This window comes from Lepidochelys olivacea (assembly GCF_965140295.1).
Source record: "Lepidochelys olivacea isolate rLepOli2 genome assembly, chromosome: 1".
NCBI classification, from domain to species: Eukaryota; Metazoa; Chordata; order Testudines; family Cheloniidae; genus Lepidochelys; species Lepidochelys olivacea.
This window is the reverse complement of record NC_140411.1, coordinates 212,687,195-212,758,973: the sequence shown is the minus strand read 5'-3', so window position 1 is coordinate 212,758,973 and position 71,779 is coordinate 212,687,195. Positions and strand designations below refer to the sequence as shown.

The 71,779-nt window shown below is 45.1% G+C and overlaps 1 protein-coding gene across 6 annotated transcripts; it reads left to right on the top strand.

Moving 5' to 3' along the window:
* Positions 1 to 21,545: 21,545 nt before the first annotated feature.
* ZNF384 (zinc finger protein 384) lies at positions 21,546 to 53,604 on the top strand. 6 transcript variants are annotated; one of them, XM_084641507.1, is made up of 12 exons: positions 22,994 to 23,050; positions 23,473 to 23,515; positions 24,445 to 24,629; positions 27,509 to 27,575; positions 27,721 to 27,961; positions 28,359 to 28,677; positions 48,892 to 49,116; positions 49,714 to 49,896; positions 50,677 to 50,755; positions 51,665 to 51,823; positions 52,006 to 52,254; positions 53,277 to 53,604. In XM_084641507.1, exons 4-12 carry the CDS (start codon positions 27,510 to 27,512, stop codon positions 53,454 to 53,456), a joined length of 1,701 nt encoding a protein of 566 aa, XP_084497633.1. In that variant the 5' UTR covers positions 22,994 to 23,050; positions 23,473 to 23,515; positions 24,445 to 24,629; position 27,509; the 3' UTR covers positions 53,457 to 53,604. The 6 variants fall into 6 exon arrangements, with proteins under 6 accessions (XP_084497632.1, XP_084497633.1, XP_084497631.1 ...); XM_084641505.1 differs by having other exon boundaries at positions 27,505 to 27,575; XM_084641506.1 differs by lacking the exons at positions 22,994 to 23,050; positions 23,473 to 23,515 and adding an exon at positions 21,546 to 22,988 and having other exon boundaries at positions 27,505 to 27,575.
* The last annotated feature ends 18,175 nt before the right edge of the window (positions 53,605 to 71,779 follow it).

Below are 71,779 nucleotides of genomic sequence, written 5' to 3'. Positions count from 1 at the left end.
ACAGTTCCCTTAAAGTGATCCAGCCTCAGGCCTCCATCCAGGTACCCACATCAAGTATGATTTCTGAAAATCTTATTTCATCATATAAAAGAAAAGGTTCTCCCAATCCCAAAGGATTGGACACATTACCTCCCAGGTTAATGAATGTTTCAGGTCTTACCCAAATACACACTACAGCCAATTCTTATTAACTAAAATAAAATTTATTAAAAACCAAATGAGAGTACGGTTAAAAGAGCAATATACATACAGACATGAGTTCAATTCATTGAGGTTCAGATTCATAGCAGAGATAGCAAGATTTGTAGTTCCAAAGAGTTCCTTTAGAATCCAGTTCATAGGTCATAGTCCAATGTGAAAATATCATATTCAGGGTGTACCAGCATAATTCCCAGGAAATATTTTTCCAAATGGGAACAAAACTGTATTTTGAAAATATCAAAATCTTCCATGAAACAGCATGACCTTTCCCTGCCAAGATGGCCTCACCACTATGCTTTACACTGATTAGCAGGCTCAGCAGAGAGGCCAAGAACTGCATGGACCATGGAGGCTGAACTACCCCTGCTACTCCTGGAGGAAGTCACCGCAGATCATGGTTGAGATAGGCTGGCAAGGGGGGGATAGAATGGGGGAGGAGAAAGCTTCCCCAGCTGCTATCCTGTAGATAAACAGAGGGGTTCATTCACCAAAGTGTATGAGTACTAAACCCCAACAACTTTTTAAAGCCACAGTTTTAAACCCCAACAACTTTTTAAAGCCATGGTTATATGCACATTAGTTTTAAATAGACAAATTATCTCAGTAAAATATTTTGCATAAAATATCACACACGGAGCTGCACAAAACTTGGCAGTTATATGAGCAAAACACAATTAAAGCATAGTCAGTTTGGATACACTGAATCATTTGTGCCAGAGCAATCTGTATAATTCTTACATACATACAAAAAAACCCTACAGCAAAAGCATTGGAGTTGCAAAGTCAAACCCTGGAAAGTTAGAAACTGCCAGAATTAAGGTTGCCTGTACAACTTTAATTTGGCCCCTCTTGTGCGTATGCATTAGGATAGCCTTTGATCACGTGTTGTTTTGTCCATAGGACTCCTGCCTCATTCAGTGCACAGGATGGAAAGTGGTCAGGGAATGAGGCAGCAGTTCAATATTTCTTTTATCCTCCTCCTTGAATGTGGCCCCAGGTTTATTTTAGTGCAGACCCTCCTAAACCTGCACTGATTACAGAATTGACTTCCCCATGGGCATTTCTATAATATCTAAGAGCTTCACAACGTTCATGAATTCATCTTCCCAACACCCAGTGAGGTACGGAGGCAATATCCCCATTTTACACATAGAGAATGGACGCCACAGTTGTCAAGGTCATGTTAATTATGAGTGCCCAAGCAGAGATGCCTAGGGTCTGAATATTTTTAGAAATCTTAGCATTTTATATGTACAGAGTACACCTCCCATTGACTTCAAACTCAACTGTGAGTTCTCAGCACTTCTGCAAATCAGCCCCCAGGTGTCTCAAGTTGGGTACCTGGAAAGTGAAGGACAGTTAGTTTAAAAAAAAAAAGGCAACTGACAAAAAAATTCCAGCCTTTGGCAACATTGGCACCCACATGGTTCAGCAGCAGCTCTGGAACCTTTAAAATAACTGCACAGACCTCTGCCACTTGAGCTAATTGAGTGACTGGTAGCAATAGAAGGCTCTTATCTTCTGCAGCCAGTAGAGGTGGCTGAGACACTTTGACAGTGGGCAGCATGACTATTTGCTGATAGCAGAGAAATGCTGGGACACAGGAAGCCTAGCTTCCGAAGAAAAGTGTTTAATGATTATATACTAGGGCTGTCAAGCAATTAAAAAAATAATTGCAATTAATCGCACTGTTAAATGATAACAGAATACCATTTATTTGAATATTTTGGATGTTTTCTACATTTTCAAATATATTGATTTCAATTACAAAACAGAATACAAAGTGTACAGTGCTCACTTTATATTTATGTTTGATTACAAGTATTTGCACTGTAAAAAAACCAGAAAAAATAGTATTTTTCAATTCACCTAATTGAATTGAAATAGTGAAATCTCTATCATGAAAGTTGAACTTACAAATGTAGAATTATGTGAAAAAAAACTGCATTCAAAAATAAAGCAAACAATGTAAAATTTTAGAGCCTGCAAGTCCACTCAGTCCTACTTCTTGTTTAGCCAATCGCTCAGACATACAAGTCTGTTTACAGTTGCAGGAGATAATACTGCCTGCTTCTTGTTTACAATGTCACCTGAAAGTAAGAACAGGCGTTCACATGGTACTGTTGTAGCCGGTGTCACAAGATATTTACGTGCCAGATATGCTAAAGATTCATATGTCCCTTCATGCTTCAACCACCATTCCAGAGGACATGCGTCCATGCTGATGATGGGTTCTGCTCAATAACGATCCAAAGCAAAGAGGACTGACGCATGTTCATTTTCATCTTCTAAGTCAGATGCCACTAGCAGAAGGTTGATTTTCTTTTTTGGTGGTTCGGGCTCTGTAGTTTCCGCATCAGAGTGTTGCTCTTTTAAGATTTCTGAAAGCATGCTCCACACCTCATCCCTCTCAGATTTTGGAAGGCACTTCAGATTCTTAAGCCTTGGGTTGAGTGCTGTAGCTATCTTTAGAAATCTCACACTGGTGCCTTCTTTGCGTTTTGTGAAATCTGCAGTGAAAGTGTTCTTAAAATCAACAACACATGCTGGGTCTTCATCCGAGACTTCTATAACATGAAATATGTGTCAGAATGCAGGCAAAACAGAGCAGGGGACGTGACGGAGGGCGGGGTCTTTGCAGCCCAACAGGAGAGGGCTCACAACGGAGATGGGTTTCCCCAGGGTGGAGAGAGCGGGTAATAGGGCAACATTGGGAAGAAAGGGAGGGACAGAGGTCAGGACCAGATGGATGCCCAGGTCCTCTAGCGGCTCTCGGGGAATGAACACCGCCCCCCCGCCAGGCCCCTCTCCACCGCCTCCTGGACTGTGGCCTCCAATGCTAAGAAGAAGACGACCTTTTCATACATTTTGGAGGCCGCCACAATGGCAATGGGCCCTACCACCCTCGCCAACGCCTGCACATAGGTTTCTATGTGGGGCGAGGCAGGCACCAGGAGGCAATGGACGCTGTGCTTCCTGGTCAAGGTCGGGAAGGGGTCCTGGCCACTATAGATGGTAGCAGAGGCGGTGGGCGGGAGAGATGATGTAGCGGCAGGTGGGGGGGCTGTTGCCACCTGGGCGTATGCCCTGGGGGCCGGGGGAGGAGCACCCGCAGAGCTGGTGGAGGGAACAGCAGGGAGGGATGCCACGGCAGTGGGGGCAGCCCCTGCCATGGAAGTCTTGGTCTTTTTTGCGGGGCCCTGTCATAAAAATAAAGGGAAGGGTAACCACCTTTCTGTATACAGTGCTATAAAATCCCTCCTGACCAGAGGCTGAACCCTTTCACCTGTAAAGGGTTAAGAAGCTAAGGTAAACTAGCTGACACCTGACCAAAAATGACCAATAAGAGGACAAGATACTTTCAAATCTGGAGTGGGGGGGGAGGGGACAAAGGGTCTGTCTGTCTGGGTGATGCTTTTGCCAGGAACAGATCAGGAATGCAGTCTCAGAAACTCTGTTAAGTTAGTAAGTAATCTAGCTAGAAACGCGTTAGATTTCCTTTTGTTTAATGGCTGGTAAAATACGCTGTGCTGAATGGAATGTATATTCCTGTTTTTGTGTCTTTTTGTAACTTAAAGTTTTGCCTAGAGGGATTCTCTATGTTTGGAATCTGATTACCCTGTAAGGTATTTACCATCCTGATTTTACAGAGGTGACCCTTTTATCTTTTCTTTCATTAAAATTTTTCTTTTAAGAACCTGATTGATTTTTCATTGTTCTTAAGATCCAAGGGTTTGGGTCTGTGTTCACCTGTACAAATTGGTGAGGATTTTTATCAAGCCTTCCCCAGGAAAGGGGGTGTAGGGCTTGGGGGGATATTTTGGGGGAAGACGTCTTTCCCTGTTCTTTGTTTAACACGCTTAAACATGCCCTCAGAGAAATGGCTGCACTGGCCATCACAGACTCCGCCCTCCCCACCAAACTACTGGAACAGAAGTGTACAGGCAGCAACTGCAAGGATCACTTAGCAGCGAGCGTCAGGAGATCCAGCCAGTCTCCCCGGTCATAGTCCAGGAGGTCTCCGACTCTTGTGACTTCTGCCAGGACCAACCTCTGGTGCACCAAGGGGGACTCCACCACCTGCACGCGAAGCTGGGGGTTGTGTAGCAGGGGCTCCGCAAGGAGATCTGCCCCCTCGGTGGCAGCCACGGACCTGGTCGTTGAAAGCAGTTTCCAGGTCTGGAGGAGGTCCTGTTAGAAGACCAGCAGCCTGGAGAGGTCTGGCGGAAGACCTCTTGGATGGAGATAAAGGAGCTGTTGGTCACATCAGAGCATGACAGAAAGGTAAATGCCGAGATAGAGCAGCGGACCCGCATTCCACCGGATGGTCTGAAGCACGGGTGGAAGCGAGCTCGCCTGCCAGCCATCCCCGACCACCAGGCCAGAGCTCTTGACCCAGTTGACCCAGGCGGAGGAGGCTGCCAAATAAATGGCCTGCCAAGCCTACACCCATGCCAAGTCGCCCGGGTCCTGGACCATGAGGAGCACGTCGTCGGCGTATGCCAACAGGACCAGCCACAGCTCTGGCTCGCCACATCCGCCACACATCCCTCTTGCCTTATTGCCAAAGAAGGGAGACCTCCGCAATTTATGAAATTGGCGTCTTGTCTCGCTCCTCAGCACGGACTACAAAGTCGTGGCAAAAGCAATCTCGCTGTGGCTAGGGTCCATGCTGGCGGACGTGGTCCACCCAGTCCAGACTTACACTGTCCCAGGCCGCAGCATCTTTGACAACCTTTATGTGGTCCAGGACCTTTTGGAACTCAGGTGTAGGGATGGTCTGTCATTCGCCCTCCTGTCCTTGGATCAGGAGAAGGCATTCGACAGGGTGGATCACAGGTATCTCCTGAGCACCCTGCAAGCGTTTGGCTTCGGACCCCAGTTTGTGGGTTTTCTCCGGGTGTTGTACGCCTCCGCAGGGTGTCTGGTCAGGCCCAACTGGACCCTGACCGAACTGGTCAGCTTCGGGCGAGGAATACAGCAGGGGTGCCCCCTTTCGGGCCAGCTGTACGCTCTGGTGATCGAGCCCTTCCTCTGTCTCCTCCGCAGGAGGTCAACGGAGTTGGTGCTGCGGGAGCCGGAGCTGCGGCTGGTCCTGTCAGCGTACGCCGACGACGTGCTCCTCGTGGTCCAGGACCCGGGTGACTTGGCGCGGGTGGAGGCTTGCCAGGCCATCTATTCAGCAGCCTCCTCCGTCCGGGTTAACTGGGTCAAGAGCTCTGGCCTGGTTGTCAGGGACGGCTGGCAGGCGAGCTCCCTCCCATCCGCGCTTCAGGCCATCTGGTGGAGCGCGGGTCCGCAGCTCTAGCTTGGCGTTTACCTTTCTGCCACACATCCCTCTTCACTGGAGAACTGGCACGATTTTGAGGGCAGGGTACAGAGCGGCTCCGGAAATGGACAGGACTACTCCAGTGCCTCTCCCTTCGAGAGAGAGCGCTGGTGCTTAATCAACTAGTCCTGTCCATGCTCTGGTACCGGCTCAACACCCGGGTCCCGACCCTGGGTTTCCTGGCCAACCTCCAGACATCGATTCTGGAGTTCTTTTGGTCAGGACTGCGGGGTTCTCCATCTACCCCTGGAGGAGGGAGGGCAGGGCCTGAAATGTCTGCATACTCAGGTCCATGTCTTCCACCTCCAGGCCCTGCAGAGGCTCCTTTATGGTGCATGTAGTCTGGTGTGGTGTATATGGCACATGCCTTCCTGTGCCACTTCCAAGGGCTCTGATACGACCGGCAGCTCCTTTATCTTCATCCGAGAGGTCTTCCGCCAGACCTCTCCGTGCTGCTGGTCTTCTACCAGGACCTCCTCCGGACCTGGAAACTGCTTTCAATGACCAGGTCCGTGGCGGCCACTGAGGGGGTAGATCTCCTCGTGGAGCCCCTGCTACACAACCCCCAGCTTCGCGTGCAGGTGGCGGAGTCCCCCTCAGTGCACCAGAGGTTGGTCCTAGCAGAAATCACAAGAGTCAGAGACAGTTCAGAGTGGGGAAGGAACCTTGACACGGCTCCATCATAGACATTCTGTTAAGGTTTTGGTTGCACTTTTCCCCTCACCTTCTTATTTATGCACTCTCTATCCGTGGTCCCACAAAGTCACGGGACATCCTGGCCCACCTCCTCCTGGCCCTAACTAAAATGGCCATCTGTAAAACCAGGGTGAGGAGGTTGGCCAATGGAGTCTCCTGTGACTGTGGGGCCTATTTCCGATCCTCTGTCCATTCACGTGTCTGGGCAGAGTTCCTCTGGGCGGCTTCCACTGACGCCCTTGATGCCTTTGAGGAGCAGTGGGCACTGTCTGCGGTTCTCTGCTTGGTGTCCCCGTCCGGTTCTCTTCATTTGACCCTTTGACCACACTCCTGTCCCTGTTATTTCATTAGTTGTCCCCTGTACTCATTTGGTATCCAGGTCCTGTGGATCCCCCTCTTAGGCTGGGGGATCCTTTAGCAGTGTGCGGGCTTTGCCCTCCCATTTCCTGGATCCCAATAGGAACACTCTTCTGTAGCCATCTGGCCTGACCCTGTCACAATAGTTAAGACCCAGGCAGACTGCAAAGTACTACAAAAGGATCTTTCAAAACTGGGTGACTGGGTAACAAAATGGCAGATGAAATTTAATGTTGATAAATGCAAAGTAATGCAGATTGGAAAGCATAATCCCAACTATACATATAAAATGATGGGGTCTAAATTAGCTGTTACCACTCAAGAAAGAGATCTTGGAGTCATTGTGGATAGTTCTCTGAAAACATCCACTTAATGTGCAGCAGCAGTCAAAAAGGTGAACAGAATGCTGAGAATAATTAAGAAAGGGATAGATAATAGAACAGAAAACATCATGGTGCCTCTCTATAAATCCATGGTATGCCTAGTCTTGAATACTGTGTGCAGATGTTGTCGCCTCCTCTCAAAAAAGATATATTGGAATTGAAAAAGGTTCAGAAAAGGGCAACAAAAATTATTAGGGCTTCCATATGAGGAGAGATTAATAAGACTGGGACTTTTCAGTTTGGAAAAGAGATGGCTAAGGGGAGATATGATTGAGGTCTATAAAGTCATGACTGGTGTAGAGAAAGTAGATAAAGAAGTGTTGTTTACTACTTCTCATAACACAAGAACTAGGGGTCACCAAATGAAATTATTAGGCAGTAGGTTTCAAAGAAATAGAAGGAAGTATTTCTTCACACAACGCAGAGTCAACCTGTGGAACTCCTTGCCAGAGGATGTTGTGAAGGCCAAGACTATAACAGGGTTCAAAAAAGAACTAGATAAATTCATGGAGGATAGGTCCATCAACGGCTAATAGGCAGGATGGGCAGGGATGGTGTCCACAGCCTCTGTTTGCCGGAAGCTGGGAATGGACGACGGGGATGGATCACTTGATGATTACTTGTTCTGTTCATTCCCTCTGGGGCACCTGGCACTGGCCACTGTCGGAAGACAGGATACTGGGCTAGATGGACCTTTGGTCTGATCCAGTAGGACCATTCTTATGTGGTAGCCTTGTTGATCCCAGGATATTAGAGAGACACAGTGGGGGAGGTAATATATTTTATTGGACAAGCTTTTGAGCTTGTCTCTCTCACCAATAGAAGTGTGTCCAATAAAAGATATTATTTTCTCCCACCTTCTCCATCAGGAAATGAAGCAGAAAGCCCTGCTAATGCAAATATAAAATTTAAGTCAATGTCCATAGCAACCCATGACACATTCCTTGGCCTATAAATTTCAATATATAAAAAGCACATCAGTGTTACAGGTTGCAATCTGAATCATGAGCACCGCAGCTAGTCATCCTCTGCTATCATGGTAACCCAGTTCTTTGCTTCTCTTCAGCTGAGAAGCAGGTATTCTAGAGAAAGACATTTAGAGGTTCAAGAAGGTTAGCACGTGAAGGACAATGCAAGCAGAGCAATAAATCTAAATATAAACCAGTTGATGATACCAGAAAGGAAAGAATATGAGTTGTTTCCACACACTGGGAAGAAAGACAGAAAAGATATGCTGCACAGGTAGCACAGGTATCTGCTATACACTACCAGAGGAAGTAATCAAATGATTGGAAAAGCTACATCAGCTACATAGGATGGCGAGGAAAATAATCTTTGCTGAGAAATGTAATAGTTAGAATAGAATACTGGCTTTAGGAGACTTTCTAATATTGTCTCATAAAAGTAGATTAGGGCAAGAATGAACAGCTTGCTTCGCTAAACAGCTTGCTACTATGTTGACGTGCAGTTTAAGCAAATTTCTTCATGTCAGCCTGCAATACAAGTGCCACTAGCCAACTCATGGCCCAGCAGACACAACGCATTGACATGCTTGGCTAGATAGCTAAATCTCTGTTTGCATTATGACAGAACCTAGAGGCCAACCAAGATCAGAGCCCCATTGGGCTGGGCACTGTTACAGAGTTACAGAGCATCTGCCCTGAAGAGCTCACAATCTAAGTGTTGCAGATAGGACAGTGTGTCTAGGAATACAACATGCAGGCAGAGTGAACGATGTGATGGTTTGTGTTAGCACCATGATTTTGATTTTTAGGGGGAGGGGATTAGCTAAGTAGAAAGACAAAGGGAGAGAAAAAGGAGGCGAACTTAGAGGAGAGGGGTGGCTGAGGAAGAGACAGTGAGGCACCGTGTGGAAGTTGAAGCCAGTCACCACAGTGGAGAACTATAGAATCATAGAAGATTAGGGTTGGAAGAGACCTCAGGAGGTCAACTAGTCCAATCCCCTGCTCAAAGCTAAATCATCCTAGCCAGGGCTTTGTCAAGCCGGGCCTAGAAAAACCTCTAAAGATGGAGATTCCACCACCTCCCTACGTAACCCATTCCAGTGCTTCACCACCCTCCTAGTGAAATAGTTTTTCCTAATATCCAATCTAGACCTCCCCCACTGCAACTTGAGACCATTGCTTCTTGTTCTGTCATCTGCCATCACTGAGAACAACCTAGCTTCATCCTCTTTGGAACCCCCCCTTCAGGTAGTTGAAGGCTGCTATCAAATCCCCCCTCACTCTTCTCTTCTGCAGACTAAACAATCCCAGTTCTCTCAGCCTCTCCTCCTAAATCATGTGCCCCAGCCCCCTAATAATTTTCGTTGCCCTCCACTGGACTGTCTCCAATTTGTCCACATCCTTTCTGTAGAAGGGGGCCAAAACTGGACACAATACTCTAGATGTGGCCTCACCAGTGCTGAATAGAGGGAAATAATCACTTCCGTCGATCTGCTGGCAATGCATCCAGAGTCAAAACTGTAAAAACTGCCTCATGATGTCATCAGTGTCAGACAGCGACTGTTGGGGCTGCTCTTTTGTTTGTTGCCAGCTGAGTCTCTGGGAGGCTGTGCTCAGAAGTTCCTTCCTTCAAGTCCACACAATAGGGTGAGGCCACAGAGTCTGGCACCCAGTGTGTGTGTGTTTGAGGTGCATGTCACCAGCCTCGTTCTGGGGCCTTGCAGAGGTAACCTTGCTTGGTCTTATCTCTCTCTCTCCCCTCCAATGCCAGTTTACCTGCTGCAGCACCTTTTGTTTGCTGTTGGCTTTGTTTTCTTGCAGTGAAATGCTCCTGTCTTTAAACCTTCCTATTCTGCAGAACGTATGCCTTTTTATTCTCCCCCTCATTTGCCAGCTTGGATCCAACCACATAGCACAAGCTAGACAGCGTTCATATTGGTACTGGTAGTCTATGCCCCGGGGAGGGGCATGGGGTGGGAGAGAAAAGGGAATTGTGGGGGAAACTGCTGGGCTGGGGACCTGTTACTTGTGCTGTGTAGTCAGGAGGAAGAATGCCAAAGGGAGGACGGTAACATGGCAGAGCATGTGGAGAGCTAGACATTTTTGCCTTAAAGTGAAGCGGTATCTGCTCCTGTACAAACACATACAGCAGCATCTATAAGAACCTGGAAGTTTCTTCCTCAACCCAGCCATATCCAATCCCAGAGACGCATTTGCATAACATGAAGGGACTTAGTGGGTTCTGATGGTCTGTTGCATGTGGATGTCTCCAACTCCTAAAGTAGCTCACTCACCACCTCCAGTGGTGAGCTTACAGCCATCTCAGGCCCTATGAAGGAATCTGGCAATTTTAGCCACACCTCTCCCAGCTCTCAAAGGCCACCACTGCCTTCCTTCTTCACCTTCACAGTAACAGATGCTTTGTCGCTCTCCAACAGCATATCTAGCTGGATAGATGGGAAGTTGTCAAGGCTGATTCCTCACTCTGACACTTCGAATGCAGAAGGTGAGAGCCCACAAGGATTCTAAAAATTAATACTGGTCACTCCAGGCTTATATTAAACTCCCAAGGTCACAGTTTCTCTCTGACCTTGGATGGGTAGATGCTGCCACCACCCAAGTTCAGAAAAACCCCTTTTGGAACCAAGGAAGGCGCACTTGGGAATTCCTTCCTATGGGGTACCCTCAAGCCCTTTCACCCCCCTCCGGGGAAGAGCTGAGAAAGAAAACCAAGGAAATTAACTGTTGTCACCAGCTAATTAAACAACATATGCACAAACCTTTTAGGACACAAAAATCTGTTCTTAAAAAAAGGTAAATTTTATTAAAAACAAAAAAGAAATAAAATACATTTGGAACTTAGGCTTTTGGCTAGATTTGAAAAAAACCATTACAAGGATTAAGCATCAAGAATAGCTCTCTTGAGGTTCAGTTTAAAGGTTACAAGCAAAACAAAAGCACCTGGGGTTAGCATTTTTTCAGCAAAGCCCTAAACCTGTAAGTCTTTTATCTCTTGCTATGTTATCTTTGATAGATACCAGGCAATGCCTTCCACCTGAACATAAGAATGGCCACACTGGGTCACACCAATGATCAATCTAGCCCAGTATCCTTGCTTCCGACAGTGGCCCGTGCCAGATATTTCAGAGGAAATGAACAGAACGGGGCAATTTATCAAGTGAACTATCCCCTGTCATCTAGTCCCAGCTTCTAGAAGTCAGAGGCTTAGGGATGCCTAAAGAATGGGGTCGCATCCCTGACCATCTTGGCTAATAGCCATTGATGGACCTGTCCTTTGTGAACTTTTCTAATTCTGTTTTGAACCCAGTTATACTTCTGGCCTGCACAACATCCCCTGGCAAGGAGTTCCATAGGCTGATTGTGTGTTGTGTGTTGTGTGATGTACTTCCTTATGTTTGTTTTAAACTTTCTATGAATTCCATTGGGTGACCCCTGGTTTTTGTGTTATATTAAGGGTTAAATAAAACTTCCTTATTCACTTTCTACACACCATTCATGATTTTATAGACCTCTATCATATTGCCCCCTTAGTCATCTCTTTTCTAAATTGAACAGTGCCAGTCTTTTTAATCTCTCCTCATATGGAGCCGTTCCATATTCCTAATCATTTTTGTTGCCCTTGTCTGTACCTTTTCCGGTTCCAGTATATCTTTTTTGAGATCCACAATGACTCCAAGATCTCTTTCTTGAGTGGTAACAGCTAATTTAGACTGCATCAATTAAGCTGTGTAGTGCTACCACCTCAGTTTATATGGCAAAGAAGGCTTTAATGTCAGGGGCTAGCTGGCAGTCAATGTGCTCCTATGACCTGTGTTCCCTCTAAGCTGTGCACTGGGGCAGCTGCCCAGGACTGACTGAAGTGTTGTGCAGTTGATTAACAGAGCCACTCACATCCAGTCAGCAGTGTGTATTCAGGTGCCCCTCCCTGCGCTACTTCACCTTGCTCCTGCCCTCTGCCTTGGAGCCCCTGCTGCTCCTGGGACACTCCTGCTGGCTGTGCAGAGCTGGGGGGGGAGGGGGAGTGCACTGATGTCAGGGTGTCCCCGCCCCGTACCCCCCTGCTCCTGAACCTCAGCAGGGGAGATGGGACAGCCTGGCTCAGGAGGACTCTGAGCAGGAGAGGGTCTGAGGTCTGAACGCTGGGCCAGTGGGTGCCTTTACCTTAAAGAGACAGCACACTGTCTCTCAGAGACTTCCCCAGCACACACAATGTGTCTCTCTGTCTGTCTGTTTGTGTGTGTGTGTCTCTCTCTCTCACACACACACAGTCTTTCACACTCACCTCCCAACACATACTTGTGTTATTGTTGTTTTTTGTTACTTCTTGGTACTTCCTGGAATGCACATATTTTCTCTGTAATTTTATTCTTTCAAAGTGTATTATTTTAGTGTTTTGACTGGTCTATGCATTTCATATTTTTTATTTCTCTCTTACACTTAAATTTAATTCTTTGAGTAGTGAGTTCTCAAATGCCTAACCTGTCCTGGTTGGAGTAATTATCCCTATGGTAACTTTTAAAAAATATATATTATATCTAGGTTTTTTGTTTCTACTGGTGGCGCACATCCGCACATACCTCGGTGCACATAACAAAATTTATTCCGCACATAGATGGAAAAAATTAGAGGGAACATTGCTTATGACTGTCAAAGAATTGTATAGATCAGAGACTGGATCAAAGATCAATCATCAGAAGAAAATGGTCACAGCTTGCAACTTGGGCTCACCAGGCTATTTATACAGGTAGCTTCTAGCCAATGCTTGTGCAATTGAATGCAGAAAAGAAATCAGACAGGACCCCTGAATGCTCACTGCTGGGTACTGTAGAATGTGCTAACATGACAGTTATCTCCATCCACACTGACACTCAAATGATTGAAGTGTTACAACATAGATTCAGATTTTTAACCAGTAAAAACCACATAGCACAACTGACAGTCATAAGCATAAGAACATAAGAATGGCCCTACTGGGTCAGCCCAAAGGTCCATCTAGCCCAGTATCCTGACAGTGGCCAGTGCCAGGTGCCCCAGAGGGAATGAACAGAACAGGTAATCATCAAGCGATCCACCCCCTGTTGCTCATTCCCAGCTTCTGGCAAACAGAGGCTAGGGACACCATTCCTGCCCAATAGTCATTGATAGATCTATCTTCCATGAATTTATCTAGTTCTTTTTTGAATCCTGTTATGGTCTTGGCCTTCACAACATCCTCTGGCAAGGAGTTCCACAGGGTGACTGTGCGTTGTGTGAAGAAATACTTCCTTCTATTTCTTTTAAACCTACTGCCTGTTAATTTCATTTGGTGACCCCTAGTTCTTGTGTTATGAGAAGTAGTAAACAACACTTCCTTAACTATATACTCCACACCAGTCATGATTTTGTAGACCTCAATCATATCTCCCCTTAGCAATCTCTTTTCCAAGATGAAAAGTCCCAGTTTATTACTCTCTCCTCACATGGAAGCCGTTCCATACCCCTAATAATTTTTGCTGCCCTTTTCTGATCCTTTTCCAATTCCAATATATCTTTTTTGAGATGGGGCAACAACATCTGCACACAGTATTCAAGATGTGGGCGTACCATGTTCCTCAGACGTTCTTGTCAACTGCTGGAAATGGCCCACCGTAATTATCACTACAAAAGGTTTTTCCCCTCCCGCTCTCCTGCTGGTATTACCTCACTTTACCTGATCACTCTTGTTACAGTGTGTATGGTAACACCCATTGTTTCATATTTTCTGTGTATATAAATCTCCCCACTGTATTTTCCACTGAATGCATCCGATGAAGTGAGCTGTAGCTCACGAAAGCTTATGCTCAAATAAATGTGTTAGTCTCTAAGGTGCCACAAGTCCTCCTTTTCTTTTTGCGGATACAGACTAACACGGCTGCTACTCTGAAACATGGATTTATAGAGAGGCACCATGATGTTTTCTGTTCTATTATCTATCCCTTTCTTAATTATTCCCAGCATTCTGTTCGCTTTTTTGACTGCCGCTGCACGTAAGTGGATGTTTTCAGAGAACTATCCACAATGACTCCAAGATCTCTTTCTTGAATGGTAACAGCCAATTTAGACCCCGTCATTTTATATGTATAGTTGGGATTACGCTTTCCAATGTGCAATATTTTGCATTTATCAACATTAAATTTCATGTGCCATTTTGTTGCCCAGTCACCCAGTTTTGAGAGATCCTTTTGTAGCTCTTTGCAGTGTGCCTGGGTTTTAACTATATTTAGTAATTTTGTATCATCTGCAAATTTTGCCACCTCACTGTTTACCCCTTTTTCCGGATCATTTATGAATATGTTGAATAGGACTGGTCCCAGAACAGACTTCTGGAGGACACCACTATTTACCTCTTTCCATTCTGAAAACTGACCATTTATACCTACCCTTTGTTTCCTATCTTTTAACCAGTTACCAGACCTTGAAAGCACCTTCCCTCTTATCCTGTGGCAGCTTCCTTTGTGTAAGAGCCTTTGGTGAGGGACCTTGTCAAAAGCTTTTTGAAAATCTAAGTACACTACATCCACTGGATCCCCTTGGTCCACATGCTTGTTGACCCCCTCAAAGAATTCCAGTAGATTGGTGAGGCATGATTTCCCTTTACTAAAACCATGTTGACTCTTCCTCAACAAATTATGTCCAGCTATATGTCTGACAATATTGTTCTTTATTATAGCTTCAACCAGTTTGCCTGGTACTGAAGTCAGGCTTACAGGACTGTAATTGCTGGGATCACCTCTGGAGCCCTTTTTAAAAATTGGTGTCATATTAGCTATCCTCCAGTCATCTGGTACAGAAGCTGATTTAAATGATAGGTTACAGACTACAGTTAGTAGTTCTGCATTTTCACATTTGAGAACCTTCAGAACTCTTGGGTGAATACCTTCTGGTCCTGGTGATTTATTGCTGTATAATTTATCAATTTGTTCCAAAACCTCCTCTAATGATACCTCAATCTGGGACAGTTCCTCAGACTTAAAAAGAATGGCTCAGGTTTGGGAATCTCCCTAACATCCTCAGCCGTGATGACAGATGCAAAGAATTCATTTAGCACCTCGATCATCCAGTGGCTCCACTGGTTGTTTAGCAGGCTTCCTGCTTCTGAAAATTGCTATTACTTTTGAGTCTTTGGCTAACTGTTCCTCAAATTATTTTTTGGCCTTCCTAATTGTATTTTTACACTTCATTTACCAGTGTTTATGCTCCTTTCTATTTTCCTCACTAGGATTTAACTTTCACTTTTTAAAGGATGCCTTTTTGCCTCTCACTACTTCTTTTACTTTGTTGTTTAGCCACGGTGGCTCTTTTTTGGTTCACTTTTACTATGTTTTTTAATTTGGGGTATATATTTAAGTTGAGCCTCTATTATGGTGTCTTTAAAAAATTTCCACACAGCTTGCAGAGATTTCATTTATGTAGTTCCCCTTTCTGAAATTAAATGCTACAGTGTTGGGCCGCTGTGGTGTTTTTGCTGCCACATAAGACTGTGGGCTTAGGCATGTAGATGTGGGATGCATTACACCTGTACGACAGAGAAAAACAATGTGGACCACGACAAACTTCTATCATCTATAGAATCATAGAATATCAGGGTTGGAAAGGACCTCAGGAGGTCATCTAGTCTAACCCCTTGCTCAAAGCAGGACCAATCCCCAACTAAATCATCCCAGCCAGGGCTTTGTCAAGCCTGACCTTAAAAACCTCTAAGAAAGGAGATTCCATCACCTTCCTAGGTAACCCAATTCCAGTGCTTCACCACCCTCCTAGTGAAAAAGTTTTTCCTAATATCCAACCTAAACCTCCCCCACTGCAACTTGAGACCATTACTCCTCGTTCTCTCATCTGCTACCACTGAGAACAGTCAAGATCCATCCTCTTTGGAACCCCTTTTCAGGTAGTTGAAAGCAGCTATCAAATCCCCCCTCGTTCTTCTCTTCTGCAGACTAAACAATCTGCAGTTCCCAGTTCTTAGACATCTTAACTGAGTGCTCAGCAACCTTATTGCGGGACAGTATTGAGAAGGAGCATTTGATGTAGGAAAAAAAATACCAATGGGTACAATGCACAGACAACACTTGAGCAACAGCTCCATTTCTCGCTCTCTGACAACCCAAGCAGCCAGGATCTCACTGTACTCCCTAGGGAGCCTCCTGCAGGGAAAGCGTGAGATTACTTCTGCAGTCTTCAGTAGGATACATCATGAGCAGGGAATTGTTGATGTATTTAAATAAAGGGAATTGACAGTCTAATCAGTTTGGTAATTAATGTCCTTGTTAATTTGGGTTGTTTGAATTGCCTCATGAATATTCATGAATCCTGTAATTTATTTCTATATTTGACAGTTCAACCCTGAAGGTGACATTTCTCCCTCTGTGCCAGGCCCACCATCTGAGTTAGGATCTTAGGGGGCACAAATCTTATCTCTGTGCAGAGGGGCTGGAGCCAGGTACTCCTGCCTACCCTCCTTACTGTGCATCAGGCCAGACACACATCCCCCGCCCCTGCTATACCAGACTGGGGACTCTCCCCTCCCCTACCAAGGAAGGGATGAAATTGAAAGTCAGTTGCAGGGGGAGGGCTGTCACAAGCTGAGCAGCTGGATTTCCCCTATGAAAACGCTTTGTGCCAGACAAATTTGTTTTTTTAAATGCTGACTAAAGGATTGGGGAGGAAAATAGCTAATTCTGGTTTATTCTATACCAGTTTTTATACCGCTCTCATCACTCCTGAGCACCTTCCAGTAGTGCATTAAGGGACGTGACTAACATCTGTCATGTTTGATTCATTTTCTCTCATCCTCTCCCCAGCAGGAGACAAAACAAAAGAAACATTAGAATAAGTTTCCCTTTATTACTCCAGAGTATGACATCTTTTCTGAGCCAGCTCTTGACCACTGTTTCCAGGGCTTTGTTGACCCTCCTTGAAACTCCTGCCTGTACTGTCTCTTTCCCTTGGTCTTGCTCTACAAGTGTATAAGTGGGCTGTATAAATAGGGGCATTGCCAGCAGATCGGGGGACGTGATCATTCCCCTCTATTCGACATTAGCCTGAAGAAGGGCTAACCAAAGGTACTACACTCCAGTTAGACTTGCTGGGGAAATCAGTGAGGTGCAGAGGGACTGCAAACATAAACCCACTGGTCTGCTAGGAGAGAGACAGTGGAAGTGGAAGCTTTGACATATGACCAGGGAGGAGTATAAAAAAATTGCTCAGGCATGCAGGAGTGAAATCAGAAAGGCCAAATCACAATTGGAGTTGCAACTAGCAAGAGATGTTAAGAGTAACAAGAAGAGTTTCTACAGGTATGTTAACAACAGGAAGGTCAGGGAAAGTGTGGGCCCCTTACTGAATGGGGGAGGCAACCTAGTGACAGAGGATGTGAAAAAAGCTAATGTACTCAATGCTTTTTTTGCCTCTGTCTTCATGAACAAGGTCAGCTCCCAGACTACTGCACTGGGCAGCACATATGGAGAGGAGGTGACCAGCTCTCTGTGGAGAAAGAAGTGGTTCAGGACTACTTAGAAAAGCTGGACAAGCAAAAGTCCATGGGGCCAGATGCGCTGCATCCGAGGGTGCTAAAGGAGTTGGTGGATGTGATTGCAGAGCCATTGGCCATTATCTCTAAAAACTCATGGCAACCAGGGGAAGTCCCAGACGACTGGAAAAAGGCTAATGTAGTGCCCATCTTTAAAAAAGGGAAGGAGGAGGATCCGGGAAACTACAGGCCAGTCAGCCTCACCTCAGTCCCTGGAAAAATCATGGAGCAGGTCCTCAAGGAATCAATTTTGAAGCACTTAGAGGAGAGGAAAGTGATCAGGAACAGTCAGCATGGATTCACCAAGGGCAAGTCATGCCTGACTAATCTAATTGCCTTCTATGACAAGATAGCTGGCTCTGTGGATGAGAGGAACTCAGTGGACATGTTTGTGATGGGTTGGATCACAGAAACCCCTTAGGGCTGCCAACTGATGTGCCAAGACTACTTCTGCCCCTGCTTTCCCTGCCAACTTGGGACTCCAGAGCCCTGCCTGGTTGTGCCAGACATGCTTGCCCACCACTAACACTGACCCAGTTCTGAACCACATCCCACAAACTGCAAGCTTAACTGAAAGCAGCTTAAGAAGTGTTTCTGTCTTCAACACTCAGATGCCCAACTCCCAATGGGGTCCAAATCCCAAATAATTCTGTTTTACCCTGTATAAAGCTTATACAGGGTAAACTCATAAATTGTTCACCCTCTATAACACTGATAGAGAGATATGCACAGCTGCTCCCCCCTGCCGCCTCTTGCAGGTATTAATACATACTCTGGGTTAAATAATAAGTAAAAAGTGATTTTATTAAATACAGAAAGTAGGATTTAAGTGGTTCCAAGTAATAGCAGACAGAACAAAGTGAATTACCAAGCAAAATAAAATAAAACACGCAAGTCTATGCCTAATACAGTAAGAAAACTGAATACAGATAAAACCTCACCCTCAGAGGCGTTCCAGTAACTTCCTTTTGCTGACTAGTCTCCTTCTAGTCTGGGTCCAGCAATCACTCATACCCCCTGTAGTTACTGCCCTTTGTCCCAGTTTCTTTCAGATACCTTTTGGGGTGGAGAGGCTCTCTCTTGAGCCAGCTGAAGACAAAATGGATGGGTCTCCCTGGGATTTAAATAGACTTTCTTTTGTGGGTGGACACCCCTCCCTTCCCCTGTGTAGAATCCCAGCTACAAGATGGAGTTTTGGAGTCACATGGGCAAGTCACATGTCCATGCATGACTCAGAACTTACAGGTAGCAGCCATGGTTCACATGCTACCTTGAACGTCCTCAAGTAGACTTCTTATGTGGATTGGAGCCTTCCAAGATTCATTGTCCATTAAGTCTTTCTTGATTGGGCACTTAACTTGTACATTCCCTTCTCAAGAAGCTGACCAAATACTTTACTAAGGCTACTTAGAAATCAAGCAAGTACACAGCCAATATTCATAACTTTAAACACAAAAATGATACATGCAAACAAATAGGAGGAATACATTCAATAGATCATAACCTTTACAGAGATAAGTTACATGGTATGTGTAGCATAAAACATATTCTGGTTATGTCATCTATACATTCATAAGCATATTCCCATAAAGCAGGGGTCTCAAACTCAAATGACCACGAGGGCCACATGAGGACTAGTACATTGGCCTGAGGGCCACACCAGTGATCCCCCCAGCTGCCTCGACCCCGACCCCACTCCACCCCTTCCCTGAAATCCCCACCCCAACTCTTCCCCCTCCCTGCCCCCAGGGGGTGCAGGGTGCAACAGGAGGCTCAGGGTGCAGGAGGGGTGCAGGGTGCAGCAGGGGACTCAGGGCAGGGGGCTGGGGTGCGGCAGGGGGTTGGGGTGCAAGAGGGGTGCAGGGTGCGGCAGGGAGTTCAGCTGCAGGAGGGGTGCGGGCTCCATCCTGGCACGCACCGGGGGCAGGGCAGGCTCCCTGCCTGGCCTGGCCTGGCCTGCCCCCACGCCGCTCTGGGAAGCGGCCGGAACCGGGGGCGGGGTGGGGGCCCACAGGGGTCTGTGTGTTGCCCTGGCTGCGCCCCCAGGTACCGCCCCCGCAGCTCCCATTGGCTGGGAGCAGGGAACAGTGGCCAATAGGAGCTTCAGGGGAGGTACCTGGAAGCACGGCCAGGGCAACACACAGACCCCTGTGCTCTCCCTCCCCAAACTTACTGACCCTCTGTGCTGCATATGACAATCTTCAGAAGTTAGAGAGCCAGGGGGTGCCTGCCAGGGTCTTGGGGCTTCAGCCCTGCTGGGAGGCACCTGCCATGGTCTGAGACTTCAGCCCCACGAAGGGCTGGTGGGATTAGGGGCTTTTGCTGTGCAGGGTGTGTGTGTCTTGGGGCTTTTGTCCAGTGGGGTGGGGGTCTCGGTGCTTCAGCAGGTGCCTGCTTGGGCTCAGGGCTTCAGCCCCACTCCTGCTGAAGCGCCGAGCCCTGGCAGGTCACCACAAAGAGCTGAAGCTCTGAGACCCCCCTACACCCTGCTGGGCAGAAGCCAGAGGCCATGTGCCCGGGGGACACATGGGTCATGTGCCCCCCCACCCCAATATTTACCACATTTGCTGGTCCTATTCAGTCACATGGTGCCACCGGAACCCCTGCCTGCACTGCAGCTGCTGGAGCCAGCAAGCTAGGAGCTGTGGCTATGGGTAGAAGCAGCATCAAATAGCTGGGAGAACCACTGCTTTTGCTGCTGACTCTCCACGCAGAGCTAACAGCTGGGAGCTGCAGGAAGGGTGTGTGCCTGGGGGGGAGAGGGCATGACTCAAGCTGTTGGGGGAGGGGGCCTGAACATTTAAATTGTGCCCCCCCCCTTTCAGCAGGCACCAGCCATCTCCAAGCCCCTAGCCACACCACTCTGCCTCAGAGCAGGAGTCCCAAGCTCCCCACACCAGTCTGGTAGGCAGAGAATGGGGCAGGGGTGGCTCCATGAGCCACTGTTTGGCCACTCATATTTTATACCAAAAAAAACCAAAAAACTTTGCTTGATCTGTGGACAACCTAGCTTGAACCAATAATGCAAACCACTCCCAGTTTTCTCCAGGGTGGTTTAAATCCCCCGGAATAATCCCCCCCCGTTTTTAGTTCCTGAAGGAGCTGTCCCTATGGAGTAGAACACAATCATACAGAGAACTTCCATGAACATAATACAGTGGTTATGACAGGTTTGGCCACAGAGACCCCCTTGGGACTGTCACCGGACATGCTGAAATGACCTCTGAGCCTGTTTTTCCTGTCAGCTTAGGATTCCAGAGCCCTGCCTTGTTGAGCCAGAGTCACTAGCCTGCTGCAACACAAACCCAGGTCTGATCCACACTCCCAAAGCTGCAGACTTTAACCAAAAACTGCTCAGCAGGTCACTTCTCTCCAGCACTCAGTTCCCAATGGGATCCAAACCCCAAATAAAGCAGTTTTACTCTGTATAAAGCTTATACAGGGTAAACTCATAAACTCTCCGTCCTCTATAACACTGATAGAGAGGTATGCATAGCTGTTTGCTCCCCTAAGTACTTATCACTTACTCTGGGTTAATTAATAAACAAAAGTGATTTTATTAAATACAAAAAGTAGGATTTAAGTGATTTCAAGTAATAACAGACAGAACAAAGTAAGTTACCAAGCAAAATAAAACAAAACGCGCCAGTCGAAGCCTAATACATTAAGAGACTGTTTACAGGTAAATCTCACCCTTAGAGATGTTCCAATGAGCTTCTTTCATAGACTAGACTCCTTCCTAGTCTGGGCCCAATCCTTTCCCCGGTACAGTCCTTGTTAGTTCCAGCAGGCATCTTAGATGAAAAGCAGGGGCTTTTTCAGGACTAGGATCCTCTTTGTTCTCTTCCACCCACTTTTATAGCTTTGGCACAAGGTGGGAATCTTTTGTCTCTCTGGATTCCCACCCCTCCTTCTAAATAGGAAAGCATCAGGTTTAAGATGAAAGAAAAGGAGTACTTGTGGCACCTTAGAGACTAACCAATTTATTAGAGCATAAGCTTTCGTGAGCTACAGCTCACTTGAGGAAGTGAGCTGTAGCTCACGAAAGCTTATGCTCTAATAAATTGGTTAGTCTCTAAGGTGCCACAAGTACTCCTTTTCTTTTTGCGAATACAGATTAACACGGCTGTTACTCTGAAACAGGTTTAAGATGGAGTCCATCATTCTTCCTGGGCTGGCTCACAGGAAGGCTTGCAGGTAAACAGAGCCATTTACAACCAATTGTTCTAGTCAATGGGAGCCATCAAGATTCTAAACGATCATCAATGGCCCACACTTTGCATAATTACAATAGGACCTCAGAGTTATACTTTATATTTCTAGCTTCAGATACAAGAATGATACATGCATACAAATAGATTGAACACACTCAGTAGATTTTAAGCTTTGTAATGATACCTTACAAAAGACCTTTTGCATAAAGCATATTCCAGTTATATCATATTTACACCCATAAGCATATTTCCATAAAACATTATGGAGTGCAAGGTCACAGTGGTCTGCAGGGATTTGGCCTGGGATTGCAATATCTGCCATAGCCCCCACACTGGCTCCATACAGAGTCTTGCCTGTGCAGCACAGAAAGCCCTCCGGCCCCAAAGTCCCTGCGTGCCCAGACAACCAAAAGAAGAGGACCTGTGCAGGCTGCGAAGAGGGGAGGGGAGTGAGGATAGTCCCCATCCCTCAGTCCAGCCCTCTGGCCTGTACACAGCGCCTGGGCCCACCTCGGGGGAGCGTGTGGTGGGGGGTGGGGTTTTCACGCCAGAAGTGCCAGACCCTCAGCCAAGCCACTGGAGGAGTCCCCGCAGGCCCTACAGAAGCTGCAGGGCCCTGACTGGGGGCACGTCTGCACCAGCTACTTGGCTCGCAGCCTCCCCCAGGGCCCTTCCCTCCGGCGGGACACCCAGCCCAGCCCAGGCTGCTCCCCGCCCCGCTGGGCTCCGCATAGGGCCGCTCTTGCGGGCCGGGAGGTAGCGGGACCACGCCCTGGGGCAGGGCAGCGGGAAACGCCGCCAATCAACCAACACCATGATTCATGAGCCTCCGGAATCCGCCGCAGAGACAGCCGCCCAGAGCGGAAATGACGCAACGGACTAGGAACTCAACTTATTTCCGCTTCTGAACGGGGAGCATCGTCCACTGTCAAAAAACATTACTTCAGCCCTTACTTCCGGCCTGGAGTCCCCCCTTCGCCGACCTCGTTCACTACTTCCGGCAGGAAAATCTCAGCTCCTCCCCAAAGGTTGCGGTTCGTTCTGATTTGCAGTAGGTGATTCCCGCCCTTCCGCGGTTGCCGCTACTGCCGGTCCCGTGCGGTGCGGGCGCTGCCCACGATTAGCACTTCCGGTTTGTAAATCCATTCATTCATTTCCGCCTGCACTGCAACCGTGCCTGTTTATGACGTCAGTTCCGTCCTTCCTAGACCCCCCGGACGTGCCCAAACACGCCCCGCCTCTTGAACCGGAAGTGATTTTCCGCACTCCTTTCCGGTGAGGAGGTTGATGCCGCCGCTGGAGCTGGGGTCGGGGTCGCAGCTGGGGGGTGGTGTCCGGTAATCAGTGGTGGGCGAGACAAAGAGAGACCCGGGGCAATGGTACTTCCGGGGTAGAATGACCCGGAAGCGGAAGCGGGGAGGCTTGATTGGGTGTCGGTGCAGAGTGCCGTCAGTCTCTGGGCTCCGACGCGCGGGGATTGAGATTCCGGACAGGGTTGGCCCCTCCCTCGGGCTCGGTGCCTTCCGTGTGTGCGGGGAGCGGGCTGGGGGCTCCCCCTGGGGCGGACACTCCCCGCGTGGGCGGGGCTGCCCCCGGCTCCCTGTGGGATGTGTGCGCGCGGGGGGGTCCCCGTTTCCCTGTGGCCGGGCCCCCGCGCTGGCTGAGGGGCGCGTCTCTCTGCTCCCCCCAGCCCCGCCATGCAGGCCCCCGAGCCCTGGTTTCGCCAGCGCGTCTAGTAACGCTGGTAGTTTGTTCGCAGAAACAGCCCTGGAAGGAGGAGAAATGCAAGAGAAGGGAGAGTGGTAAGAAACTTCCAGGAAAATCCGGGCAGCTGCGGGCATGACTCAGTACTTGCTGTCCCCTCCCTGCCCCAGTTCTGTAGGGTGGCCCTGGCGCCCAGCTCTGGGATCTTGGGCCTTTCTTCTTCTGGGAATTAGTTCCTGTCCAGGGACTGACTTGTTCAAAGGGTTGGGGAATAAGCTATAGGCTGCTTCATCTCTAGGGCATCAGGTCCTGTCTAACTTCAAGGTATGGGGGAGGGACCTCTAGTGTACTAGTAGGGCTGGTTGGGGAAGGGGAATCCAGGTCTTTTTTCTCCAGTATAGTTAAGTTATTGATGGCATGGAACCAAATATGGCTTTTCAAATTGTTACACAGAGTTCCTTAATTCTTCTTTCTCAGAGCTCTGTGACGATGCTTTTGCATCTCATCAAATACCCTGTGCTCAATGTGTGTTCTTCAGCATGAATTGTTTCCAGCATCACTTGGGCCTAAAACTTCCCCACAATGAAATCAGATCTTGTACAGATATAATGGTTACCAGTCTCAAGTGTCATCCTCAGAGTTTTTTTTTTTTTATTATTATTATTATTATTATAAAGTTGAAAATGGAACATCACAATAAATAAATTAACTGTGTGAAAGTAAGGAAAATTGCATTTAAAGCCTACTTGCTCTATTCTTGCATCTTTAGCCTTAATTATACCCCCTTTTACACACCACTTCTTCACTCTAAGTCCTTGCTACACTTTTCATGTATATGCCAGTGATTCAATGCAGCAACTCCGTGAAATGTAAGCCCGGCCTTTGAAATATGTGAATCAGTGAGAACCATAGTGGTGATACCTTGTCCCTCATGATAAGCAGTAATGGAATTCTCTTGTTTAATTGTTTGTTCGGTGCATGTAAATTTGGCCTGTACATGGAAGGTATTGTTTCTGGTTTATATCAGGAGGGTACGTTGACATCTGTCTGATACTAGACTGGTGAATGGGAAGAAGGTCCCATCTGTGGCCTGTTTGTGGAAGCTGAGATGATGAAGGCACTTCAGTGGGAACATGCTGTGGTACAGGGTTGAAGCTCCATCCCGTATGTGATAGTGATAGAGCAATTGGAAAGGTTACATGCTCTGGTAAAGTAAGTGTAAGCTGTGTTAAGGGGGTGGGATGTTGAATAGGGATTCATATTTCCAAAAGGGTTATTAGACTACAGTGGGTGGCTAGCTATGGGTAGGAGGAGAGAAGTCTGTTGGAGGAACTTTATCTTTAAATGTCCTCACTTTGAAGGTTTGGCATGCCGCTGAAATTGCATGAAATCGTCTGTTGTGACAACTTTGTCAAGCTTTCATCTTTTAAACTGAATTTTTCCAAACCTGATCTCTCCCATATGTGAAGGGTTTTGGGGGGTTAGCCATTTTTGAGAACCAATACAGTGGAAAATATACTTTTGCCTTTATAAATAAAATTGTGACTATATAATGACTCTAATAATGGACTAGTTGGGGGTAGGAAGTTACTGATTGTTTCCATCAACACTGGTTTCAATTTGAGTTTGAAAACTGAATTTCTTTTAACTATCTTCCAATTTTCTAAATGGAAGAAGGCTGTATGTTATGTTTGTGTGTGTGTGGAAAAATCAGGATTTTACTTAATGTTATGAGCCCTTGTCTTCTACACCTAAAACATTACAGGTGAAATGCTGGAAATCTGGCACTACCGTCAGCTTTGTTTGCATAGTGCAGAAAAACCTCAATATTGTGTTGTACGAACCCAATTTCATTTTGGTTTTAAGATTCTATCTGGGCAAATAGTGAAGGTACTTAAATCTTGTGGGGTTTTTTAAAATGCCTTGGGAAACTATAGAAATGCCATAGGAAGTGCTCAGAAGTCACAAAAATGCATTAATTGCCCCCTCATGTACTTGCATTATGATTAGGTTCTGTCATATAATTAGACTCTAATGTACACAGGCCCCTGCTTCAGCCAGTGCATGCGCTGAGTTGTGTTAAAGAAATGAAGATGAGATGGCTTCTGTAGCTCCCTCATGTTCTGGACCAGGTTATGATTGATTGAATTACTTTGGATTTACACTATTGTCAATCAAAGTCTATTAATTAACAGTGAATTTATATTGGAGTAGCTAAGAACAAAATTTGGCCTTTAAGTATACTAGTTGGACAGTAGGTAGTGAATGAGGCAAGGGTGGGTTCACTAAACAGAAAGGAAGTAATTCATTTAAAAAAATTACAAGTAATTGGGTTTATTTAAAATTCTTTGATTTTTGGCTGATATATAGGAATTGTAGTGTGTACAGTGTTCATCTTCATTTTGGTTTTATTACACTTTTAAAAAATGTCTTATCTCTACATTATTCATTGCACACTGCTCAGCAACCTGTCTACTGAATGGGATGGGGCCTAAAGAAAAATAATATATGGTCATGTAATTAAAGACTATTTCATAACTGATGTAGAAATGTAGCAAGTTGAGGCTGCACAAATAACCTTACCCTAGGCACTTTCTAACTATGAGCACCTCACTTTTCAAACTTAATGTTACCCAAATGTAGTTTTTATTGAATGGAATTTAATTATCTCTTTCAACTTATATTTGAGTGAATAGTCTAAGCCTTCATGCTACAGTTTTTGTATATGAATGTCCTTAGTTTTTAAATAGCCATTTAATGCCAGCTGAGCATATTATCTCAGGGAGTGGATTTTGTCTCTTCCAGTTGCTGTGCTCATAGAGGTGAAGCTCCTCCAGTCTGAAGAGGACTGCCATTTGGTCTCTGGCCTGGTCTACACTGATTTAAGTGTAGACCAGACCAGAGACCAAAAGCATTTCTATAGTTTCCCAAGGCAGTATAGCTACATTGGTCAAGGGTGTGAAAAATCCATACCCCTGATAGACATAGCTAAGCTTACCTAACCCTCAGTGAAGATGCAGTTCTGGCAGTGGAAGAATGTTTCTGTTGACATAGCTACCATTGTTAGGGGAGGTTGTGTTCCTACACCAATGGAAAACCCCTTTCTGTTAATGTAATCTGCATTTACACTACGGGGGTTATGCTGGCATAGCTGTGCTGAGGTAGCTAGGACGCTATAGTCTCTGCAGTGTAGACATAGCCTCAGGTTAGCTTGAGAGCTGGGGTTGGGCAGCAGTGACTTGAGGGGTGGTATTGGTAGTATATGATTGTGTGCCCAAAACATGGCTGAAGGATGGTACTAAAAGGGGGGGTGGCATAGTGAGTCACTCCTTCATCCCTTTTGGAAGGAGGGGAATGTGGAAATCAGGACTCCTGGGTTCTCTTCCCAAGGGAGGGTAGCGGAGTCTGCTTGGACTCAGGATCCTGAGGTTCTGTTTTAGGCTTTCCCATGGGAGTGGGGTCCAGTGGATTAGAGCAGAAGGAAACAGGAAATTGGGAGTCCTGGATTTTATCTCTTGATCATCTGTTGTCTCACTATGTTATCTTGGGCTAGTCTGTTTCCCTCTCTCTCTTTCCCCCTATATAACACTATGCTAACATTCTTCTGCTATCTGCGGATGTGGGGCAGTTAGTGCCTGACGTTATGTTAGGATGGGGGGGCGGGTCTAGGCAGGATCTGGAATTCACAATATTTGGGGGTTGGATTATATGCAATATTGTGAGAATTTGTTTCCGCCTGTGAGGGTCATGGCTGCAGAAGCAAAACCCACCCACCCCTTCCCCACAGGGGAAATTAGTCATCTTTAGGGTGGGAGAACTGTAAGTTTGAAGCTTCAGTCAGGAGGTAATTGAGAGGACCCGAGTTCTGGGAGAGTAGTGAGCAGCAGCCTCTTTTCCTTGCTGGTGGAGAGGGTCTTGGCAGAAAGATCAGCAGAGGGGCTGCGTTGCTTAGTATAAAAAGGGAGATCCCACAGGGGTTACTGTATTAGGCTGAGCCAGTTCCTTATGGCAGTCTCTCTGGGTTTTTAATGTTTTCCTTGTGCATGTGTTTCTCTTTCCCTTTCCTTGTCTTCCCCCCTCTGCCCAGCTAGGATGGAAGAATCTCATTTCAACTCCTCCCCGTACTTCTGGCCAGCAGCGCCCACAGTCTCGGGACAGGTAAGAGCCTCTGTCTTCCAGCATGGTCTGTTTGGTTCTGCTCCCTGTTGGGACCAGAGTGCTCCTGACCCGATTCCTACAGTGCCTACTGCTGGGAGGTGTCAGTTCTGGGGTATTCTAAAAGAACTCTTTCACACACATGTAGATCGAGAATACCATGTTCATTAACAAGATGAAGGAGCAGCTATTGCCCCCAGAAAAGGGCTGCAGCCTTGCTCCCCCCCACTACCCTACCCTGCTGACGGTACCCACCTCTGTGGCCCTACCCACTGGCATCTCCATGGATTCAGACACCAAGTCGGAGCAGCTGACCCCACACAGCCAAGCCCCCGTGACCCAGAACATCACCGTGGTCCCAGTGCAGTCTGCCGGGCTCATGACAGCAGGTAGGGGGCACCATGGGGTTGTGAAAGAATAGAATGGTAATCTCAGCATCTGGAGGGAATGAAGTGCATAGGGTTCTGGATGTTTTCCTTTTGGGGCTGTAGGTTGATTCAGGTCTTGGATAGTAGATGGCATGGGGGGTTCTGGACATACCTCTCTTCATTGTGCCCAGTGTACTTTTGGTGTTTCTCTTCTCCAGGTGTTGCTGAGCATTTGACTTCAAGTATCGGACAGTGGGATGGAATAGGGAGGATTGCTACTGTTCCGTGTGGATCGGGGTTAAAAATGGATTTTGAGGCCCCACTTCATTGGGGTGGGGGATCTGAAACATGAATGGACCCGGCCCCTGATATCTGGAGGGGCTGATATCTGATCTCTTTCCCCTTTCTTTCCCTGCAGGTCCTGGCCTGGTGATCACCTCCCACTCGGGTTCCCTGGTGACCACAGCCTCCTCTGCCCAAACCTTCCCCATCTCAGCCCCAATGATTGTCTCTGCGCTACCCCCTGGCTCCCAGGCTGCCCTCCAGGTGGTGCCTGACCTGTCGAAGAAGGTGATAACCTCTCTCTCTGAAGGTGGGGGTGGGGGAGTTGCCCCTAAACCTCCCCGGGGCCGGAAGAAGAAGCGACTGCAGGAGTCGGGGCTGCCAGAGATGAGCGATCCCTTTGTGCTGTCAAACGAGGATGATGAGGACCAGCACAAGGATGGCAAGACGTACAGGTGGGGAGTGGGACTCAACCATGGCTGTTTCACTGTGCGGGTGGGGGAAGCGGTTACTTGGGGAAGAGGAGGTTTGTGCTTTCTCCCTGGGAAGTCCCAGTGTGCAGATACTTTCAGCTGCAGAAAGAGTTGATTTCATCTTTTCTCTTTTAACAAATCAGGCAAATTAAAAAATGCAAGTCAGTCTGATTTTAAGGATTGCTGCAGTGTCAGGAAGTTGAGATTGAAAATTGTCATTTGACAGCAATGCTTCTGGAGCAGCTGGTTAACAAGAGTCTAATTAGTTTAAATCTCACCAATAATGTCACTGCTCTGTAGTGTGTCGGCGGTACTGCAGGGTGTAGTACCACTTGCTGCAACTAGGAGCTGTAGTACACCTGCTTGTCACTGGGGTGGGACTCTTGCCTCTGCGGTACATAGACGCCAGACAGCAGAGGAAGGAGGCAGCGAGCAAGGAATAGACTTCTATGGGGTAATTTCAGGTCACATGCTCCCTGATGGCTCTGCACCTACTCTTCCACCCCAGCAAAAGGTTGAGGGATTTCTGAGCTAGGGGTTGGAGTGTTTCTGAGACTGGTGGTAGGTGACAGATGAGGGCAGGGGGGAGAGTTATGAGCCCAGAGATGCGTTTTCTGAGCTTGGGAGGGGTGTGTCTTTTATGTTTATGAGGGAGTGATGGGAGAGGGGACTGGTTCTGAGCTGTGGAGAGGATAAGTAGGAAGAGGAGAGGGTTTCAGTCTGGGGGAGGGTAGAGTGCAGTGTTTCTGAAAAGGTGAACATTGAATGTTGTTTAGGGGGCCTGGTGTGTTTCTCAGCTGAGTGGGTTGGGTTGACGGGTGAATAGTGGTAAGTAGGGAGAGTTTGGGAGAGCTGAAGAGGTCATAAGGCTAAATATTTTCTCCCACCCTGCCCTTTACAGCAGTGTCCCAGTTCTGCATTTGGAGTGGGAGAGGGACGTGGTGGTGGTGGGGAGAGGGCTCTTTTCCACAATTCCTTACTAACCTTATTTAATCCCTTAACAAAACCTGTCCTTTGGGCTTCTGTGGATAGTTTTTGTACTGATATAACTCAATTTCTGTTACACAGTTATTTCAGTACAAGCACCTTTTGCTGTAGAACTATGTCCAAGCTGGGGCTTGTATCACTTTAAATATACTGATATGTTAAATTGATACAAAAACTTGATGTGAAGCCAGCCCTTTGACCAGTGTCCTAGTTTTTCACTTTGAAAATATGATCAACCTGCAGGAGGTCTTGCGGAGTTTGCTACTTGCAGCTCCACCATTTATTTTGGGCATCGGCCACAACTCTGTGACTCAAGCATCATACATTCTGGGTTGCTAGTTAAGTTGCTGAACATGTATTTATAAAGGATGCACTTGGCAGTGAACACTAGAATTCAAGGTACACTGGGACTTTAATTATAGCCCCATTTGCTAGTAAGTCTGAAAAATGCCTCTAAGCAGGTAGAATGACTCTACAAAAACCTCTGTGCAAAGTTTGGGCTTTTCCCTCACGGGCCAATGTTTGGAACAAAGGAAAATGAGTTCATAACCAGGTACCAGTAACCAGACTGAACCCTACAATGGGCAGATTTCTATGGGTGTGGAACCTGCCTTCTCCCTCATGTCCCGAACAGCTCTTCCTTGAGCACTTGTGCTTGTGCAAGGGGAGAGGGAAACGGAGGTGAGGTTCACTGGTGATCAGGTAGTAGCTCTGCCCCCTTTGCAGTCTCTTTGCTGCCATCTTCCATGCTTACTCTCAGCCCAAAGGTAGATTTTATTTATTTATTTATTTATTTATTTGTTTTGAAATTTTGAGCAAAATCTTATCTTCTATTTGAGCTGTGGAAGAGAAGGAAAAAATGTAACTTTTCCCTCTGTAAAAATCACACATTGTGAAAACATGGCCAAACTTTTCAAGCTGGAACTTTCCAAGTGGCTCATTCATTGAGGACTCCTGGGTTCTGTTCCTTGCTCTAGTGGGGTTTCTATAGTGCTCATTGCTATAGTATCAAAGCGTTTATTATGTAAATTACCTCTGCCTGACGAGATTCCTAGTGGTCTCCATGAAGACTCTACTCTTTCCCTTTCCTGGTTGGAGGAAGCTTTGCTTGGGGTGTGGATGTACATGTGTGGTGGTGTTTTCATAAAAACACGGATTCTGGTAGAAATGTTTCATTGTTGAGAGTCTGGCCAGGTCCTCTGAAGAGGATTAAACTAGATCAGTCTGCTATCTAGGAGCTCATTCTATAACTGCAACCCTCTAGGGGTTTCTCATGCTGTTCCCTAGTCTGCATAGCAAAACATCCAGGATGTGGGTGTCTTGGTTATCACAACTTTGTTTAGGAATGAGAGGTTTGAAACTGGATAGTAAATGAATTTCTGCACCCAGGGTTGGCTTTTTTGATCAGACAGAAATTACTGTGTTTTTCAGGGAGATTGAGGGGTTCACTTTTCTGAAGGAAGCGGTAATAATTTCTGTTAGGAAGGACATCTTATATTCACTCATGGGCTTTCATTACACTGGGATGTGGATCTGTTCACAGATGGTGGCTGAAATGTTTCTCGGAGCTTCTGAGTTTCCTGGCATGTGATATGGCACAGCTCTGGCAGCGCTGGGAGGCAGTTACTGCTGTCTGGTCCAGTTTAGTTCTCTGCCTTGGCAAACCCTTCTTCTATGTGGCTCATTTTTCCTCTAAAATAAAATTAAAGCTCTTTTCATGTGGTGTTTGGTTCTGATGTCTGGATTGTGCAGACCAGGATGATTAGCCAGTTCGCTATATGGAATAGCTTTGCTGATTGTGATTTTTTTGAAGATGGGAGAAAAGAGTGGGGGACAAAAAAGTCTTCCCACTGCTGCCTGCCTTGGGCTCTGTACCTCCTACTGCCATTTCACTGGTTCCCCAGTTCCCCTACCTTCCATTGCTCTTGGATCAACAGCTTTCTTAGGGCTGCGGGAGATGGGCAACTGGAAAACAGAAGATGTGCTGGAAAAACTGAGTGAGGAGCACAGAGAAATGGGGGCACAGGAGCAAATTGACTTTGGGGGATGGAGGGAGAGTTGTAAGTGGTTAGGGGAGCCCAGGGTCCAGGAAAAAGGAGAGGGCAGGGCAGAGGAGCCACGGGCTCAGGTACAATAGTCATACAGGACTTCATGCTTGCCCGCTTCTCTGTGCCACCTTGAACCCCAAGTTCCATTTATTCTGTCCGCACCCCAAGACTTTTACTTGTTTGTTCAGAGGGTCTAGAGTCACAACCGAATGAACTTCCTTTGGCTGGTTGTCGCAGAACTTCTCATCTGGCTACCCATGCATGTTCATCAGGAATGGAGCTCTGCTTGACAAAGGACTTTCTCTGTCAGTTCTCCTCTCTTCCAGTGTTGGGATGAGGACAGTTGGGGAGCATCAGAGAGGCTGGAGAGACAGGAAATCCTGGGGCCTGGAACTTGCTGTCAGCTAAAAATACAAGGAAATGATAAACTTTGTTTAAAAACCAGTTAGTTTCTCAACTGATGTTTACTCAAATGCAACCCACAGAATCATGGAAACGATTTAAATCCTAATTTGGTGCGGACACTCATAAGAACATAAGAATGGCCATATTGAGTCAGATCAATGGTCCAACTAGCCCAGTATCCTGTTCTCCGACAGTGGCCAATTTCAGATGTTTCAGAGGAATTAACAGAACAGGGCAATTTATTGATTGATCCATCCCCTGTTGTTCAGTCCCAGCTTCTGGCAGTCAAAGGTTTAGGGACACCCAGAGCATTGGATTATATTCCTGACCATCTTTTTTTATAACCGTTGAGAGACCTATTCTCCCTGAATTTATCTAGTTCTTTTTTGAACCCCATTACAATTTTTTGTCTTCACAACATCCCCTGGCAACGAGCTCCACATTGGTGTGTTGATGGATTGTGTGTTGTGTGAAGAAGTGGTTCCTTTTGTTTGTTTTTAAACCTGTTGCCTATTAATTTCATTGAGTGACCTCTGGCTCTTACGTTCTATGAAGAGGTAAATAGCACTTCCTTATTCAATTACTCCACACCATTCATGATTTTATAGACATCTAGCATATCCCCACTTAGTCATCTCTTTTCTAAGCTGAGAAATCCTAGTCTTTTTAATTTTTTGTCATGGAAGATGTTTTATACCCCTAATCATTTTTGTTGCCCTTCTCTGTCCTTTTTGCAATTCCAGTATATCTTATTTGAGATGGGGCAACCAGAACTGCATGCAGTTTTCAAAGTGTGGGTGTACCATGGATTTATATAGTGTCATTATATTTTCTGTCTTATCTATCCCTTTCCTTATGGTTCCTAACATTCTGTTTGTTTTTTTGACTTTCGCTGCACACTGAGCAGATGTTTTCAGAGAATTATCCAGAATGTCTCCAAGATCACTTTTTTTGAGTGATAAGTTAATTTAGATCCCATTATTTTGTATATATAGTAGGAATTTTGTTTTCCAATGTGCATTACTTTGCATTTATCAACACTGAATTTCATCTGCCAATTTCAAGTCCAGTCACCCAGTTTTGTGAGATCCCTTTGTAACTTTTCCAGTCTGCTTTGGACTTAACTATCTTGAGTAATTTTGTATCATCTGCATATTTTGCCACCTCTCTCTCTACCCCTTTTTCCAGATCATTTATGAATATGTTGAATAGTACAGATCCCTGGGGGTACTGCTGTTTACCTCTCTCCATTCTGAAAACTGACCATTTGTTCCTACCATTTGTTTCCTGTCTTTTAACGAGTTACTGATCCAGGAGAGGACCTTCCCTTTTATCCCATGACTACTTACTTTGCTTAATAGCCTTTGGTGAGAGTCCTTGTCAAAGGCTTTCTGAAAGTCTAGGTATACTATATCCACTGGATCACCTTTATCCACATGTTTTTTGACCCTCTCAAAGAATTCTAATAGATTTGTGCGGCATGATTTCCCTTTACAAAAGCCATGTTGACTCTTCTCCAACAAACCATGTTCATCTGTGTCTGAAAATTCTGTTCTTTACTATAGTTTCAACCAATTTGCCTAGTAATGAAGTTAGGCTTACTGGCCTGTAATTGCCAGGATCCCCTCTTCAGCCTTTTTTAAAATTTGGTGTCACGTTAACTCTCCTCCAGTCAAGTAGTACAAAAGGTGATTTAAATGACATACCACAGTTAGTAGTTGTGCAGTTTCATATGTGAGTTCCTTCAGAACTCTTGGGTGAATACCATCTGGTCCTGGTGACTTATTACTGTTTAGTTTATCAGTTTGTTCCAAAACCTCCTCTATTGACACCTGAATCTGAGATAGTTCCTCAGGTCTGGTCTACACTACAGACTTGCACTGATATAACTAGATCACTCAGGGGTGTGAAAAATCCTCACCCCTGAGTGACACAGTTATACCAACCTAGCCCCCTGTGTAGACAGTGCTATGTCAGCAGGAGAGTTCTCCTGGTATGGAACCCAAAATTCCTGAGCCTCACCATTCCTCTGCTGTCAGCAAATACCTGTGAAACCCACTGGCAGAATGTCTCATTCCCCATTAGTGCTAGTCGTTACAGGGGATGACATCCTGCTCTTGCTCTCAGTTACTCCATTAGTTCAAGTAGCAGAGGTCCGTGCAGTCGATCTAATGACCCAAATAGATGTCAACAGTATGCCATAGAATGGAATTCTTGTGGGTTTTTTCAGTTTGCTTTTTAAGAAACCAAGGAAATTTTTATACATACGCACACACACATAATGTTAAAAGAACATTAGGGTTGCAAAGTCAAGACTAGAATATTAAGAAATGCACAAGCAACCTTAATTCTGACAACCGTAGTGTAGAGAAGTTCCCTTTTGTCTGTAGGACCCTGTCTCGTTTTTTGCGAAAGTTGGAAGATCTCTAGTGAATGAGACAGAGCTGCTGGAAGAAAGAAGATGGTCTTATGGTTAAGGCAATTGAATACTGCCCTAGAGTACTGGATTCTATCCTTGCCCCGCCATAGAGTTCCATCAAGTTGCACCAAACCTTTCCCAGGTGGTGACTAATTGTGTGTTCCTCATTTTCTGAGTGCCAAATGTGAGACCCTGAGGTCTGACTTGCAGAAGAACTGAGCATTCCTAGCTGCAACTGAGATCAGTGGAAGCTATGCATTGAATATACATAATGCTAAGTATTCTGTAGAAATCAGGCCCATGGTGTTTCAGTTTGGTGCCCCTTAATTAGTGGAGACTTTTGACCTTTACCTCTGTGCCTCAACTCCATAGAATGGGGATAATACCTCACCTGAGAGCAGTGTTGTGAAAATATATTAATTAATGTGTGAAGCACTTAGATACTATCGTGATAAGAGTCACGGAAAAGCCTATGAGGAAATTAATAATTCTGTTTTAAGAGCAGGATTTTAATAGTGTGCAGTAAAGGGCCACACATTAAACAATGAGGACAAAGCAGAATGATGATCACTGTTCACCCTCTACCTTGAATGAGGTAGCTGTCCTGTGGAAATATGTGATAATGGAATTAAAGACTTTATCATAATGCATTTGCACAAGGGGGGCAAATTAAGATTAATACAACCTAAAGCCAGAAGGAACCATTATAATCATCTAGTCTGATCTCCTGTATAACACAGGCCATAGAAGTTCCTCAAAATAATTGCTAGAGCAGATCTTTTACAAAAAATATCCAATCTGTATTTAAAAATTATAAGTGATGGAGAATCCATCATGACCCTTGGTAACTTGTTCCAGAGGTTAATTACCCTATTATAAATTTACTTCTTATTTCCAGTCTGAATTTGTCTAGTTTCAACTTCCAGCTGTTGGCTCATGTTATATACTTTTCTCTGCTAAATTGAAGTTCATTATTAAATATTTGGTCCCCATGTAGGTACTTATAACCAAGTCACTCCATAGCCTTCTCTTTGTTAAACTAACTAGGTTGAGCTTCTTGAATCTATCACTAGAAGGCAGGTTTTCTAGTCCTTTAATCATTCTTGTGGCTCTTCTTTGAACCCTCCCAAATTTATTATCATCCTTGAATTGTAGACACCAGAACTGCACACAATATTCAAACAGTGGTTACATCAATGCCAAATACAGGGGTAAAATAATCTGTCTACTTCTACTTGAGATTCCCCTGTTTATGCATCCAAGGATGGCATTCGCCTCTTTTGGCCACAGTGCTGCACTGGGAGCTCATGTTCCGCTGATTAGCCACCATGATCCCCAAATCTTTTCCAGAGTCACTGTTTCCCAGGACAGAGTCCCCCATTGTGTAAGTAGGGCCTACATTCTGTGTTCCTAGCTGTATATATTTACATTTAGCCATAGGAAAACTCAGTGTTTGATTGCGCCCAGTTTACCAAGTGATCCAGATTGCTCTGTATCAGTGACTTGTCCTCTTCGTCATTTACCACTCCCCCAATGTATATGCATCATTTGCAAACTTTATCAGTGATGACTTAGAAGAAAACAAAGTCATTGATAAAAATATTAAATAGCATAGGGCCAGGAACTGATCCTTGTGGGACCCCACTAGAAGTCTACCAGTTTGATGATGATTCCCTGTTTGCAGTTACTTTCAGATAAATTGGTTAGTCTCTAAGCTGCCACAAGTACTCCTTTTCTTCTTTCAAATCTATCATTTAACCAAGTTTAATCCATTTAATGTGTGCCATGCTGGTTTTATTACTGTTTAGTTTCTTTAATCAAAATGCCATGTGGTGCCAAGTCTATTGTGTATCAATGCTGTTATTTCTATCAATCAAACTTGTTGCACAGGCCTCCTTTAATTCTGACATTTCCTACTTTTCAAGTGCTTGACTTTCTAGTCTCTCTTCTTTAAATGTTTTTTTTTTGTATGTAATTAGTGTACTGGTTAATGTCTAGTTCCACATCAGCAGTAGGTTAATGAGTTGTTATTGCCTCTGCCTGAAGAGAGGTATCTAGCTTCCCGGTACTGAAAGCCCCAACTTGGTACTGCATGACATTCTGATTAAAAATCTAGTACAATACAATAACAATAGAGTACACATTAAATGGATAAAGAATTGGTGAACTGATGGATTTCAAAAACAGTGGAGAGTGGAGAATCTGAGAATCCTTATCTAATAGAGCTGTTTCTAGTGGTGTTCTGCAGGGATCAGATCTAGGTTCAAAACTATTCAATATTTTCATCAATGATCTGGAAAGTAAATATAAAATTATTGCTGATAAAATTTACAGATGACACAGATTGGTGGAGTGGTAGATAATGAGGACATTGCAGTCATACAGAACAATCTGGATCACTTGGTAAGCTGGGCCCATTCAAATAAAATGGATTTTAGTAGACCCACATGCCAAGTTATACATCTAGGAATCAAAAATGCAGGCCATACCTACAGAATGGAGGACTGTATCACCGAAAGCAGTGACTTTCTAAAGGATTGTGTCATGGACAAATGACTTAACAGGAGCTCCCAATGCAAAAGTGTGGCCCTGATCCTTGTATGTATGAGCAGGAGTAGGGAGGTGGTTTTACTTCTGTCTATGGCATTGGCGAGACTGATCCTGGAATAGTGCATCCATTTCTGGCATCTACGCTTTGAAAGGGGTGTTTGGAGGAATGCCATAAAAATTACTTGAGGGATGGAAAAAATGTCTTGTGGTGAGAGACTTAAAGAGCTCAATCTATTTAGCTTAACCAAAATAAAATATAGAGGTAATTTGATCATTATGGGGGAATAGACTGGGCATTAAAGATCTCTTAAATCTATGACAAGAAACTGAATTTGTTTGGCACAGTTTTCGAACAGTGGGGGTGATCTAATAGTCCCTCCTGGCCTTAAAAGTGTGTGAACTTCCACCTGAGTGCAGGAAAGCCAGGCTGCTTCCCACGGTTTTCTGCATCCTAAAAACCGTAGCTGCCAGAGCCCTACAGCTTCTGCTGCTGACATCTATGTGATGTCCATACAAAAAGCTGCAGAATGTTAGAAAATCAAGGTCTTTGCCATGTAATTTAAGTGTGCGCACCTTATAGGTAAGAGGCCTCTCCCAGAGCTTTCCCATGCAATCCAGAAATGTGAAATTGACATTCATAAGGTTCACTGTCTCAAGCTGGGTTCTGAATAACAGTCCTGAGCTGACAAGAGTGATGATTAATTTCATTTGATTGTACTGCTACTTAGCAAAGCTCTGAATAGCAGCAGTGACCAGAACCAGTTGTCTAGAGTCTCAGGAAAGTGACACTACATTAGTAACTTGAGTCACATATGTAAGATCAGATGGTGATTGAGGCAGTTTTTATACAGAACTCTGGTGCTAGGGTGACAGGCACAACACGTAATTATTTAAAAAGTTTAAATATCTGAGAGCTTAAATTCTGCAGTCATGGGGCCTCCTCATTCACCACTTACAAACAAGTTGAATTATTGAGGCTAGTAGATTTCAGGGATTAGCATTGATGTATTGCTGTAAGCTGATGTTGACTGCTGTAGTTGGAGGCTTCATCTGCGGACTTTCAGAAACCTACAGCCTCCTTAACTAAGCTAGATATGTTGGCTCACATTCTGCTGACGTTGTGTAGCAGGATGTATCTAGTTGGACCAGGATGATATACCTATTTTATGGTATCTGTATCCCCAGGGAGTCCAACCAAATGCAAACAGAAAAGTGTTAATGTGTTTGAAGTTTTCAGTAACTGATGTGACTGCTCAGTAGTGAGAAGCCAGCATAGGTGTTGGGCAGGTCACTGGTGTGTTTACAGAAAGCAGGCAATGTTGCTGTCTTGTGAGGAAGGTGATGTAGGGTATATTCTGGTCTTGTCAAGTCACTCGCGTGATAAGAGGACTGGATAGGGGATGGGTAGGTGGGTGTAGGTGGCACATATAGATTTGATAGTATGAAGATTAGTAGGTTGAACAGTATAATTAAGAACACAGATACTATACGTGCCCTGCCACGTGCAGGCATAAAATTCAGTCTTCAGTTTGAATGACAGGTGGCTTGGGAGACAGTTAAAGTTGCTTAAGCTACTTTGATTTTTGCATTTTCCCTCTTTCCAATTTTGTTCTTAGAATAACCTCCAAATTTGTCTGGCTTTCAGATGTTGTTTTTTAATCTGCAGTGCTCTTTTGTCCTCCTCATAAAGTACTACTATGTATATGAAACCTTAACTTAAGCTCTTCTTTTGTCTGCTGGACCATATCATAAAACCCATACCAGACCCAGGGGGACATCTGGAATCATGTAAAAACTGGATTTAATAACTAAATAGAATACATCGTATGGTTAAGCACTTGAATCAAAATCGTTGCATATCTGTATTACAATAGGTCATTATTACCTGGTTGTGTTTCTGCAGGCCTCTTGCCTCGTACAGTTAAACAGTGCCCAATGAGTGAGGCAAAGGAACTGTTAATTGAACAGTGAGGAGGCAAAAGTACTGTCTCTGGGCACCAGATGAAGCAGGGGTCTTGTGGATATAAATGTGATTGTGTTCTTGAAGATAGTGTCACAATCACCCAGATTTATGGGGACACAGTTAAGAATGCACATCCTTCCTTAACTTTGGCATTTCTGAGTTGTTAGCGCTTCTGTGTAGTTTTTTACTTTCCAAGGTTATTTTTAAAGAAATCCATTTTAAATTTTTAAAGAAGAAAAATATATTTGTTGACAAATACATGGTGGTAATGCACACCGGAAGGAGTAATTTGAACTCCTTTGACATGCTGGGAACTATATTATCTCTAACCAATCAGGAAAAAATCCTGGGCTCTACTGAGAATAAATTTTCATTGAAACTTTACAGTGTGCAGCACCAGTTAAGAAAAACAAAACTGCTAGAACACACATACAGTGGGATGAGAAATAATTCTGGGAATATTATGATGTCATTGTATAAATGACTTCACGTGCAATTTCTGGGCCTCCCTCTCAAGATGCATATACCAAAATAGTGGTGGTTCAGAGAGATGGAGTGAAAATGATTAGAGGCTTGGGGAGATTGGGACTGTTCAGTTGAGAGAGCAGATGAGTAAGAAGAATACAAACTAATGAATGGAGTAGACAAAAGGTTGGTTAAGATGCCCTTATTAAACTTTTCTCATAATACAGGGGCAAGGAGACCTTCAATGAAACTGAGAGGCAGCAAATTCAAAACTTATAAAGGAAATTATTTTCTTATTATCCATATAAATAACCTATTTTGAATCCAGCTAAGCTCTTGGTCTCAATAAGATAAGTTCCACTGATTGATTATGTGTGTGTATATAATCAATACAAATTTCTTTTAAAGGTAGATAAATCCTCTTGCTTCAGGCATAAACCAAACCACTGTTTGGAATTTGGAAGAAACTTCCCCCTTGGGCAAGTTATTCCATAATTGTCCACTCGGTGGCTGCTTGCATCTCCCTCTGAAGCATCTGGTACTGGTGGCTGTTGGCTACAGGACACTGGTTTAGGTGGACCATTGGTCTTATGCATTGACAATTCCTGTTCCCGTGTAATATGAAGCTGTCTGGAATATGGATCACTGCCTTCTTGCAGAATTCCCCAAATCTTTTAGTACAATCTAGAATTACATACGAAATTGTTACACCCCCATGTGTGATACTATTAGAATAGTGGGAAACAGTTGTTTACAAAAACACCCAGGAATTATTTTAAATATAGCATGGATGAAATACTGTCTTTAAATGGTTATAACTGCTAAATGCAGACAGATTTTCACCCAAACACCAAAAGGTCATGTGACCTAAGGATTATCTCTTTCCTCAGCATCAAGTTTCTACCACCCCTTGTACTCAAGTGCCAGAAAGGCTTGTTAAATAAATCACATTTTTTTAAAATGATTTTATTCTGAAAATATGGCAAAATCGTTTTTGGTCTGACTTTAAAAAAACAAAACAAAAAAAAAAACTCTTGGGTAGACCGACCTGGAGAATTTCTGGCTTTAAGGTGAGCATTTGGCAAAGTTATAAATAATGGAAAAATTAAAGGAGATCCCTTCAGTAACCTTTACTGGAGGTGTTGCAACATACTCTGACTATAAGAGAGAGGTTGGTCCAGGTCCATGACCGGGAGTTTTGGCAGCTCCACTGCTGACTTGCTGTGTAATTTTGGGCAAGTCACTTCATTCAACTCTGAGTGCCTCAGTTTCTGTATGATGAAGATGATACTAATCTTTCTGTAAAGCTTTCCTAGATTTATAGATGAAAAGCCACTGCACAAGAACTAAAAGCCAACTCCTTTAAGGCCCTGGGCCTTGGTGAGGAAAGCAGAACAAACTAAATGAGTTTCTAGGCCACACTGCTCTGATGAACAATATTTGGTGCAAAAATATTTGTGAAAACTTTTCTTTCGTAAAAAACATCCTATTTCTTAAACTAATTAACTCTTTACAATGTCCCCACAAACTTGCCTTCTAGCCAAGGGTCACATAAACAAAATTTCCAGTTGATCAGTTTCATTTTGTCTGAGTGGTAGAGACTCTTATAATGGAAAGAGTTTTTCCAGTGATTGCACATGTGCATCCCGTTCTTGGTGTCTGTGCACACAGCACATGGCCATCAAACTTTTTTTTAACCGATAGGGCAGCTCAAGCACCTACTGCTGCCACACATTAGTGTGTGCAGGTATAAAGGGCAGAACTACTCCTATCCTCCCTCAATTCCTTCTTGCTGCCCTTGACAGTTGTTGGAGCCCCTGTTCATTGGCAGTATGGCTTTCTCTGTGCCCTGGTCCCTGGGCTTCAAGCAGTGTGCTTCTTGCTCAAAGCCTATGCCAGTGAGCGACCTGTACAGTAGTTGTCTTAAGTGCCTGGGTGAAGCATACATGAAAGAACAGGAATTCAATCCTAGAATGAAAAAGTTTAGGGAGGTGGCATTCAGACCACCATCAGAGCTGCCCAGTCCAGTTTGGTGCTGAGTGCTGCAGCTTCAGTGAGAAGCGAGCCTGCAGCATTGTCAGAGTCCTGGCACTGATCTCCTTCATACATGCTGAAGAAGAAATAAAAGTCTTCCAAAGAGGCTCTGACCAGGAGAAGATCTCCACCCTCTAAGTCTGGTAAGAGAACAAGTTGAATGGAGTGCATCTGATATGTAAGCATTCCCCGTCCAAGTCAGTGCCTTAGCCTTTGAGCCCATCATCAACTTCAGCGGCACCACAGCAAGGTACAATCTCCATGCTGGCTACCCCGGAGGCATTTACTGTGGCAAAGAATTTGCTCTGCCTCTTGGTGCTGATGCTGCAGGAGTTGGATCTCCCAGCACCGTTGTCCTGTCTGGTACCAGCACGAACAGTGAAACTTGCAAGACTACACCAGCTGCCTAATTCCTAGACAGTCAGCCCAGTAGTACTGTCTAAGGGGAAGCCAGCAATGATGGTGACACTTCACTCATCACCAGATTCTCAGTGCTGGTCCCCAGCACCAACTGGAGCAGCCCCTCCATGGTCAGAGGAAGGGGAAACTTTGTCATCAGACTCAGAGGTCGGATCTTACATCTCACAACCACAGAGCAGAACCCACCAGTCCCCTCTGAGATCCTCTCTCTCTGCCTACCATTGTGACCCCATGGTGGGAGCTACCATGGAAATCATGTCAGGAGGTCACTGGGGTCCAACCCCATATCAGTGGCCTTTTTGGAACCTCTGGGATTTCCCCCCTAGCTTCTAGATCCCCCCCTTGTCATGCCTACTCCTTGCCCTCATCTACGTAGGTGGTGTCCTGGCACTGAGCTGCTCCATTTTCAGTGTCCAGTACCAGGCCTGGTACTGAGCATCAAGAGGTGGCACTGGAAGCAGAACAGCCTGTGGAAGAAATTCAGCCCCCTCAGTGTTGGCTTCCTCCTCCTGCTCTTTGGACGAGGCAGTTTCCTCGGAGGCAACTTCACCCCCTCCTGGTGACTTTCAAGCTTATTGGGAATCATTAGAGGGTGGCTTCAGACTTTGGGCATTCGTGTTTGAGAAAGTCAGGGAGTCCTCACGTCTGAAATTTTATTAGGGACAGGTATCTCTAGAGTAGCACTGCTAGTTAATGAGGCAATACTAGCGCCTATGAGGTCTCTGTGGCAGACCCTTCATTGCCTCCCACCTCAAAGCAGGCAGAGTGAAAGTCCTATGTGCCTTTCCAAGGCTTTGAATATCTTTACTCCCACCCACCTTCAGGGACATTAGTCGTTACAGCAGCTAATGTGTGTGTAATAGGGCATCTGGCTGTGTCCTATCGTCCCTCTTCCCCCAAAATCAAAGGACACCAAGAGACTGGACTTTTTTGGAGGAAGATTTATTCAACTGGGGCATTGCAGATTTAAACTGCCAACCAATAAACTCTGCTGGGGTGGTATGATTTTAATTTCTGGGGCTTCATGGAGAGGTTCAAAACTGCTTCCTGAAAATGCTAGGCAAGAATCTCTTCCTTGGTGAATGAGGGCAGGCTTTTAGTGAGAACACTGCTGCACGCTGGACTGGACGCAGCATTCTCAGCATCTAGAACCATGGCTTCTGTGGTTGCCATGAGGGAGATCCCTTTTGGTTACAGTCTTCTGGTCTTCCCAGCAAAGTCCAGAATACTATTCAAGACTTGCCTTTTGAGAATCTTTCTCTGTTCTCAGACCAGGTGGACAGCAAGCTCCATGGGCTGAAGGACCACCTTAAAGTCCCTAGGTTTGTACACTCCTTCTCCAGTCAAAAAGCACTGTCGACTTTAGCACACACACCTCTGGTAGGACCTATCAAAAAAAGAAGTCTGGGGTCATAGGTGCAGGTCTCCCCTTCCTGCTGCTTTGGCTCCAGCTCCAGGCCCTTCAAGACATCATCCAGAAAGTGCCAAACAGTCATTTTGGTGGACCAGTCAAGGTCACCATACCAGTCTCCATCTCTCCAGACCCAAATTTCCCCACTTTTGCAAACACTCTGTCCCACTTCCTTGGTCCCAAATTACTTCGGACCAGTGTGTCTTGAGCGCTGTGGAGGTGGTCTGTACCTTCCAGCTTGTTTCAATCCCTCCGTCCCCCTTCAGGGACCGCTCTCACAAGGAACTCTTCCAGGAGGTACAATCTCTCCTTCCATGGGGGCCTTAGAGGACTTCTACAGTGTCTCAGAGGGGTGGGGTTTTAGTCCCTCTGTTCCCTTTTGGGATTAGAAAAGGGATGGGGGAGCAGGTTCTCAGACCAATTTTAGTTCTGCGTCTACTTAACAAATTATTTAAAGTGATGGTGTTGCATGTTTACCTTAGCTTCTGTTGCCCCCACAATTCAAGGAGGAGATTGGTATGCTGCCCTCAACTTTAAGGATATCTGCTTTCATATGGCAGTCAACCAAGCTCACAGGAAGTACCTCAGATTTCTAGTAAATCAAAATCATTACCAGTTCCCCATACTACCATATGGCCTGTCACCACCTTCCTGAGTCTTACAAAAGTTACGGCAGTAGTAGCTGCGTCCCTCAGAAAATCGGGAGTTCATTTACCCTTACCTAGACAACTGACTTGTCAAGGGCTGATCCAGACTGCAAGTACAGTGCAGTGTATAGCTCATCCAGTCAATATTCAGTGCTCTGGGACTGCTAGTCAATGTCAACAAGTATCTCCTCTCCCTAGTCCAGAGGATACAGTTTTATAGGAGCTGTACTGGACTCTACTCAAGACAGAGCTTTTCTTCCAGATTAAAGGTCTCAGGCAATTTGATCAATTGTTATAAACATGGAAGCTCACCCGGTCACAAGAGCATGAAACCATTTGAAGCTCCTGAGGCATATGCCCTCCTGCATTTACATGGTTCAATACGCCAAACTGCACCCTAGAATTCTACGGGGTGGGCTGATGTCAGTCTTTGCTGAGCTGTCATCTAGACTCAGTGGTGAGGGTGCCTTCCTTAGTCCTCACCTCCCTAGATTGGTGGATAAGTTCCCTTTGCTGGCCCACAACACATACCCTTGGCTGGGGAGGCCCATCAGGCTTCTCTACAGACTCAGGGTTTATGGTCCCCAGAGAACTTACCTTTACACATCAGCATCAGAGAGCTGAAAGCTGTCAGACCGGCATACCAAGTGTTTCTGCTACCGATCAAAGGAAACAGCCTGTTAGTCCTCACAGACAACACAGCGACAATGTTCTACCTCAACATGCAGGGAGGAGTCCTCTTCTCTACTCTGTCAAGAGACAGCTCTGCTTTAGGAGCTCTGCATTGCCAACTCTATAGATATAGAAGCTTCTTGCCTCCGGGGTGGGGGTGGGGCAAAATAATTTAGCAGACTGCCTAAGTTAATCATTTACAAGTTACCACAAGTGGTCTCTTCATCCAGATATGGCCAAATACATCTTCCATCACGGTGGGTTTCTCTTGCTAGGCGTAGTTGCATCAAGAACCAACAGAAAGTCAGCAGTTCTGTTCTCTGCAGTTCCCCGACAGACATGTTTTTGTAGCACTGTTCAGGCAAGCTTCTCTGTGCTTTTCTGCCAATCCCTGCGTATTCACATGGTATTTACTAAAGATAAGACAAGACAGGACGAGGCAAGAGTCTAACTTATATCCCCAGTGTGGGACTCCGAACATTGGTTCTCCACTCTCCTGGCATTGTCTGTGAATCCTCCGGTCTCGCTTCCACTACACTTGGACCTAATCTCCCAAGACCACGGTTGCCTATTCCACCTGAGCCTACAATCCATTCATTTAACTGTATGGATACTCCTGGCTAGATATTAGAGAGCAGTCTTGCTTGAAAGAGATTTAAGAGATCCTGCTAAATAGTAGGTGGCGTTTTACAAGAGCTACTTACCTTTCTAAGTGGAGACTTTTTTGCATCTTGTCTCACCAGTATGTGATATCACTGTCCTGTTCTTTGGTTCAACATATTCTGGACTACTCATTGTACCTGAAACACCAGCTGTTGGCTGTTAGTTTGATCAAAGTACACATGACAGCTGTTTCAGCCTTCGACCCAAAGGTGGATAATTGCTGTATTTTCTTTAATGATGTGTCCATAAGGTTTTTGAAAGGCCTAAATCAAATGATATCCTCAGGTGCAAGACCATGTTCCTCTGTGCGATCTAAACTTAGTGTTATCCAGACTTATTGGTCCCTTGTTTGAGCGTTTGGCTACTTGCTCTCTGCTGCATCTATCAACAAAGGCGGCATTTTCAGTTGCTGTCACCTTGTCTGACCAGTAGGACAGCTGTGTTACCTTTATGTCTCTGCCTCTCCGTACTATATCCTTTAAGGACAAGGTTTACCTGTGTCCTCATTGAGGTTCATCCCAAAGATAGTGTCATCCTTCCATATCAACTAGCCAATTTATGTGCCTGCGTTTTACCTGAAGCCACATTGGAGCAGGGAAGAGGAGTGTTTATATACCCTGTATGTCAGGAGAACCCTGGCAGACAAACTTGATGGCTTTTCTTATAGCATTACAAAATTAGTTGCTAAAGGGAATGCAGTGAATGGTGTCGTAGTATGAAATCTAAACAGCAATATTAATTGATTTTTTTTTAAAGACCTAAAGGGATTGTTATGATCGTAGAGTCAGACCTCCTGCATCAAATCCAATAATTCATGTTTAAACTGGAACAGATCTGTTAGAAAGATATCTAGGGATGGATTTTCTAAAGGGCGCTAAGCACACCTAAAAATCTGTCCTCCAGTCTTGACTTAGACTCCAAAATGATGGAGTCTATCGACCACATGCTTTTGTAAGTTGTTTCAATGGTAAAATACCCTTGCTGTTGAAAATTTGTCTTATTTCCAGTTTGAATTTTTCTGACTTCTGCTTCCAGCCATGGGATCTCATTATGCCCTTGTCTGCTACATTAAAGGGTCCTCTACTATTGGATATTTTCTCCCCCATGTAGATACTTAGAGACAGTGATCAAATCACCTGTTTGCTTAAGCTTTGAAACAAGCTAATACATTGGACCCCTTCAGTCTCTCAGGCAAACAGGTTTTCCAAACTGTGAATCATTCTTACAGGCCTTCTCTGAGCCCTATCCAGTTTTTTCAACATCATTTTTGAAGTGTGAATACCATGATGTGACATGATATTCCAGTAACAGTCTCTCCAGTGCTGTATGGAGGTAATATTTACTCTTACGCAGTATTCAGCACATCTGTCTGATAACTTGTACAGCCTCTGGTCACATTAGCCCTCCTAGCCACAGCATTGCATTGGGAGCTTGTGTTCAACTGGATGTTCTTTTTAGCATCTCTGCTCTCAAGGATGTGGTCAGCTGTCCTGAAAGTATGAAGTAAAAATTCACCCAAAATTTCACATGCTGTATGTAAGTCCAGGGTTGAAACTCTTTGGAAAGTTTGGGAGTAAATTGGATAAAACATTTAGGGTAATAAATGAACTTTTGGTTCTTGGAAATCATTCTAATGCTCCTTTTGGATCCTCACATCTTCAAAATAGCTTAATGTTGATATTTAAAACATCTTCCACGCTGTTGGTCCTGGAGAGCACTGATGCCTATGATTGTCTGAGGAGATAATGGTGCACTCTGATAGCATGTGAGTTAGATAGCCGAGTGCGGTGTCAGTGCATTATTTGGATGCGTGCATTATACTAGGATCTGGGAAAAAGGTTGGATGAGAAGCAGGGGAAGATGAATGTGGGAATAACTGAAAAAAGGAGTTAATGAATGGTGGGGGAGGAAGGAGCTCTGAGCAGTGATAGGTATCTGCACCAGGGAGGTGAGATTCCAGCAACTGGACTTGGAACAAGGGCATGGCTGGATAGGGTCTGTGGAGGTGTCAGGTAAGTGTTGGATAAATGTATTTCTGCATTGCATATACTAATCAAATTGATGCATATTTCATAACTGTCACATAGCCCCAATGTGAATAGCCGTGGTGGGTGGGTGGGGGTGTGTGTGTTTGAAAGAGTGGGGGGGGGGTAGACACAAACACGTGGAGGGGAAGGCATCTCTTTGGGGAGAGGGAAAAGCCACATCTGAATTTAAGGGGATGTCTGAGAAGAGTGGGTTCCAATTCCTGCTGACTCCCAGTATCTACTGGGACTCCTGTCACTGAGCAATTCTTAAACATTTTTAAATACTTAAGGAAATTCCCAGACCCAAAAAAAAAAAGTCATCAATCTGGAGTGAAAGTTGGAATAATCTTTGGATTAGTCAAAAATCCTTTAGGCGGCCTTTTAATTTTCTCAAACATTAGCCTGGAAGTTCCAAGTGCACATTCCGTGGGCATGTTTCATTTTGCTAAAAACCCCACAAAATATTGAAAAGTCTGCAAATGAATAGTTAAGGCCACAACAAACATAACTCTGCCCATGGAGTGGCAGCCCGAAGAGTAGCCAGAGACTTAGACAGCCTTACCTTTTCATTGCAACAGCAATCAATAAAACTTTTAGACACTATTAGACAAATGGCGTCTTGGAGCCATGTGCAGTCCTTGGAAAAAACCTTTTTTTATCAATTACTGATAAATAGCAGACAGAGGTCAATCATTTCCCCCTGCTTAAAGAGCCCGTGTGGCACCAGATATACATCTGAACATAGCGCTAATGTGTCCAAACTCCTAGAGCAATATAATGAAATATGGCAAGGCTATGGAAACAATATAAGTGTTGAGGTGATGAAGCATCATGTTTGGTATTCAGGGCACATGTGAAACCAGTTATAAAAGCATTCTCTGTACTCCTCATTTTCAACGTTCTACTCAAACTGTACAAGTACAATATCTTCTCCAAAGAGGGAGCGGAGTTACGGTGGTGGCGATCTTAACTGCTTTTGCAGACATGCCAGCACTTGCTGGTCAGCTTTTATTGTGAAGTGGAACCTTAACCTGGAAATCCCAGGTTTTCTGTCCTTTTTTCACCCCCGAACAAATAAATGATTGATGAACAAAGTTTTTTGTCTGGGAATTTTTATTTCTACTCCCATCATACCTATCTGCTTATGCCCTTTCTAGGGTGCTGTCTTGTCTCCCATTTCTCATCTCTTCACCAAGCTAAGTGGATTTAGCTCTGACTCCCTCAAGAACTTGACCAGCCTGGTCCCTGGAGTGTGTCTGTGGCTCTTCTCTGATCTCCCCGAATCTGTCTCTCTCTTTCTGAGATTGAGGGGCCCACAGCTGAGCATGGTCTCCCAGGTGGGGTCTCCCTAGAGACACAGAGGGACTACCCCTCCCTTCTCTGGGACATTAAGCCTTTGGTAGTGAGGACTCCACCCTGTTAATTTTGGTACATGTTGGGGCCTGCCCCATATGACACTCTCTCTCCCCCTCATCCCGGTCCCAGGTGCCGGATGTGTTCGCTGACGTTCTATTCCAAGTCGGAGATGCAGATCCACTCCAAGTCTCATACGGAGACAAAGCCACACAAGTGTCCTCACTGCTCCAAGAGCTTCGCCAACAGCTCCTACCTGGCCCAGCACATTCGCATCCACTCAGGGGCCAAGCCCTACACGTGCAGCTACTGCCAGAAGGCCTTCCGCCAGCTCTCCCACCTGCAGCAGCACACACGGTAAGGGTGGAGAAGGCTGGGGCCTTGTGCACTGCATGTTGCCGTCATCCCAGCATGCTGCAAACACACTAGGCTGGGCAGTCACTGTTTCCCATAGGCTGGGTACCTCCTCCACACACCAGATCTGTAGTGGTGCTCCCAAACATATGGGACCTGTTGCCATAGTGAAGGCCAGGACAGCCTGTTCTTAGGGGCGTCTGAAGAGAGGTGATACTTCCTGTGAACCCTAGCCTGACGTTATCAGTGGGAGTCTTGAGTAGGTATAGGGCTGTCCACTTCCCCCTCACCCCCAACATAGCTCTACCTGTACCACCACCTGTCTTGCTACCCCTCTGCTATTCCAGTCCTGGGCTTCGCACACACAGTTCTGCCAATGCCCCTCAGTCGAGACTGTCCAGCTCCTCTCTCTGGCCCCCTGGTGCAGACAGGCCTTGGTTTTGTACACCCTGGGGGCATGTGGATTCAGTCCACGTCTGGAGTTCCTACGTGTAGCCAGGTAGCGTGGTGCTGTCCCACCCCCTTCGTGCCCTCCTTCCATCCACACTAGCCAGATGGTGGTCGTGTCCAACTGCTGCTGCTCCTCCTCCTCTTCGGCAGGATCCACTCCAAGCTTCACACAGCGATTGTCAAGCCGCACAAGTGTCCTCACTGCTCCAAGAGCTTCGCCAACACGTCCTACCTGGCTCAGCACCTCCGCATCCACTCGGGGGCCAAGCCCTACAGCTGCCGCTACTGCCAGAAGGCCTTCCGCCAGCTCTCCCACCTGCAGCAGCACACACGGTAAGGGCCACAAGAGGCTGGGGCCTGGCCCTGGCCCGGCCCGGCCCCCCCACCGCCGGCATGCACCTGTGGAGTACGCGCGCCGAGCATGCGGGGGGCGGGCAGGGGATGCGGCAGGCTGCACCCCCAGGAGGACGCGGCCCACCAGAGAGAGGATGGAGTGGAGGCTGCGCAGGAGACACTGACCACGTCAGGGCAGAGGTGGGCACATTCTGGCCTTGGGGGATCCTTGGTCTTGCACCGTGGGGGGCACAGAGAGAGAGACATTGGTCATGAGGGATCCCAGCCTGGCACTATGGGGGTTGGGCACTGAGACTGAGTGTGTGGAAGCTTTCCCTGGCATTGCAGGGGGCACAGAGACACAGATATCACCCTGAGAGGCAGAGATTGTGTGCACCCTGAGCAGGAGCGCGTCTCTTGGCACTTTGTGGGGCAGAGGTGAACCTTAGTCATGCGGACGCCTATGCTGGGGACAGAGAACCTGGATATGCAGCCACTTCTCCTGGCACTGCCACAGATACCAAGCTGGCCTGTCACTTCTGTCCTTGTCATCCTCTGTACCCAGTCTGATCCTAGATAATCTCCCCAGTTTCTCTTCTAGCTGGGCATAGGAGCAGAGCAGGGCCCCCTTGGCTCAGTGAGGTTAGAATAGTGTCTGTGGGTAGCATCGCACCCATCCCTGCTTGAGTGGCTATGGGATCTTGTCAGGGCATCAGGCCATGGGGATCCATTTCGACTTCCTGTTCACTGCTTCCCATTTGTGCTCTTCCTCCCTGACAGCATCCACACTGGGGACCGACCCTACAAATGTGCCCACCCAGGCTGTGAAAAGGCTTTCACCCAGCTCTCCAACCTGCAGGTAAGGGGGTGAACTCACCCCAAGTCCCAGTGGAGGGAGCACACAGTGCTGCAGGGGAGGAGAGCAGAGAAATCCAGGGAGGCTGCTCCAGGTGTGGTGGAGTTGCAGCAGAGGAGGAGACTTGCAGCATTGCCACCCCAAAAAACAATTCAAGCCCCATAATATTACGAGATTTTGAAAAATTTTGGGTTCTTTTCATTTGCTGTCTGGCTTTTGAGGTCACGTGTTCAACCTTTTCTTTCCTATGATACTCCAGAGCTGGGGATCTCAGGAAATCACCAGATATCATGAAACTTGTGGTAAAGTCACAAGAGCTGGTAGCACTGCCCTTGCCCCCATGGTGTGGAGGGAAAAGAGAAGGGCTGTGGGACCAGAGGGATCAGAGATGTCACTGGTCGTGGGCTAAACTGTTGGCTTCTTTAGTGCCATGGAAGAGGAGGTGAGCAGCATGTTAAGGGAGGTCGTAGGCGACGTTAAATGTGGAGGAGCTATAAACAGCAAGGAATAAAAGGGCTGTGGAAGAGTTGTTCGGTATATAGGGCTAAAGTGAGTCAGGAATGGTGAGAGCCTAGGAGAGCAGTGTAGGATGTAAGAAAGGAGTTGAGAGGAAGGGGATGGGAGTAGGGAAGGACAGAGGAGAAGGGTAAGGGTGGAGCCTGTTGAGGATTGGGAGATTCCCCTCTTCACATACTGCCAATGAACCAGCAGGAGGGAGACTGGGATGGTGGGGGACAAGAACTGAGAGCTCCTCCCCAAGGAACAAGCCCAGAGCCCAATCACTTGGTTATACTGGGAACAAGGAGGCCTGTGGCCTGAGAGGGAGTAGGTCATGAGAGGGCATCTTCAACTCTAACATCCAATTCCCCTCCCCGCCCATGCTCTCTCCATCCTTCCTCCACCCCTCTGCAGTCCCACAGGCGGCAGCACAACAAAGACAAACCGTTCAAGTGCCACAATTGCCACCGTGCGTACACAGATGCTGCCTCGCTGGAAGTTCACCTGGCTACGCACACAGTGAAGCATGCCAAGGTGTATACCTGCTCCATCTGCAGCCGGGCCTACACCTCAGTGAGTACCACTGAAGGCAGGGTAGGCATGGAAGTACTCCCCTGGTGGGCAGAGATTTAGTCCTCAACCCTGAGGAGGTGCTGGGTGGGAGAGGTCTCAAGATCTGTCCCCAGTGGATCACTGATGCCTGCTTTCCCAGGAGCTCGCTCTCACCTTGATTCCTCCCTTCCTCCCCTCCCCAGGAGACGTACCTGATGAAGCACATGCGGAAACACAACATCCCTGACCCACAGCAGCAAGTGGCGCAGGCCCAAGTTCAGGCCTCCCAGCAGCAGCACTTCCAGCCGCAGGGTGGTGGGGCAGTGGGGGGCCCTTCTGGAGACACTAACCCCCCCAACCCTCCATCCCATTGCTCCTTTGACCTGACCCCTTACAAGACTTCAGAGCACCACAAGAACATCTGCCTCACTGTCAGCACCAGCACCATCCAGGTGGAGCATCTCTCCAGCTCCTAAGAGAGACTTTGACCCAGGGAGCAAAAAACCTCTCGTGCATAGCCTGTGCCCAGGGGCAATGGCCTCTCCTTGTGCAACAGCCTCTGGCCTCTCCTTGTGCAACAGCCTCTCCTGGCAGTGTACCCTGTTAATGGCAGCCCTTGGAGTGATAGCCTGTCTCCACAGGCATCTTATGCAACTGCCTGCTCCAAAGAGGGGATACTCTAGCCTGCAAGAGCCCCTTTCCAGTGCTGGGAGCCACCTCTCACACACAAGCCCCTGAGTTCACACTCAAAAGAAAGGCCTAATTTTTGCCTCTGTATAATTTTAAAATGTGGCTTGAAAGCAGGTGGAGGGGGCACCTTCTGGGCCACACGTGGTGGGGTGGGATGGGATGGAAAGAGGCTATTAGTGTGCAGAGTGGCTTGGATGCATGCTGGCAGCAGGGCATGGAAGGTTATGACAGAGTTCACAGTGATGGGTTTTTTTAGGATTTCCTTATGTGGCTAAAGGAAAACATTCATTCCCCTTTCCTACTTGTGAAAGTGAGAAGGGGTGACTTCTCCAGCTCCAGGCTAGGATAATTCCCCTGGGTGAAAGGGAGAACTCTTGGGGACAGGGGAGGTGAGGCGTATTCCTTGGGCTTGACATTGCCTAAGCTGTTGGAGGATGTGGGAGGTCTGCAATTTCTCTTCTCCCCCACTGGAGAACACGGGCAGGGTCTGTGTGTGGTCCAGCTGCCCCGTCTGCCACCCAACTGTAGGAGAGAGAGACGACCCCCCCCCCCCTCCGAAGATCCAGGGGGGTGGGTTCCAGGTCACTGCTGGGCCTGCCCTTTGTGGATAATGCAATAGTAGCTTAGTCTCCATCTCCCCCAAAAAGTCTGCGGGCAGCATCAGGAAACCAAAAAAGCAGTGGGAGGATAAGAGACTGCCACAATGCTTATTGCCCACCCCTCCCATGTCCCCTTCCCAGGAAGGAGAGGCAGGGGTTCTGACCCTCACCCTTCCTCCCCTCAGTTTCAGCAGTCTGTCTTCTGGTTCCCAAAGGAGGAGGCGGAACAGACCAGCCTCTTCAAGGAGCCAGCAGGAGGCAGGAAAAGGCTAATTCCTCCTGCTTGTGTCTCTCCGAGGGCATTCTTCCAGGCTCCCTCTTGCCAAGACGGGCTGGACTCACATGGTAATGGTGGCCTCTTTTAGAACCAGGACCAGATGGATTCGCTAGACGGTGGACAATTGAGGGAAGGGAACAGACCCCCCACAAGGAGAGACCAAACCAATGAGAAGGGGGAGCCGCCAAGAATAAACTGAAAGCCCCTTGAATTTATTAAAAAAAATCTATTTCCTACCCCTGGCCCGCTCTGTTCTTGCTGTAACTGTTTCTATCTCTCTGTTTATAAAATGCATTATCCAGGCAAATTTTTATTTTCAATCTTTGTGGTGTTCCCCCCTCCCTTTCTCTTTTTGTCTTTGAGTTTTTTTTTCAATGTCCCCTTTTTTTGGTCCATATGGTTTCTGGATTATCATGTAACTATCTGTCTGGCTTTTAATTGGATCATGAAGGCTGGCTCAGAAGAAAGAGAACAAGGAAGCAGGGGAAAAATTATTTATTGAGATTAAACCCCCAAACCCCAAGATCCTGTATAAACTACTGGGGGAGGGTGGGTGTTTTACAACTATGTATAGAAAGAAATTGGTATAAAAGGCTTACTGGGGCATGGAGGTGCTGGTGTGAGCATGAGCATCTTTCTGGCTCTATGCACAAGATAAGCGGGCGAGAATTGTGTGTTCCTTCATGTGTGCACCAGCACATCTATGTGAGCAGCTGTATAAATGTGCATCTCTGCCTCTGAGTTTGAACAGTTCTGACAGAGAGGAACATACCCCTCCCTCTGTGTGCTGGGCATGAGTGGGCTGGAGTTGTGAGCATTATGTCCTTATGCTCCTATGCATGCATTGCTGCAAATTGCTGTGGGATTGTACTATCAAATTTTAGGTTGGAAGGAACCATTAGATCATCTAGTCTGATCTGTATATTGCAGACCATTAAATTTTACCCAGTTACCCCTCTGTGGAGTTCAATCACTTTTATGTTTGGCTAAAACCTATCTTCCAGAGAGGCATCTATGCTTGATTTAAAGAGGTAGAGAATCCACCACTTCCCGTGGTAGTTTGTTCCACTAGTTACCCTCACTGTTAAAAATTGTGCCTAATTTCTAACTTAAATTAGTCTAGCTTCAGGCTCTAGCCTGCGGTTCTTGTTATGCCTTTCTCTGCTAGATTAAAGACCCCCTTTAGTATCCAGTATTTTCTCCCCATGAAGATACTTTGACACTGAAATCAAGACACTTCTCAATCTTCTGTCTGGAAGACAAACAGATGGTGCTCTTTAGACCTGTTACTATAAAGCATTCTCCACAACCCTGAAATCATTTTTGTGGCTCTTCTCTATGCCCTGTCCAGTCTCTCCAAAACTGGACTCCAAAACTGGATGCAGTATTCTGATATCAGTCTGACTAATACATGTACAGGGGTAAAATCACCTCCTTACTTCTGCTTAGTACTCCCCTGTTTATATATCCAAGGATCATATTGGTCCTTTTTGCATCACTGGGAGTTCCTTGTCTATTATGACACCTAAATCCCTTCCAGTGCCCCTGCTTTCCAGGATACAGGCTGTAGGTGTGAGCAATCATTCCTTGTTCCTAGATGTGTAATTTTGCATTTGGGTGTATTAAAACACATTTTGTTTGAATGGGCCCAGCTTACCAAGCAATTCAGATTCCTCTGTCAAACTGCGCTGTCCTCGTTCTGCAAATCTTTGTGTCATCAACAAATTGTGCAAACAGTGATTTTTATATTTCCAGATCACTGCTGAAAATCTGGCCTAGTAGCAATCCCTGTGGAACCCCACTAGAAACGCTTCCCTTCAGTGATAATTTCCCACTGCCAACTACTTTTTGAGATCTGTCAACCAGTTTAACGTGCTTTAGTGATGATATATAGTGATTTATTTTTAATCAGAATGTTCTTGTGCTGTACTAAGTCAAACACCTTACAAATACATATATGATACATATATGCAGTTACCTTTATGAATCACATTTTTAATCGCAACAAAGAATGAAATCAGATTTGCATGACAAAAGACCTGTTTTCCATGAAAATCATCTTGACTGGCATTCATGATGTTTCCAACCTTTAATTCTTTATTAATAGAATCCTATTTTTAGTTTTTCCATCATTTTTCTTGGGATTGTTGTCAGGCTAACCATTCTGTAGTTATTTGGGTCAATCCTATGCCATTACCCAGGGTACAGTCTGGACTGTTGAACAGCTGTGTCCCCTCAATTCTCCAACCTGGGATGCCCTTTACACTGCTGTGAGAGCAACCATTCCTGGTCTGCTCACACACAGCCTCCAGCATGTAAATTACTTCCAGTTATACTGTATGAGTGTTATGGCCAGCCACTCATTAATACACTTTGAGGCCTCACTCGCAAATTCCCAGTCCCAGACTTCCCCCAGAAATGTGTGTCTCTTACTGCCCAGTCCTCTCCTAGACAATTCAAGCTCATATAAAGTCTGTCATTTATTAATAGGAAATGATATGCACAAATTCTGTCATCTCAAATGGAGTTTCCCAAACACTTGAATCCAAGCACACTGATTTAGATAAGACAATAAAACAAGTTCATTAACTACAGAAAGATTTTGTGATTACAGATAATGAGGCATAGGCAAATGAGGCAAAGTCAGAACTGGGGTTACAAAGAAATAAAAGGTAAAATGCAACTAATACCCAACTTAACAAGCTAAGTGAATTGAAAGCAAGTCTCTCACCACATGCTTCAGCAGTCTTACTGGCTGACTTCCTTTCAGACAGGATCCTTCCTCAGTCCAAAGCAGTTTCTTTGTTCCTCAGGTGTTGCAGCTGCCGTGGGTAGAAAGAAAGGGAGCATTTGTTCCCCATTCTGGTATCTTTTCCTATTCCTTGAGAATCATCTCTAGCTGGGATTCAGGAGATAGGAAGTCTGGGGATTGGAACCTCCAGCTGTTCCTTTGCCAAGATGTTAATTTCTTGCTTACACCCTTTTTCCTGCCAAAGAATGGCCACTCAACCAGGTGATAGTCCATTTGATTTCATTGATTCCTGACTGAGGCATCAGTTTTACCTTTTGTCTCTGAGGATCTGGTTTGTACCTGCTTCCCCAGATTTGGAATGTCTTAACATTATACAGGCAGTCAGACTTACGACTCAGTTGGTTCCTGAAAATCTCGTCTTAAATTTAAAATGTCATAATGCAAATTTCCCATAAGAACAATGTCATATCAAGAGTCATAAAGGTGAAACCGATGTCTTAAATTTGAAACATAATGATAATTTATAAACATCATAAGTGCCGTTCATCGTAACTCAAACATCATAAAGTCAAGGACTGCCTGTACCGTAGAATCTTATAAAATGTTGCCACACACATTTTGCCTGGACAACAATGATCAGCAAATTATGAGTCTTCAATTGATACCTCACCAGGCATGCTTTGTGCAAAATTTATCATAGTCTTGTAAAAGGGGTGGACATAAGGGTACAGACTGTCACACATCCCACTTCCCCTTCTTGAATATTGGCATGACATTGGCACTCTAATCTTCTAGAATTTCCCTGGTATTCTGAGAGTTATTAAAAATTAACCTTAATAAGGCAGAAATCTCAGCCAACCCTTTTAGGATTCTTATGTGCAAGTTATCCAGGTCTGCTGATCTAAAAATATTTATCCCTTTTAGATTATTTTTAACATCCTCCTTAGTTACTAATGGATTGGAAAGTATTTAATTATCATCGTTACATCATCCAGTTTCTTTCCAAATACAGAACAGGAATATTTATTGAACATTTATCCTTTCCTGCATCATTAACAATTTTGTCATCTCTATCTAGTAATGGACCCGTGCCATTACTTGGATTTATTTTGTTTCTCATATACTTTAAAATTGCCGCCTTGTTGTCTTTAGCTCTGTCAGCCATGGACTTTTCCTTGATGTTCTTAGCTTCCCTTATCAATTGTCTACATTTCATAACTTCTAATTTATATAAATTGCTATATATTCTCCCCTTTTCCATTTTTTACATCTATATTATTTCTAATTGCTGTCTTCACTTCACTGAACCAGGATGAGCTTTTACCCAAAGTTATCCTTTTTGTGATTGTGAAATTGTGGCTTTTTGGCCATCAAATAAATTCTTAAAGAACTTCCAATTTTCACTCACATTTTTCTGTCTGAATATTTCCTCCTAATCAGTTTCACTCATAGTTTTCCTCAGCTTTGGGAAATTAGCCCTTTTGAAGCACCAAGTTACATATTACTGGTTGGGACCAGTACTCTCTTTGCCCGTATTGAATGTAATCAGGTAACGATTACTGGTCCCTAGGCAACTGCCAACTTCCAGTCCAATTATTTTCATCTTTATCCATCATAATGAGATCCAAAATGTTACCTCATGTTGGGTGTAATAACTTTTTTGTTAGAAAATTATCATCTATAATTTTTAGAAACTAATAATTTCTATGGACTATATGAATCCTCTAGCTAGTGTCTTGCAAATTGAAGTTCCCTGTGTCAACACAGTTTGTCTTTCTGTACATCAGATAGATGTTTAAGGAGTAACTCATCCTGTTTGGTTTGATTCGGTGTTCTGTAGCAGACCACCTTCGGCCTTGTCAGGATATTGAATCATATGCATTCAAAGTCCATTAATTTTTGTGAATTATGTACTCCTTTTCTGTGTACTAGGCATAAGGGGCTGTGAAATCATTCTGGCCCTCTATTGGGTCTGAGTATGAGCAGCTGCTAGAGAGGTGAGAATGATGTGCTGGGTGTCAGCCAGAGGCTGTATGAGTGTGAGAATTGTGTGCTCCTTCCCCTGTGCATGAATGGCTTGCTAGGAGGAGAAGCACATGCTCTTGCCCTACTCCCCAGAGAGGGAGTGAAATGGCTATGGGGTGATGAGAACTCTGTGTTCCTGTGGATGGAGTGTGGGGGTAAATAGCCATGGGAGAGTGATATTCATATACTGCTGCTCCAGAAGTGAATCAGTGACTATGACAGGTTTCAGAGTAGCAGCCGTGTTAGTCTGTATTCGCAAAAAGAAAAGGAGTACTTGTGGCACCTTAGAGACTAACCAATTTATTTGAGCATAAGCTTTCCTGAGCTACAGCTCACTTCATCGGATGCATAAAGTGGAAAGTATAGTGAGGAGATTTTATATATACACACAGACCATGAAAAAATATACATTAGTTAGTCTCTAAGGTGCCACAAGTACTCCTTTTCACTCTCCTTACAATGTATATTTTTTCATGGTCTGTGTGTATATATAAAATCTCCTCACTGTACTTTCCACTTTATGCATCCGATGAAGTGAGCTGTAGCTCACGAAAGCTTATGCTCAAATAAATTGGTTAGTCTCTAAGGTGCCACAAGTACTCCTTTTCTTTCAGTGACTATGGACTATGAGAATTATGCAGTATTGTCCCCCCTACAGAAGGTATTAGTATGAATGAGTATGGGAATGGAAGGATAAACACATCTGCTAGTGGGTGTGAGAATTATGTAGCCACCAGAGTTTGTGAATCATACTCAACCTGCAGCCAGAGGAAGGAGTATGACCTACCGTTGAGGTGTGGGGGGAAGTAGGTGTACGTGAGAGAATCATAGGTTCCTGCTCTGGTGAACCCAGCATGGAAATGGACATCTGGAAGGGGAGTGAATTGGGTGTTCTTGCCCTTATGCACTGGTACCTGAGTATGGGCAGCTGTAGGCATGTGGTAACCATGTGCTCTTGTCCATGTGACCAAATGTAAGACGTGTGTGCATCTGCTGCTGTGAACTGGAGCCTGATTGAGCAACATGGGAGAATCACGCACTCCTGTTTCTGTGTACCTAAGGACTGAGTGTGAGCCACTGTGGGAATGAGTTGTTCTGCCCCTGTGCACCAGCATGGTTGTGAGCAGCTGGGGAGTGTAACAATTGTGTGTTCCTGCTCCTGTGCACCAGGAGCAGCCCCTCAGAGACTTGCACACTGGACACAGGATTTTTTTTTTCTGTTAAGATGAAACTGACTGCATGAATTGGGAGTGACAGAACATCACGTATTATTTTATATTCAGTATAAAATCTCTCAGTTAATGCAGTGTTAAGGGCATCTGATGGACAGAATCTTTGAAGTGTAGGGCTGGAAGGGACCTCAGAGGTTATCCAGCCCAGTCCCCTGTGTTGAGGAGGACCAAATCTACCTAGAGCATGTTTTTGTCCATCCTGTACTTAAAAACCTCCAATGATGGGGATTCCACGACATCCACTGGAAGCCTATTCCAGTGCTTAACTATCCTTGTAATTAGAAAGTTTTTTTTACTAATATCTAACCTAAATCTCTCTTGCCACAGATTAAGACCATTACTTCTTGTCCTACCTTCAGTGGACATAGAGAACAATTGATCACACTCGTTCTTTATATCAGCCCTTAACATATTTGTAGACTATTTTCAAGGCCCCCTACCTCCCCCAAGTAGTCTTTTCTCAAGACTAAACATACCCAGTTTTTAACCTTTCCTCATAGGTCAGATTTTCTATATATTTTACCATTTTTGTTGCTCTCCTCTGAACTCTCTCGTTTGTCCCCATTTTTCTTAAAGTGGGGTGCCCAAAACTGGACACAATATGTTAGCTGAGTGCTAAGTAGAGGTGATGATTACCTCTAGCATCTTACATACAACAGTCCTGTTAATACACTCCAGAATGACATTTGCCTTTTTCCAGCAGTATCACGTTGTTGACTCTCATTCAATTTGTGATCCGCTATAACCCCCACATCCTTTTCTGCAGTACTTCACCTGACTAGTTATTCCCCATTTTGTATTTGTGCATTTGATTTTTCCCTCCTAAGTGTAGTACTTTGAAAGATAGGAAATGCTAAATGTTAAAGGTCTGAGCAGTATACACATGCCACATTGCACTTAGTGGGCCAAATACACTTCTTTGCATCTGCCTAACCTGATTGAAACCACTTGCTGTGGAGTTTGCCCAAGGTATATTACGGGCTCACTTCACAGTCTGGCTTATGCTTAAAAATACTGCATAGGTTCAGTGAGGCTGAACTTCAGCGTGCTCTGATAATGTTTCACATTTCCTTTCTGGACTCTGGGGTATTTAAATTTTCAACCTCAATAGTGCATTAGATGCATTTTTGTATTTCAGTTTCAGGAGGGTTTTTTATTATTATTATTATTTATTATTAATAATGATGCCCTCATGCCCTGATAAACCTGGAAAGCTACTTCCTAACAGTGTAGTGTGTTATGTAATTCAAGAACAGGTTCCCTTCAAAGGACCCTCTAACCTTAGCACTAAACTGACGGTTTAACACTGAAGACAGGTAAACACCGCAAGCAGGCAGATCTTATGCTGATGGGAGCCAGATAGGTGCCAAAATAGATGTAAAGTCCAGCCAGCCAAAAAAAGAAAGGAGGAAGACCAAAAAAGTGCTGTATAGCTAAGTGGCAAAGTCTGAGGTTCCTCAAGCCAAGCAAGTGTCTTTCAGACAATGGAAATCCAACTTCAGTGAAGCCAATGGAAAGGAGCACAAACTACAGCAGACAATATGTAAGACAGAAAGCAGAAGAATTAATGTGATCCTGGGATGCACAAATGGAATCTCAAATGGGAACTGAGAGGTTATTTTACGTGGACGTGACTGCTGCTGGAATAGTGGGTCCATTTCTGGTGTCCACAATTCAAGAATGATTGTGATACATTGGAGAGGATTCAGAAAGGAGCCATGAGAATGATTAAAGGATTAGAAAACCTGCCTTATAGTGATTGAGCTTCTTGAGTAACTATTTAGCTTACCAAAGAGAAGATTAAGTGGTGACTTGATTACAGTCTGTAAGTACCTACATGTAGAACAAATCTTTAATAATGGGCTCTTCAGTCTAACATAGACAGGTATACCATGACCCAATGGCTGGAAGCTGAAGCTAGACAAATTCAGACAGGAAATAAGGTATACATTTTTAAAGGTGTGGGTAATTAACTATTGGAAAAATTTCCAAGGGCAATGGTGGATTCTCCATCACTTACCATTTTTAAATGAAGATTGCATATTTTTCTAAAAATATGCTCTAGGAATTATTTTAGGGAAGTTCTATGGCTTGTGATATATGTTAGACTAGATCACAATGGTCACTTCTGGCATTGGAATCTATACATCTATGAGGTAGATTATGAAGAGCAAATAACTAAAGACCTACAAACAAGGATTTCTTAAGGATATGAGAAACTGAAAGACAGCCTGTAAGAGAATCAGTGGGCCTGCTGGGATATCTGGAAGTAGAGAGATTAAGGGCACTGCAAAGTAGCTACATTTCTTTGCATTGTTTTTTTGCCTTGAACGTTAATAGGAGATCTACCCTGAACCTACTTTTCCCAGTGAGAAATCTCTTCTTTTTCACTGTTGGAGTATAGTGTTGAAAAAAGGATGCTGAAACACATGCACAGGGAGCAACAATATGGGATTGTATTTGTATTATAGGGCAGCAATAGCTGCTCCACAATTAAGATTGCAACATGTTTCCTATGAAAAGCTGAATTTTGCATGAAGTATAAGACACGTTGCTGCAGTGTTCTTGGTGAGCGCTAGTGCATGGTGTCATGCTGAAGGTCTATCATTTGGCATAGAAATAATTATTAGACTTTTTGTTTTTGGCTTTAGGGAATCTAATGCTGCAGCTGGCATGCCACTATAGATTTCCAGCACACTGTGTAAACTTCTGACATGAGCTGTTACTCCCACAAAAGATCCTGCAGATCAGTAGAAGGTACGCTGAGTCACAAGCTAGGAGCCCATGAGTTTAGACTAACCTCATACAGTGACTTACTATTAACATTTGTATGCTTCGCAACCCTCATTATTGAACAAAGCCTGAGGTCCCAACTGGGATACAGACCGGTAACTATAGTTCCTTGTATTTTATTCAGAGGTATTAAGTCCACAAGGGATCATTGTGATAGTTTAGTCTGTCCTGCATAACACAGACCATAACACTTTGTTCAGTAATTCCTGTGTCAAGTTTACAGCTTATTAACAGCCCGAAAACTTCATAAACAGAGGTAAAGTGGCCCGATCATGCCTCATGCTTGCTATTATTTATTAATTTAAATGGCTGGCTAAATTTAATCTGCTGAAAACCAGGAAAAGAGGTAAGATACATTCCACCTTAACAACACAATCTTATCTCTGTCCCCTTGGATCTGAGAGTGATTCGGTAAGGGTGGTACCATAAGAAGATGACATGAGGAAGGACTATAAGAATGTGTCATTGTTTGTGTTGTGCTCCACTGCACTGCTCCATTTATCTGCATGCATTGCATATGTGTCCACTGTTTGGTATACTCATACTGAATGGTGGAGAGATTAGTTGGAGCAGATTGGCAGAGCTGTTGGTGTGATTTGAGAAGTGCATGTGTACTTTCATCAATTCTCAGCCAGAAGGGACCCCTGTGATCATCTAGTCTGATGTCCAGTAGAAGACAGGCCATACAACTTGCCCAAAATAATTCCTGTTTGAACTAAAGCAGATAATACTCAAGGGCAAGCAGTATCAGCCCTTGTGGGCCTGTACCATGCACTGAGCATGCTCATTCTCAGCTCCTACTTTAGTCTCAGCACTATGTACCTGTCCCATTCACTCAGAGAGAGGGTTAATGTTCAGAGCAAAAATCGCTTGAGTGGAGGATTTGAACTCATTGTTCTTGGATTCTAGCAGTCCATACTATAAATTTCATGAAGATTTGTGCCTTAGATTTTCCCTAGCTCTATACTCATAATAATTGTAAGAATCTGAAAATGTTATAAACTGCACATGTTGGGGTGGGGGGGAGGGGAGAAGCTGTGTATCATGAACCCCTTGACCAAATGACTCAGTGGTTGGCATTTTTTATCACATTCAATCCCGTTGTTCAGGAAATAGGGTGAGGAGCAAGTAGCATGATTACACTACCCTAATGCTGCTGCTTACTAACATCTTTCATTTTCTCTTTAGTTAAGGCTAATTTCCTTGACAATATTTCTAAAATAAAATCAGAATCTGCATGGGGAGTTCAGAGCACTTTGAAATGCCAGCTTTTAAACCAGAAGCTTTGGCCTCTGGGCAAAACTTCCAGAAATTGCCCCTGCAGAATGCAAATAATGCATACGACACTCATTCTCTGAAAGCTGCGAGTGTTAGAACTCAAATTTGAAGCACATGGGTAGGGCCCTATTAAATTCATGGTCCATTTTGGTCAATTTCACAGTCACAGGTTTTAAAAATAATAAATTTCATTGTTTCAACTGTTTAAATATGAAATTTCATGGTGTAATTAAAATAATAGAATCATAGAATATCAGGGTTGGAAGGGACCTCAGGAGGTCATCTAGTCCAAACCCCTGCTCAAAGCAGGACCAATCCCCAACTAAATCATCCCAGCTAGGGCTTTGTCAAGCCTGACCTTAAAAACCTCAAAGGAAGGAGATTCCACCACCTCCCTAGGTAACGCATTCCAGTGCTTCACCACCCTTCTACTGAAAAAGTTTTTCCTAATATCCAACCTAAACCTCCCCCACTGCAACTTGAGACCATTACTCCTTGTTCTGTCATCTGCTACCACTGAAAACAGTCTAGATCCATCCTCTTTGGAACCCCCTTTCAGGTAGTTGAAAACAGCTATCAAATCCCCCCTCATTCTTCTCTTCTGCAGACGAAACAATCCCAGTTCCCTCAGCCTCGCCTCATAAGTCATGTGTTCCAGTCCTCTAATCATTTTTGTTGCCCTCTGCTGGACGCTTTCCAATTTTTCCACATCCTTCTTGTAGTGTGGGTCCCAAAACTGGACACACTACTCCAGATGAGGCCTCACCAATGTCGAATAGAGGGGAACGATCACGTCACTCGATCTGGTGGCATGCCCCTACTTATACAGCCCAAAATGCCGTTAGGCTTCTTGGCAACAAGGGCACACTGTTGACTCATATCCAGCTTCTCGTCCACTGTAACCCCTAGGTCCTTTTCCGCAGAACTGCTGCCTAGCCATTCGGTCTCTAGTCTGTAGCAGTGCATGGGATTCTTCCATCCTAAATGCAGGACTCTGCACTTGTCCTTGTTGAACCTCATCAGATTTCTTTTTGCCCAATCCTCTAATTAGTCTAGCTCCCTTTGTATCCTATCCCTACCCTCCAGCATATCTACCACTCCTCCCAGTTTAGTGTCATCTGCAAACTTGCTGAGGGTGCAGTCCACAGCATCTTCCAGATCATTAATGAAGATATTGAACAAAATGGACCCTGGACTTCAGGAAAGCAGACTTCGACTCCCTCAGGGAACAGATGGCCAGGATCCCCTGCGGGACTAACTTGAAGGGGAAAGGAGTCCAGGAGAGCTGGCTGTATTTCAAGGAATCCCTGTTGAGGTTACAGGGACAAACCATCCCCATGAGTCGAAAGAATAGTAAATATGGCAGGCGACCAGCTTGTCTTAATGGTGAAATCCTAGCGGATCTTAAACATAAAAAAGAAGCTTACAAGAAGTGGAAGGTTGGACATATGACCAGGGAAGAGTATAAAAATATTGCTCGGGCATGTAGGAATGATATCAGGAGGGCCAAATCGCACCTGGAGCTGCAGCTAGCAAGAGATGTCAAGAGTAACAAGAAGGGTTTCTTCAGGTATGTTGGCAACAAGAAGAAAGCCAAGGAAAGTGTGGGCCCCTTACTGAATGAGGGAGGCAACCTAGTGACAGAGGATGTGGAAAAAGCTAATGTACTCAATGCTTTTTTTGCCTCTGTCTTCACTAACAAGGTCAGCTCCCAGACTGCTGCGCTGGGCATCACAAAATGGGGAAGAGATGGCCAGCCCTCTGTGGAGATAGAGGTGGTTAGGGACTATTTAGAAAAGCTGGACGTGCACAAGTCCATGGGGCCGGACAAGTTGCATCCGAGAGTGCTGAAGGAATTGGCGGCTGTGATTGCAGAGCCATTGGCCATTATCTTTGAAAACTCGTGGCGAACCGGGGAAGTCCCGGATGACTGGAAAAAGGCTAATGTAGTGCCAATCTTTAAAAAAGGGAAGAAGGAGGATCCTGGGAACTACAGGCCAGTCAGCCTCACCTCAGTCCCTGGAAAAATCATGGAGCAGGTCCTCAAAGAATCAATCCTGATGCACTTGCATGAGAGGAAAGTGATCAGGAACAGCAAGCATGGATTCACCAAGGGAAGGTCATGCCTGACTAATCTAATCGCCTTTTATGATGAGATTACTGGTTCTGTGGATGAAGGGAAAGCAGTGGATGTATTGTTTCTTGACTTTAGCAGTATTCTTGTCAGCAAGTTAAGGAAGTATGGGCTGGATGAATGCACTATAAGGTGGGTAGAAAGCTGGCTAGATTGTCGGGCTCAACGGGTAGTGATCAATGGCTCCATGTCTAGTTGGCAGCCGGTATCAAGTGGAGTGCCCCAAGGGTCAGTCCTGGGGCCGGTTTTGTTCAATATCTTCATAAATGATCTGGAGGATGGTGTGGATTGCACTCTCAGCAAATTTGCGGATGATACTAAACTGGGAGGAGTGGTAGATACGCTGGAGGGGAGGGATAGGATACAGAAGGACCTAGACAAATTGGAGGATTGGGCCAAAAGAAATCTGATGAGGTTCAATAAGGATAAGTGCAGGGTCCTGCACTTAGGATGGAAGAATCCAATGCACCGCTACAGACTAGGGACCGAATGGCTAGGCAGCAGTTCTGCGGAAAAGGACCTAGGGGTGACAGTGGACGAGAAGCTGGATATGAGTCAGCAGTGTGCCCTTGTTGCCAAGAAGGCCAATGGCATTTTGGGATGTATAAGTAGGGGCATAGCGAGCAGATCGAGGGACGTGATCGTTCCCCTCTATTCGACATTGGTGAGGCCTCATCTGGAGTACTGTGTCCAGTTTTGGGCCCCACACTACAAGAAGGATGTGGATAAATTGGAGAGAGTCCAGCGAAGGGCAACAAAAATGATTAGGGGTCTAGAACTCATGACTTATGAGGAGAGGCTGAGGGAGCTGGGATTGTTTAGCCTGCAGAAGAGAAGAATGAGGGGGGATTTGATAGCTGCTTTCAACTACCTGAAAGGGGGTTCCAAAGAGGATGGCTCTAGACTGTTCTCAATGGTAGCAGATGACAGAACAAGGAGTAATGGTCTCAAGTTGCAGTGGGGGAGGTTTAAATTGGATATTAGGAAAAACTTTTTCACTAAGAGGGTGGTGAAACACTGGAATGCGTTACCTAGGGAGGTGGTAGAATCTCCTTCCTTAGAGGTTTTTAAGGTCAGGCTTGACAAAGCCCTGGCTGGGATGATTTAACTGGGAATTGGTCCTGCTTCAAGCAGGGGGTTGGACTAGATGACCTTCAGGGGTCCCTTCCAACCCTGATATTCTATGATTCTATGAAAACCGGCCCCAGGACCGACCCTTGGGGTACTCCGCTTCATACCAGCTGACAACTAGACATGGTGCCATTGATCACTACCCGTTGAGCCTGACGAACTAGGTCTAGCTTTCTATTAATCTTATAGTGCATTCATCCAGCCCATACTTCTTTAACTTGCTGGCAAGAATACTGTGGGAGACCGTATCAAAAGCTTTGCTAAAGTCAAGGAATAACATGTCCACCCCTTTCCCCTCATCAACAGAGCCAGTTATCTTGTCATAGAAGGCAATTAGATTAGTCAGGCATGACTTTCCCTTGGTGAATCCGTGCTGATTGTTCCTGAATACTTTCCTCTAAGTGCTTCAGAATTGATTCCTTGAGGACCTGCTCCATGATTTTTCCAGGGACTGAGGTGAGGCTGACTGGCCTGTAGATCCCTGGATCCTCCTCCTTCCCTTTTTTAAAGATGGGGACGACATTAGCCTTTTTCCAGTTGTCCGGGACTTCCCCCAATCGCCATGAGTTTTCAAAAATAATGGCCAATGGCTCTGCAATCACATCCACCAACTCCTTTAGCACTCTCGGATGCAGTGCATCCAGCCCCATGGACTTGTGCTCATCCAGCTTTTCTAAATAGTCCCGAACCAATTCTTTCTCCACAGAGGGCTGGTCACCTCCTCCCCATGCTGTGCTGCCCAATGCAGCAGTCTGGGAGCTGACCTTGTTCGTGAAGACAGAGGTCCTGACCCAAAAAAGAAGTCGTGTGTGGGAAGGGGGTCGCAAGGTTACTGTAGGTGGGGGTTGCGGTACTGCTACCCTTACTTCTGCACTGCTGCTGGTGGCGGCACTGCCTTCAGAGCAGCAGCTGCAAGCCAGGAGTCCAGCTCTGAATGCAGAGCCGCATGGTATTGTATTGCCACCTTTACTTCTGTGCTGCTGTCCACAGAAGTGGGCTCTCGGTTAGCAGCCACCACTGTCCAGCCGCCCAGCTCTGAAGGCAGTGTAGAAGTAAGGGTCCAGTAAGGGGATTAGAAGACATGACTTACGAGGAGAGGCTGAGGGAACTGGGATTATTTAGTCTGCAAAAGAGAAGAATGAGGGGGGATTTGATAGCTGCTTTCAACTACCTGAAAGGGGGTTCCAAAGAGGATGGATCTAGACTGTTTTCAGTGGTAGCAGATGACAGAACAAGAAGTAATGGTCTCAAGTTGCAGTGGGGAGGTTTAGGTTGGATATTAGGAAAAACTTTTTCAGTAGAAGGGTGGTGAAGCACTGGAATGCGTTACCTGGGGAGGTGGTGGAATCTCCTTCCTTTGAGGTTTTTAAGGTCAGGCTTGACAAAGCCCTAGCTGGGATGATTTAGTTGGGGATTGGTCCTGCTTTGCGCAGGAGTTTGGACTAGATGACCTCCTGAGGTCCCTTCCAACTCTGATATTCTATGATTCTAAGGGTGGCAATACCTCAATGCCCCTAAAATAACCTTGTGACTCCCCTTTTGGGTCAGGACCCCCAATTTGAGAAATGCTGGTCTCCCCTATGAAATATGTATAGTATAGAATAAAAGCACACAAAAGATGAGATTTGATGTGTGGGGAGAGACCAGATTTCATGGTCCATGACATATTTTTCTTGGCTGTAAATTTGGTAGGGCCCTACATATAATTATAAAATAAATCAATGGGAATGTAAATATTGTAGTTACATTTCAGTGTATAATATATAGAGTAATATAAACAAGTGAGTGTGTGTATAAAATTTTAGTTTGTACTGACTTCGCTGGTGCTTTATACGTAGCCTGTTGTAAAACTAGGCAAATATCTAGATGAATTGACATAACCCCTGGAAGATCTCTGCATACCACCAGGGGTATGTTTACTCCTGGTTGAGAACCACTGGTATAGGGTAAAAGAACACAAGAGACCAGATTTCACAGTCCGTGATGTGTTTTTTCATGGTTGTGAATTTGGTAGGACCCCTACACATGAGTGCTGCTCAGGTTCAATGGCCATAGCATGTCCTCTTGAGCCATCCAGTTATGCTGTCAGGGTTCTGCAAATCCTCTGGTTTGCAAAAGAGCCATAGTTTTGCTACACATGCACATTTCACTCTTTGGTGCATCAGTTTAACTTGAGCCGAGGTGGAGTTCCCAACTTTATCCTCAATAGCTTTTAAAATATTGCTTCCCAAAGGGGCAGTGAGTACCGGACACTAGCTGAGATCAATCTTAAGTGGATAATATCAGTTTGGGAAGGATCAGAACCATAGTTTGAGCCCTAGGTGACCAACTGAATGAATAATAATAAGAATAAAAGGCTTTTCGTAGCCGCATGATTTTTAGGAAGTCTTGTTCTTAGGAATCTCATGCTCAAAAGACCCAGAATTTGGTCCACTATCCCTTCCTTGGATGTCCCCATAAGTCACAGAAAATTTCTTAGCTTCAAAGCATTTAAGGCCAGAAAAAAACATTAGATCATCTTGTTTGATCTCCTGTGTATCATAGGTCATTATATTTCACCAAGTACCCCTGTGCTGAGCCCAATCACTCATATTTTCCAAAAGTCTATCTTCCAGAAAGATATCCAGCTTTGATTTGAAGATGTCAAGAGATGGAGAATCCACCACTGTTCTTGGTATTGGATGGTTAATCATCTTCACTGTTAAAAATTTAAGTCTAATTTCTAATTTGAATTTGTCCGGGTTTAGCTTCCAAATACTAGTTCTTATGCTTTTCTCCAACATCACCCTGGGAGCTCATGTTGTGTTGCTTGTCTAGTAGGATGCCCTAAATTCTTTTTCAGAGTTATGGCTTTCCAGGATAGAGCCCCTACTTTCTGAAGATAGGTCTGGCATTCCTTGTTCTTAGATGTATAACTTTGCATTTAGCTGTATTAAAAAGCAATTGAGGAAGAAGGCCATATTGGTTTAAAAAGATGGGAAGTGCAGGCAGCTATAAAAATGTGTATATATAGCAAATAGAAGAAAGGGACAGTTGATTGTAATGAATTAGAAGCTAGGAATTATAGAAAATTGACAAGGGAAGGAAAGGGGCACAAGATGAAATCTGTGGCCAGCAGACTTAAGGAGGCAGTTTTAAAGTATATTAGGAACAGTAAGAATCCTAACAATGGTATTGGTCCATTACTAGATGGAAATGGTAGAATTATCAATAATAATACAGAAAAGGCAGAAGTGTTCAATAAATATTTCTGTTATGATGTAATCATATAATGTTGATAACACTCAATTTCACTAGTATCTCTGGAGGATGTAAAATAGCAGCTACTAACTGATATTTTTAAATCAGGAGGGCTAGATAACTTGCATCCAAGAGTTTAAAAAAAGCTGACTGAGGAACTCATTGGACCATTAATGCGCCAATAAGAATTGGAACTCTGGGGAAGTTCCAGAAGACTGGAAGAAAGCTAATGTTGTGCCAGTATGTAAAAAGGGTAAATGGGATGACCCGGGTAAGTATAGGCCTGTCAGTCTGACTTTGACACCAGGCCAGATAATGAAGCAGCTGATAAAGGACTAGATTAATAAAGAACTAAGGGAGGATAATGTAATTTACGCCAATCAGCATGGGTTTTTGGAAGATAGATACTGTCAAACTAACTTGATTTTTTTAACGAGATTAGAAGTTTGGCTGATAAAGCTAATAGTGTTGATGTAATATACATAGACTTCTGTAAGGCATTTGACTTGGTACCACATGACATTTTGATTAAAAAACTAGAACAATATAAAATTAGCACATTAAATGGATTAAAAACTGGTTAACTGATAGGTCTCAAAATGTAACTGTAAACAGGGAATGGGTGATTTTCTAGTGGGGTCCTGCAGGGATCTATAATTGGCCCTGTGCTATTTAACACTGTCAAAGTTTGACTCAGACTCACAATTTATCAGACCACTCTGTTTTATTAGCAAAGCTGCTCTGCTAATACATTTAGAAGTGAGCCCCCCGAGTGGGGCTTGTCTTTTAATTTATACAGTATTTTGGAGAACAAGTTACAGAGAAGTTACAGACAAAAGAAGAAAAAGATTTTAGTCACCACCCTTCGAGATCCCTGAGACCAGTCACGTATCTTCAATTACCTGCCACCCTTAACAATCTCCTTTAATAGCTTCCAGTTAACTTAACTAATTGCCCTTCATACCTTCCATTCTGATGCCTGCTTCTTAGACGTGCTGGCTCTATCTTAATTGCTTCTCCATTCAAAAGCTAACTGTCCCTACGTGTGCTCCCTCAGATACTTTGTAACATGTTTTGGCATGCCCTCTCATATACAATGTATCCAGCATGTCCCCTTATACAATGTTATACTTCCACAATCCCCCCTTTTGGTCAAGGCTACGCCCATGACCAGTGACTTACTGGATTCCATACATCAATCGTTCTTTTTCATTACTTTCACTGGTGACATTTAACAACATTAGATTAGCACTCTGGTTGGGGGTAACCTGATGGATGGTGTGTCTTGTGCAGTTTTGGATACAACAAGAAATCAATTGAAAACACACAAAGATTATTAGAATTCCAAATAGGATAGTCAGGATTCCTTGAAACAACCAGTTTCCCAGACTAGAGAAATTGAATAAGTTACTTATCCATTTCCACAAGGAACTTGGTTTTTCGTGGGGGAAGGTATGCAATTTGCTCCAGATGGCTAGCACGATTTATTACCTCATTAGTATGATCAGGTATGTATACACAGCATTCTGTTCCAATTAGAGCACAGGTCCTTCCTTTGGCTGCCAGTATTATATCTAATGCCCGACGGTTTTGGAGGGCCACTCGTTGGACCGCTCCTGCTTCTTTGGCTAGAGCTTTTAAGCTCTCTCCTGTTTCATTGGCCATGATCTCAACCACCGCTTGTAACCTTAAAAGCCTTTTTGCATGGTGGATTACCCCCCCTACTTGGACTAAAGAAATGCCAACAGCTTCTTCCCAAGTTAGGGGGCTTATGTTATCCACATACCATTTAGCATCTGGCAAGTCCCTCCTTTTTCGCCTGAAAT

What these genes read in the sequence shown, in the direction of transcription:
- ZNF384 (XM_084641506.1), top strand. Translation starts at nt 27,510, where the DNA reads ATGGAAGAATCTCATTTCAACTCCTCCCCGTACTTCTGGCCAGCAGCG. An exon ending in CACCTGCAGCAGCACACACG is followed by an intron (nt 49,897 to 50,676) that starts GTAAGGGCCACA and finishes CCTCCCTGACAG; the next exon opens with CATCCACACTGGGGACCGAC. An exon ending in TCAGCACCAGCACCATCCAG is followed by an intron (nt 52,255 to 53,276) that starts GTGGAGCATCTC and finishes TCCTCCCCTCAG; the next exon opens with TTTCAGCAGTCTGTCTTCTG.